This window comes from Cricetulus griseus (assembly GCF_003668045.3).
Source record: "Cricetulus griseus strain 17A/GY chromosome 1 unlocalized genomic scaffold, alternate assembly CriGri-PICRH-1.0 chr1_1, whole genome shotgun sequence".
In the NCBI taxonomy this organism is placed as follows: domain Eukaryota; kingdom Metazoa; phylum Chordata; class Mammalia; order Rodentia; family Cricetidae; genus Cricetulus; species Cricetulus griseus.
This window is the reverse complement of record NW_023276807.1, coordinates 245,155,841-245,227,929: the sequence shown is the minus strand read 5'-3', so window position 1 is coordinate 245,227,929 and position 72,089 is coordinate 245,155,841. Positions and strand designations below refer to the sequence as shown.

Here is a 72,089-nt window from a genome sequence, read left to right as displayed (position 1 = left end):
AGAAAAGTCCTTTTAGGAGTTGCAAATGAAAAAAAATATTGAGATGATTAACTATATATTTACCTTTTATTTTATATGAACATATATTTCATACTGAAAACAAGCATATAAAAGAAGATATAATCATTGTAATATTACTTCATTGATCAGCATTGAGCAATCATATAATCTACCACACTAAATGAATCTAAATTTTAGTAGTTTTGAAAAAACAAAGGTTCTGATGTGTAAGTCCACAGAACTGGTAAATGCTAGAATCAGGTCCTGAAGGCAGGGCTTTCAGATTCTAAATGGCACACATATTCTGCTATGAAATATTTTCTTTCACATTCTTCTACATCCATTTGGAAGTATTATTTGATTAGTATTATAAGGGAATCAAGATTCAGTAGACTCAGTACAGGTTAAATGAAGTTTACTTCTGGAGAATGCACTTACACAAGAAACAGATGACTGCCACTGGTTCCTGCTCCAAGATGCTGACCCTACCATGTGGATGCTCTCCACCACACTAGCAGGAAGCCAAAGAGAGCTCTGACCCCAAACTTAATTACCTTATCATGTCCTGAACCTGTGAGCACACACAGCATTACAGGTGTAGGTGGGGGTGTTGTTGTTGTTGTTGGTGGTGGTGAGTATCTCATTACAATTCTTCTTTTAGTATAAAGAAGATTTAGGCTTGATACAAAACTATACACAATGATAGCAAATATCAACTACGAACAAACACCTGCATGGTGATAGATATGGATCGATCTGAAATCTGGTAAAAGAGAAGGGGGGAGATGAGGGGAGAGGAGAACAAGAGGGATCAGGAAGACTGAGACGGGAGCAATAGAGGAGAGCAAGAAAGGAGATGTTTTGATAGAGGGAGCCAGTATACATTTATAGAGAGGTCTGGCACTAAGGAAAAGTTCAGGAATCCACAGAAAAGACCCCAAATAGGCAGTTGTGAAGAGACTGCCTTTGTTTCCCTTCCCCTATAATGATATTGATGACTACCTTGTTTGCCATCCTAGAGCCTTCATCCAGTTGCTGATGGAAGAAGCAGACATCCACAGCTAAACACTGAGCTGTACTCCTGGAATCCATTTACAGAGAGGGAGAAGGGATGAGCAAAGAAGCCAAGGATGTGCTGTAGAAATCCAAAGAAACAGTTGACCTGACCTAGTAATAGCACAGAGACCTTAGTAGTAAAGCTGGGGAACCAGCATTGAACCGACCAAGCACTCTGAATGTGGGTGTCACCTAGGAGGCCAGTGCAATCTATGGGACCTCTAACAGTTGAGCCATTGTTTATCCTTAGTGCACAAATGGACTTTGGGTGTCCATTTCCTATGGAGGGATACTATTGCAGCTCAGATACACGAAACAGGGCCTAGGCACTCCCCAAAATGATGTGACAGATTTGGTGATCCCCCTTGGAAGGCCTGACTATCCTTGGGGAGTAGGTAGGGGTGTGGGTTCGGGGAGTTGATATGTAAAATAATACTGTTTCTAAAAATAAGGCATAACAGAGATTACTACAAAGTTGTTCTAAACTGGAAAGTTTAAGTCTTGTATATTATATTTCTATCTAGGAAGAGAGGACAATAATTGTGACTTTCTAATATTCAACTTCATCCATGACTTGACAAGGAGGATAACAATACTAGAGTAGGCAGGAAGAGAAAGCCTGTAACTTCCAAAGTTGCAAGCAAAACAGAAACAGCAGTGATGGGGGAAGTGCTTCTGTGTAAGTGTTTGTTTACTGGATGATAAATAAAGAACTCTTTGGCCAATGAGTCAGCAAGTTAGGTGGGACTAGGAGTCAAGGAGGATTCTGGGAAATGTAGTAAAGAAGTGGTGATCCACGAAGGAAGTGACATAGCAGGGAGACTCATAAACAAGGGCAAGAAGGAAGTGGGCCCCTTCTCTCTTCCTCCTGGTCTCTGCTCTGGAGTTGCCATGTGATCCACCAGCAAGAAAGGGTGCCAATGCCTCTATAAGATAAGTCTTATAAAATATATAGGTTTATGATAATTAAGACTGAGCTAACAGATGAGAAATCCTAGTCAGTCTTTGGCCAAGCAGCATTTGTACCTAATATAAGTCTCTGTTTATTATTTGGGGCCCTAACTCGGTGGGCAGAACTCAGGCAGCTGGCGCAAAGCACCCACGTGGCAGTAGGGCTTGGATGCCTTTTGGCGAAAAGATTTATTGTAACACAGCAGGCTACCTGGACAGTCACCCAAAGTCTCACAACAGCATAGGGTCAACCAGTTTTGGCTAAGGCCTAGAATAACTAACTGACCAACACAGAAGCAGGAAAACTAAAGGCTGTCTTACCCTGACTTCACAAGGTTCAGCAGTCTTTTTTTAAAATTTTATTTCCTGCAAGCTCAGCTAGGACAGCCTGTCCAAAGTCAGCAGTGGGGGGGCAGTTCTTTCCCCAAGAGCCCATTAACCAAGGAGAGAATGAACTCCAGAAGGAGTGTCATTGGTGCCCAACAAACTTGGGAATAGCTCAATGCTGTCAGGAGCAATTAAGTCTCATGTCAAAGGAGTACTAATGTTAAAACAAATTTAAATGTCATATTCTGCAGGTGTATGAAGTGTTTGAAGATCAAATATTTATGTCTGACTAATCTCATAGGTATAAGAAACGTGGGTAATTATAATCTGTAATTCTCAGAAAAATAGTTGTACAATGGCTGAAGCTTCCCAAAAAAATGTAGCAAGGAAAATGACTTCAAAAAATGTAACTATATACATATATATCATCCTCAATAACAGAGATAGAACTGAAATGTCTTGACTAGAGGTAGAACTGTAAAGTGTAATATGATCAAATATCCTGTTTATAATATATAATAATATATATATATATATATATATATATATAGTTTAATATCATTAACTGCAATCACTTAACAATCAAGTTTGAGGTGATGCTTACCAAAACATCACTAGAGTCTTTTTGTCAGTTCATGTCAGTGTATGTGTTCTTCAACATCACAGTGCTTGCCCTGATGAGTTTTTCACTCTATTTTTTACAATGCTTTCTTTATTCAAGCTTCGTTGTCAATCATATCAATTATTTTCACATTATATATTTCTAACTAGTTCCATCTTTTACTGTTCTTTTTAGTCTCATGGCTTAAGAAAAAGGGTTGTATTTAGTTCACACACTTGTCTACTACAGCCAACTGCAGTATGCTGTAAAAGTTAACTAGTCATCAGTTTACTATAATTTGACCATATTTGGACCAAAATCATGTTTCCTAAGCTCCTAATTACTTCTTTCATTCTTAAGTCTATTTTATGTTAGTCACTTAAATATTTTATATAGGCTTCAATTAATCTCCATAAAATATGTGGTCTTAATTACCTTTCTATGGCTGTAATAAAACACCAGGATCCAGTTAACATACAAAAGAAAGTTTATTTGGTCTTACTCTTTCAAATGTTAGATTCTATGACCCCAATACTTGGTATCATGGCAACTGGTAGGTAGTCATGGCACAGGGCAATAGTTAAGTGCTTACATGTTATTTTACAGCACAAGGCAGAGAGGAGGGGGCAGTAACTGGGAATGGTGTGGAAATTTGAAACCTCAAATCCCAGCCCAGAGGCACACCTCCTCCAATGGAGTGATAACCACCTAATCTTTCCGAAACAGTTCTTTCAAATAGGAAGCAAACATTGAAATACATGAGCTTATGGGAGCATTCACATTCATCACCACATTTCTTTTGTATTTCTTCCTATTATTGTAACATAATCAGAAATAACATTGATTTTTGCAGTTGTTGAAAAAGATTCAAGATGAAGTATTTCTGCCACCAAATGAAAAAAATAACCTGCTTGTGCAAAGTTCTTTCTGTATCTTTAGGACCCTGTAGTCCTTTCCAACAGAAGAATGATGCTTGGCTCTTCTTTGTCCCTTCTTTTGGGAGGTCCTGCCTTTCATTATAAAATTAATAAATTAATAATCCCAATATCCTTCCCCTCAATCTGACGGTTCTTTTTTCTGGGCTATCTAACATTTTCCTCTTTTTTTTACACAATTCTTAGGTTATAGTTTTTAATCTTTTAATTAGCTTATGTCACATTAGATAATTACAATACAATACAATTAAAATACAAGGTTGCATAAGCAAGCCCGAATTTTTGTGTGGGTGCCATGGAATGAAATCAAGTCTGAATGCTTCTGATGGAGACAAGTGTTCTCATTCACTGCCTCATGTTTTAAGTCCTTCATGGTTGTGTCTTCATTTTATTTTATTTTATTTTATTTTTGTTTTTCGAGACATGGTTTCTCTGTGTAGCTTTCGAGCCTATCCTGGCACTCAGTCTGGAGACCAGGCTGGCCTCGAACTCATAGAGATCCGCTTGCCTCTGCTGGGCTTAAAGGCATGTGCCACCAATGCCCAGCCCATGGTAGCACTTTCAAACAAAACTATTCTCATTCCCTTTCCCCACCTTTGTGACTCCACTTTGTACCCCTTACCCCTTTTGTCTTTAAAGTCACTTGTGTCCCATTGAATTTCCCTCATTGACAACAGTTTACTGCTCTCAGAATCAATTTTTTTCTGGGTTCATCGTCTATACTCAACAGTCACCCCTGCCTATATACATTCATAGAGATAGTATAAGGTAGGATTCATGTATAAGAGAGAATCTGTTTATTTGTCCTTCAGCATTCAGTCATTTAATGTAATATTTTACGTATCTATCCATTTATCTGTAAATTTCACTCATACTTAAATAAATTTCTATTGGTCATATGTACCATATTTTTATTACTTATTCATCTGGTCTTGGTAGTGAAGGGTAGTTCAATTATCTTGCTTGTAGTTAATGCAACAATAAACATGGATGTGCAGGGTAGGATTTAAAGTCTTTTGGATATATGCCCAGGAGTGGTATAGCTGAGATAGATAGAAGTTCTACTTTAGTGATTTGAGAAATCTACATAATTGTTTCCATACTATGCTAATTTATTGTTTCACCAGTAGTGAATACGGGGTCATTTTCTCTGACATCATCATTAATGTTCATTGTTTTTTCTTTCATATTTTTCAATTTATACTTTATTTCATGTTCAACCCGAGTTCCCCCTCCTCCTCTTCACTTACTTCCCTGCCTCCCACTCTTCCTATTTCTCTATCCTCTCCACAGTGTGGCTAAGGACTCCTTTGGGGAGTGTGCTCCCAAAAGCCAGTTCATAACCCTGGGATAGGTCCTGGTGCCATGGCCTGCCACCCAACAGAAAAAGTCATATAAATGATACCCATAGTCAGAGGGTCTGGTTTGATCCCATGAAGGTTCTTCAGCTGTCAGTCCTTAGTCCATGAGCTCCCTCTAGCTTGAACCAGTTGTCTCTGTGGATTTCCCTATCATATTCTTGACCTGCTTTGTTCATGTAACCCCTCCTCCATCTCCTCAACTGAACTCCAGATGTTCAACCCAGTGCTTGGCTGTGGAACACTGCATCTGCTTCCATTAGTTACTGGATGTAGGTTCTATGATGACATTCAAGGTAGTCACTAATCTGATTAAAGGGAAAGACACATTCCAACAGCCTTTCCACTATGTCTAGGAGTGTTAGCAGGGTTAATCCTTGTGGATTCCTGAGAATTTCTCAAGCACCATAATGACTTCCTCTATCGAGTTACACCTTCCATCGATCTCTCCCTCCATCCCTACCCAAAATGTTGTTCTTGATTTTTCATGTTCCCATCCCCCATCTCCTCCACTCAACTGCCCTTCCAGTTTACCCAGGAGACCATAATGATTTTCCCTTCTTGGTGTTTTCCATGTGTGTCCATCTTATGGTCCCCTTTTCCCTAGCTTCTCTGGGGTTTTGGATTGGTTATCCTTTGATTTACATCTACTTATGAGTGAAGACATACACTGTTTGACTTTCTGGGTCTGGATTACCTCCTTCAGGATGGTTATTTTCTATTTTATCTATCCCTAACTTCATGATCTACTATAGAGATACAGAAAAAAAAACCAGCTTGGTATTGGTATAAAAATAGACATATGGATCAATAGAATCTAATTAAAGATGCTGATATTAATCCACATACCCATGAACACCTGATTTTTGACAAAAAAGCCAAAATTTTACCATGGAAAGAAGAAAGCATCTTCAACAAACAGTAGTGGCATAACTGGATATCTTCATGTAGAAGAATGAAAATAGATCCAAATCTGTCCCCATGGACAAAACTCAAGTCCAAGTGTATCAAAGACCTGAGTATAAATCTAGGTACAATGAACCTGAAAGAAGGGAAAGTGGGAAATATACATGAAGGCAGTGGCACAGGAGAATAATTTCTAAGTATGACACCAGGAGCACAGACTCTGAGAGCAACAATTAATAAATGGATCCCCCTGAAACTGAGAAGTTTCTGTAAGACAGAGGATATGGTCAATAAGACAAAATGGCAGCCTATATGATGGGAAAAGAACTCAAAGTAAACACCAAAACACCAAATAATCCAATTAAAAAATGAGAATCCTTTATAGAAGAAACTCAAATGACCAAAAGACATTAAGCCTTCAGGGAAATGCAAATCAAAATGAACCTGAGATACCACCTTCTACCTTTCAGAATGGCCAAGATCACAAACACTGATGACAGTTTATGCTGGACAGGATGTGGAGTAAGGGGAACACTCTTGGTTGCTGATGGGAGTGCAAAATTGTAGAGTCACTTTAGCAATCTATATGGTGGTTTCTCAGAAAATTGGGAGTTAATCTACCTCAAGGCTTAGCAATAGCACTCTTGGGCATATACTCAGAGGATGCATACCACAAGGACATTTGCTCCACTGTGTTCATCACAGCATTTAAAATAGCGAGAACCTGGATACAACCTAGATGCCCCTCAGCTAAAGAAGCGATTAACAAATTATGCTATATTTAAACAGTGCTTTTTCTTTCTTGATGACAATCATTTTAATGGGTAAAATGGAGTATCAGTTATATTTTCTTTTTCATGTTTTAAAAAATTCTTTGTGGCTGGACATTGTTGGCATGCACCTTTAATCCCAGCACTCGGGAGGCAGAGGCAGGTGGATCTCTTGTGAGTTCAAGGCCAGCCTGGTCTCCAGAGTGAGTGCCAGGATAGGCTCCAAAGCTACACAGAGAAACCCTGTCTCACCCCCCCGAAATTATTCTTTGAAAATTCCACACATATATAGTAAAATATGAACATATATACTCCCACCCATTTCTCCCCAATGAACAGATTCACAAATGTTCCATGACCTGCTATTTTAATGAAATAATTAATTGTATAACCCATTATGTACCATTAGCACTACTCATGTGAGTACATGTGAGCATGAGGTTATCCACTCACAGGCAGCCACAAAACAGAGAAAAATGGACTCTCAACTATGTCAAGTGCTCTGAATACTCTGACTTATTATACTCCAAAAATAAATGTATCATATGTGCAGTAAAATTTATTCCAGGAAATATTTTCCAAACTTTATCATTCCCAAAAGGAAAAACAAAACAACACAAAAAGTAATAACCTCTTCCATTTGCCTACTGTCATATTTTTGAATTAGCATAGATGCTTTACACAATTATCACTTATCCTTATCCTTGTACTCACCACAGCAATTTTACTAATGCCATTTCCACACTTTTAGAATTTTCCTTGATATGGAATATGGGTTGCTATATTTATCTGAAATAACATAATGGTGGTCACTTGAGAAATAGAAATATGACATTCATTGAAGTCATGGATTAATTGAGAAATAGAAATATGACATTCATTGAAGTCACAGATTAATGTTAGTTTAGATTTGATGTGTTTAATACCATTCTGATTCAGGAAGTTGATAATACACATGCTAAAATTATATATATTCAATTATTTTATACAACTTTTTAATGTAAATGAGCATTTTTCTGCATGTGTGTGTGTACACTGAATGCGTGTCTCTTGGTTTCAGAGTCTAGAGGAGGACATCAGATTCCCTGAAAACAGAGTCACAGACAGGTGTGAAGAAACATGAATGCTGGAAACTAAACTCATGTCCTCTACAATGACTGTTCTTAACCCACAAGCCATCCTTCTGTTCCCTAAGGCCATATTCTTTCAGTAAGTTTTAGTTGTTTGTTTGTTTGATCTATATGGCTTTGGTTATGTAAGAAAAACATACTTTCTTCTGTTTCTTTTCAAAACAGTTTTATTTCATTTGCTGTTATTTTTATTTGTGTGTGTGTGTGTGTGTGTGTGTGTGTGTGTGTGTGTGTGTGTGTGCCAAGAGTGAAATCATGTAAATAAAATTGCTGGAATCTTTGTTAAGACATAGGTGGGTAGCTATAGATATGGTTCAGTGATGAAGACCATGAACTGCTCTTACATTAGAGATCTTGAGAAACCATGTCTGATAGCTCATACTACCTGTAGCTCAAGTTCCATAGGTATTTGAGGCCTATGGCCTTTACATGAACCTGAATTCATGGACATATGCTCTAAAAACTGACACATTTACACATAAGTAAAACATAAAAAAATTAAACATTTTGAAGAAAAATTTGTTTACATGTTGGAAATGCACTTTTCTTTTTATTACAACATGGAAAATTTACAAAAATTTTCAAAAAGGATTAGAATCAGTGAATGAAATACTGGTTTTCATCCTACTTACATTTATCCAAACTTGATAGAATGTTTTCTTTCTTGCCTTTCAAAGGAGATGTCTTTTAATGGTTGTCTCGAAAAATCAAATATACAAAAGCAACATAGAACTTAGTGCCAACTTTTAATATGATTTCATTTTAGATAAGCTTCATCTCAATGTACAAGTAAATTGATTCTCCTGGTACATGCAGGAAGACTTTCTCAAATGCTGATATCCTTCCAGACAATCAACGATATCTACTGAGAGTCCAAATCTCTAATGAATTCAATTACCATCAGAAACTAAACAAAACAAGAACAAAAGAAATTACTTCAGCATGTAAATGCCTTCTTCAAATGAGCCTTTGTTCTCTTACAAGGCCATGGATTAATTATCATCCTTATTCTAAGCATCTGGTACACTGCTTTGATTTAATGAAGGGTTATTTTGACCCCACACTCAGACTGTCTTTATAAATCACTGGAAGTACCAATTATTACCTGAGAATTATTTATCAAAAGCAAGATTTTTTATGGATGAAATGATCCCTACTTATCAAATAACTGACCTTGACAAACTAGAAAGCTGACATGAACCTTTACAGTTATGAAGAAATTAAATATATTACATTTTCTCTAAAATGTGTCAAATGACTCAATAAATATGTACAATATTACTGTAAAGTGCTTGCATAATACTTTGCAAAATAAAAATGTATGGATTTTTGAAAGTGACATCCACTACTTTCTGATTTCCCTAGGTAAGTATTTATATAGAAAGTACCAAGTCATTGTCTTTTTGATGTTCCGATGCTTTAGGCATTTCTAAGGAACAGAAGTTTTGGGTTAGAAGGTGACTAAAAAAAGGAAACTGAAAACTTTGTTGTTAACTTCAGTATTTGTCTGTACATAAATATCTTGAAAAGGGTTGTATATAAAGAGACTTGAAAAGACTTGTGGAGCAGAACTGGAATATTAAATTAGCTTTGAATGAAATGATTAGCTCCTGGATGGAGATGCTAGTCATTCGTTCTATCTCCTACCTGAAATGGCAGAAAGAGGGGAGGGCGATAACTGGAAGCTTTTCAAGACACATTCCTGCATTATAAATGTTATAGTCAGATCTTGACATCTTGATATGGATGGAAATGCATAAACTTGGACCTGGCTTACATAATAAGGAGATCACACACCTTCACACCTTATTTTTCCCTCACTTGGTCAGAAAGAAGACTACAGGGAACTCATTTTTGCAAAGGCAGAATGCAGAAGCAAGGTACATCTCCTTCTATTATGCCAGGGTAGGCAAAAGGTATTTCCAGATACGACTCTGTTAGATAAACTGTTAGGATAATCACTAATTAACTATTTTTGTGTATTGGAAAGTCACAGAGTCCTACCAAGCTCTCAAGTGTAGGTATTTTAAGCTTCCAAATCCCGAATCATCTGAGATTATCTAGCAACAAAACTCTTAGCAGCCAAAAGGACAGTTAGATTCTAAGTCCCAAAGTAAACACTGCTGGTAGGGGATTGTTAGATCTGGTTTTCTTACTCTAAATGATACAAGGATGACTAAAAACATAAAGACTGAAATGTTCCAGAGGTTGAAACATCTATTTGTTTGTGTTTCAACAAATGTTTCAAATTCTGTTTAGAATCATGTTGCTGTAAATGGAAACCTCTATTTCTGGTCACAATTAATAACTGTTTTTCTAGTTTGTATATTTTTATGTTGCCACTAGCAATATGATTTCAAAGTTCAGTGACACTTTTACATCCTCAAGACATCATTCATCATCAAAGCAGACTATTAATCCACCTAAATATCTTTTTCAAAACATGCATGCATACCTAGACTAAGTGGCAATATATTGTCCACAGAGCACAGTAAAATTAATGCATATTGGTGGATTGAACAAGGGTGCCATTCTGAATATAGTCACTGACTCTTTATGTTGCAATGTTAAATGAACCATGACAATGGAGGTGTTACTGTAATCTACAAAAAGTGTCTCCTAGGTAGTACCTGAAGTATAATAGCATTGTGTGATTGCTTCTCTTGCTTGGTGAGTGTACCTTAGAAGGATGATGGAGATGGAAAGAAGGACATTGCACAACTCTTTTCACTCTAATATCTTTCTAGGAATTAACTAGATTGTAACTACTTAATTATTTGGAACCTCCAGTAACTTCATTTACAGACAGAAAAATAATTCTATATTCAATTAAATATGGTGCAAAGACTGATGATATTTAGAAAAGAATAGAATGAAAGAAGACACAAGTTTTAAAGATTAAGGTTTGATTTGAAAATAATTTTTAAAACTACTTAAAGAAAGAAAAGAAATAATGAGGGCCAGTCATTTAAGAACATTCACAACATACTGAGAAAGGTACAAGTCATAAACAAAAAACACTTAACCTTCTTTTAAGCTCCTTGCTTTGGAATATTAGAAGATGTAATTTATTAGTGAGCATCTTAGTTTGACAAAAGAAGATTTGAATGTTTATAAACATATTGACAAATTTATTGTCAAACTATGAAACAGTTTTTTAAAAGCCTAGCATAGGAGACCTACTCTTCACTTCTGAGAAGTCACCTAACCACACATTGATTGAAGAAGGTTAGGGATATATTTCTATTTAGTAACAAACACACCACCACCACCAATGAAAGAAAAAATGACCATAGATTTGAAAGAGAGCAAGGTAGGGATGTACATGGGAATGGTTGCGGGAAAGAAAGGGAAGGTGGAAATGATGTAAATATATTAGTATCTCAAAATATTATATTAAAAACGAAGTTCCAAATAGTGGTCTTCCATCTTTAGTCTGTCACAAAGATAAATGATGTGTGTATAACTTGCTGAAAGCTATCATTAACTGACTCAGTTATTCAATCAATAAATCTCAGTATCATATTTACTAGACAATGTACTAAACTCTGAGTAAAGATGTAAATGATTTTTTCAGCAAAGTGATGAACCTACTGAAAAGGACTTCTCATAGACCTTTAGAGTTACAATCTAGAGAGTATAGGTTGCTTGGTATGAGTTTAAATAAGAGTAAAATTTTATAAATGCATAAATATAGTCCCTTAATCATTCAGTGCCTTCCTGTTTCTTGATGCCATTGCTTGTCACTTTATATGTTTTTCTTGATACCATGGCCAAAATACAGGTCCCTTCAGAACTGAAAACTTCAAGTTATATGAACTGCTTTTCTTTATAACTTTGGTGTACTTCAGTTATTTCATTAAAGCAATCGAAAATTAATACATATACATAGTGTTGATTGCTTGAATAGTGGAAGTATGCCATTGCTATAAATATACCTGTAACTGTTGAGCTTGCTTGGAATAGAAGACCTGGGGAGTAGGTTCATAGCTGACCTGGAATTTTTTAGGATATTATTAAAGCTAATTCTTATGAATATTCACACTATAGCATTAGGGACCTAGGCCCATATGAATATGAGAATTCTATTGGAAATTAGTAAAAGGCCATCATTGTTACATACTGACATTGTGGCAGAGGTAATGGATGCATTGCTTATATTTCCTAAAACTGTGGGGAGAACTTTGTTATAATGTACAAAGTCACTGGCCAGAAGGGCCTTGAAAACATGAGTTTTCAGGAACAACTAAGACTTTCTGATAATTACAAAGCATTTTTATAACCTAGTTATATTACTTTGTATAAAGTTGCTAAAGGAAATATATTTTCCATTTATTTCTTTGATTTTGATGATTCTATACATAAATAAAAATTAAAGCACTTGATGTAAGACTGGGGAAGATAGTTATGTTAAAATGTTCTGAAGAGAAATATTTGTTACAGAGACAATTATATGTTTAATTCAACACCAATTCTATCATTTCAAAGTGGTGGCATTCAAAAGTAGAACCGTATCCACAAATAGATTATTATTTTCTACTGTGGTAAAGAACTTCATATCATGTATCTCTGTATCATGTTTAAAGTAACAGTCAGTATTCTTTTGAACTTGGTATGCAGTCTTCCAGAACATGATAAATATATGACCTTGTGATGAAACATAAGTGGAAATATGATATGGCTTGTATTAGATAGTAGCTACATTGAAACTCATTCACTTTCAAACCCTCTTTTTGTGTTGAGTCCTCCTTCTAGTCATTGTGTTGTTCAGATGGCTGCAATTCGACAGTCCCATGAATCCTCAGCATAGTGCTGGGTGCAGCTGCATACTAAAGAGATGGTGTAGTCGTAGCCCAGAATTCTGTAAGTGCTTTCAATCTGCAGCATTCACTTGGTCATCTATCAAAGCCTTTTGTCTCATGATAACAAAATGTATTTATAACGCTTTAAGATACAAAGATTCATTTGTTCACTCTATGTCTATTATTTGTAACTGTACTTTATCATAAATGGTACTCAGTCAGAGATGAGTAATGGTGGATTACACCTCCAATCTACAGTGTTGTTAATCTTTAGGTCTTCCATAACTACTATAGAATAAGTAGATTCCATCTGCAAACATGTGTAAAGATTTGACACTCTAAAAACTCCCCTTCATTATACTTTTTTAGGTAACATTTTTAAAAGAACATATACAACACAAGTTGTATACAATCATCTTTACAAGGCTTTTTCCCCCTACTACACAGAAGAAAATGAGTAAAAATCTTTGATACATTCTCAATGTTTATGTCTCTCTAAAATTAATATTTTAAAAATCTTATTTTCGAAGATATTACTTTTAATTATTTATTTACATGTGTGTGTATTTGTGCGTGCATTATTGTTTTTCATATGTGTGTACTTGCTTAATGAGGTCTGAAAAGGGTTTTGATCCACTGGAGCTGGAATTGTAAGTGCTTGCCCGCTCTCTAATGTGGTTTCTGGGAGCTAAGCCCTGGTTCTCTGGAGAAGAAAAACATTCTTTTGACTATTATAGTAAGCCAGTTATTCAGCACCTATTTTGAATTACCAGACATATGATAAGGCTTTCACATGTATGAAGGATTGGATCTTTATACAAATGGCAACAGGGTGTTTGATCATTTGTTCCAACAAATTAACAACCCCTAAATATGCTAACTTTGAACCAGAATGTAAACCTACCTATATACTATATTACTCTATACAGTTCATTTACTTCCCAGTCCCCAAACAGTGACAGATACATTTATGTTGTCAGTAAGCACACCAGTGTTTGGTATATAGTTATAGCAATGCAAAATAACTCAGACTTTACTTCATGCTATTTTACTAGTTGCATTTGTGTGATACTTGTCTTTACTTTGTAGTATTTTCTAGTATGGTCTATGCTGTGATTTGAATACAAACTGTAGCATATTGGTTTATATATTGGATACTGGGTCCCTGGGTTGGCACATGGTTTGGAAGGTTTTGGAAACTTGAGAAGGTAGGGACTACATGGAAACACTATGACTTTGGTGGCATACCTGTGGAGATAATATCTGACCCTAGTCCTTTTCAGATGTTTTACATTCTTCCCATGTCCTTAGGGCCACTCCATAATGCATGGGAACCCTCTGAACAGTAAGTCAAAGAATTACCTTCTTTGTAATTGTTCTCTTTGATAATTTTTCACATTGATAGTAAAATCTAACTTCAATGCTTCCATTGATTTTTTTATTTGTTTATTGTTTATTTTTAAAAATTTACTCTAATGAGCTCTTTTCTCTATTTCTAAATTAGAGTTATCATAATGCTGATATTTAAATTTTGCACATTTCTTTGGCAAAGTTGTTCATTTTTTCTTTATAGTCTAGTTAGAAGTAGGATTCATAGATTCTGGGATATAAAAATGTATGTCTTTATCAGTATTGCCAAATAGCATTCAAAATGGGCATATGCCAATTTATACTCCCACCAGCAATTTCTCAGAAGAGTTCCATATGTCTGTTTCTTAATCAATGCCTATAGAAAGAGAACTAAGTATGGCTTATTTGAGTTTTAGCTGTTTTATACTTATTGAGAATATAGTTCATGATTGTGTCTCTATAGCACTCTCACATGCTACATTGTTACTGATAATAAGAAATTATTTGTATTTATAGTCACTATCTTATTCTGACCATGATGTATTACCTGAAATTTAAAGAAGGGCATCACTAAAATTTAAAATTTACAAAGGTTAAGTTATATTCATGCTATTCAGAAAATTTAATGTGATCTGCTATTGTCAACAGAAGGACATTTTAGCCATTTAAATATAATAAATTTATAAATAAGTACATGGCACTATTTAAAAATCTATTAAGCAGGGCATTTGGATTTGATACAATTTTTCACCCTAAAACTCATGTTTTAGGTAGATGAAAACATTTTTATAAATGGCTATATGAAAAGAGAATCAGATAGACAATAAAGCATTTTTGATTGAGCTGACCTTTTATGGAATGACTTGCTACTGGCAACTTGTATACATTGCATTAACCACTGACATAAATAGTAACTTTACCTTAACTAGCTAACATTTTTTCACTAAACGCTTTTGATTTCTTATGTACTATAAGTGTATGAGGGTCAAATGTGATGTATTCTGTAGTAATATTTCTTTTATGAACATGGATGCCATTGTGTTTGGTGCTTAGAAGTTACTACCAACACTCCTCAAATTATTCTAAAAAGTGGAATTCATTTATGTACAATTCATTTATGAAGATAGAGTTGCCCTGACACACAAACCAAATAAACACTCAACAAAGAGAATTACTGACCAATTTTCCTCGTAAATAGAGATGCAAATATACTCAATTAAATACTTTTGAACCAACTCCAGGAACACAACAAAAAGATCATCATCCCTGATCAAGTGGGCTTTATCTCTGAGATGCTGAGATGGCAGAATGTATGAAAAAACAGAAAAAAAAATGTGATTCCCTGTATAAACAAAATGAAAGAAAAAACCACATAATCATCTCATAAAATGCACAAAAGGCCTTTATCAAATCCCATTACCCTTCATGATAAAAGTCCTGGGGAGATTAGGAATACAAGCGTCATAAATCTAAAGTATCAATGAACACGGTTGATGAAGTGTCCCTGTGGTATGAGAAAGCATCCTTCAACAAAATATTATTGCTGGGATGTTGAAGAAATAAAATTTGCAGGAAAAATAATAAAAATTTAAAAAGAAATCATCTCAAGTGAGGTAACTCAGACTCAGGAAAACACATATGGATCAATTCACTTATATGTGGATATAGCTGTTATGTAAATGATAACCATGCTACAGTAAAAAATAAGCCATAAAGTTTAGATACAAAGTAAGGTACTAGGGGGAACATATATATTTCTTTATGTAAGAGAAATAATAAAATCTAGTACTACTTACCATTGCTGTTTATTAACACTATCCTGTGGCAGACAGTAAAATAAGACCTATACCTTTTTTTTTTTTTTTTTTACTAATAACCTTCAAAAAATTTCTATGAAGTTAGTGTGGTTATTATAGTCACATATAGAGGTCTTGTGTTGCATCAGGTTGTATCTGCCAATGATAGGCTGCATAAGCTACTAAAGTGGCTTTAAAGGATCAGTAAGGACCCAAAAATATTTATTGGATAGTGACTTAGGAGCTGTCAGTCTGACACACAGAGGAAGGCATATCCCTTGCTTCTGGTGACACTGGTGTAAACTGGTATGTCAGTCATAAAGACTAGTAAATCTAATGCAGTCAAATGCACAGCATTTGACAAAAAGTTCCTTGATATTGGTTAATGTATTTACTCTGCTATCTTAGTTCCCCTGCCATTAATGGAAAGAATACACTTCTGGGCCTAATCTCATGTTCACCTAGTCTGTTGTTTTCATGATTTCTTTTTTCTTTCTATCTTTTTTGTTTTTCGAGACAGTGTTTCTATGTATTGCTTTGGAGCCTGTCCTGGAATTTTCTCTGTGAACAATGCTCATCTGAAAAATCACAGAGATCCTCCTGTCTCTGCCTCCCTAGTGCTAGGATTAAAGGTGTATGCCCCCAATGCCCAGCTATGATGTCCTTTTTGCATCCCCCCCTTTTCTTGTTCCTGTCCTCCGTCCTCTGTTTAGGATGTTCTTGAACACAATGTTCAAACAATTCCCCATGTGAGCTTAGAGTCCTCAATATCTAGGTTTATAGACACACATGCCATCACACCCAACTAAGTTCTCTCTCTTAAAGCTTCATAGAACATATCCAGTCTTTTGTACCTGCATGAATTTGAAAACATATACCTTCTGCCGCTTAAACTGGCTCCTTTTCAAGTCAGATAGCAGCAGCCCCTTAGTTTTTAATGAGTTTTTCCTCTGTTGGCCATCTGGCATTTTCCCCACTAGAGTTCCAGCTTGTTGATGGTCCTTCATCCAGATGGAGAGTCTACTCACCAAACTGAAACCACATTCCATCAGAAAAAAATGAGAGGAGGGAGTCAGTAATGCACACAGTCCATCCTTCTCTGGGTAACACTGTCCACAGCAGAAGTGGAACCTGAGGACTGGGTATCTGGTGCAGAGTATTGGGAGTGATGATGAGGTGTGAATGCAATGGAAACCAGCATTAATAACTTCTAAGTGAATATAAATAACATATGTCCATACATACCACATAGTTGTTACGATAAATCTTTCTGCCAAAAGCTGCCTGAGCCCCACTGCCATGTGTGTGCTTTATACCAGCCACCCGCCCGGGTTAGGCCCAAATGAATACACAGAAACTTGTATTAGGTTCAAAGCTGCTTGGCCAATGACTAGGATTTCTCAACTGTTAGCTCAGTCTTAATTATTATAAATCTATATATTTTATAAGACTTATCTTATTGGACGCCTTATTGGCATCCCTCCTTGCCGGTGGCTCACATTGTGGCCGCTGGAGCAGGAGCAGAGGGGAAAAGAGGGCCCTCCTGTTTCTCCTTAAATATGAGTCTCCTTGCTATGTCACTTCCTGCCTGGATCATCACTTCTCTACTACATTTCCCAGAATCCTCTTTGACTCCTAGTCCTGTGTAACTTCTTGTCTCATTGGCCAAACAGTATTTTATTTAACAATCAAAAGATAAACATACACAGTACATTCCCCATCACATAGTAAATGTTTACATTAGACTATATCACCCACAGTTTTTGAACTTACACCATGATATTTATACAACCAGGAAATTGCCTAACCAAGTATTTATCAGGAGCAACACACACAATTGCATGAAAGTACTAACCAAACACATACACAATTATATGAAAGCATTTACAAAATATTGCAGGTTAGAAAAATGTCTTTTACTCAAGAGTTATACTGAAATATGAGTTCTATGTATTCTAGATAAATTAATACATACAATCTTAGTTAGAAAAACAAAATAACAAATTTTCAATGAAACAAATTCAGTGGGAAGAAGTCAGATCGAAAAAGAATGTCATTGAATGGCATCCCCAAAAGTACATGATGTAGACGGCATAGTATGATTGGATTCACAGTCTCAATTGCCACCAATTTTCTATCTCCTCATTCTATCTCCTCACTCCTAGTTTCAATCCTCCAAAGGCATGCACCACAGTTATTTTCAGCCCAACACTATCTATTTATTGTCTTATGATTATATAGGAAAAGAAACTGTTCTACATCACCCAAACTGGGTAAAAGTTCAGTCTATGCAAATGCAAGTTAACATTGCTGTTCAGGAAAGAGAAGCAGCAATCCAAATGTAAACCAGTTTTGGGGGGATGAGGTGTGTGTCTTAATTTCAAAGGTGAACTGAGTAAATCTGTATGGTAAGAGAGAAGAGAGTTCGTTATTGCTAAGAATGGCTTTTACTTCTTGAAGGTTATACAAACTTCATTTTGTCCTATCATGTAACTTTGAATGAATCCATTATGTTATAAATTTTAGTTTTATTTGATAAACTGTGAAAGCCTTCAGTGTATTTTTAGAAGGAATTTGACCAAAATGGAGTTTTCAGCATAGAAGATATATGAGACAAAGATTTAAAATACCTTGAAAGGAAAAGAAAAAATCCTACTTTTTCACAAAAGGTTATCTGAATGATTTTCTTGATTATTTCCATCTTTTTCAAAAGGTACACATTATGTGGTAATTGTTCTTTTAACTACTGACACAATTAATTCCTAATGTATGAGATATATAATTTATGGTTTTATTTGGCATGTACTTAAGCACCTGCATAGCAATTATTGGTGTGACATTTTTGTCTGCACTATAAAGCAGCACACATCCTCCATTTCACATTTGAAAATTGAAGCAAAGATGTTCACTCCTTGGGGAGTACCTGCCTTGATCTTATCTGGTAGAATGAAAATATGATTGCCTTCCTGACACTATAAATTACACTTTCCTGATTCTAGGGATGCTCTGCAATAGAAATCTATACTGTTAGTGTGGCTCGTTTGCTTTATTGAGAGTTGTTTTTACCTTCGAAATACTTAAATAGAAAATCTTTTCCCTTTTCCCTTCTTAAATTATACAGCAATTGAGCATTACAAAAGATCATTTCCTAAAAAATACACGAAGGAACATTTTCCCTATTGTAACAACTAACATAAAGGATCTGATTCGAACAGTGAACAAATACCAGAACTGAAGTTGAATGAAACTCCATCAGTTCTTTCCTTTGAAACAAGTAGCTACATGCCTCTCCTGGGTGAACTTTTTCCTGTAACTTTTCCCCCAATTACAATGAGTTGGAAACACAAACAACCAATAACTGTCACTATCTTGAAAGTTAGAGCACAAACCCTAGTTTGTGTGGTCTCTGCAGGCATTTTTGTGCCAAAGGTTGTGCTTTATACAAGGTTGTTCTTATACCCAGTGACTGCATCTGCTTTCTGATGAGTCTTTCTCCTCTGTCTGGTTTTTCTCTTAACTGATAGCATTCACCTTCTTTTTATTATATTTTTAAAGAATCTTTCTCCCTGTCTTTCTTTAATGTCAATTGTGTTTTTCCTCTAGGCATTAATTTTTGCAACACAGAGAAAGGAAAAAAAAAAAACACATACACATTTCCTATACACCTCAAAATACTTCTCTATCAAGCTACTCTTGAAAAACCTATTTTCATGACACAATTGCAGAATAAACCTATGGTTAATACCTTATTTACACAAACCGAAGGCTGTTATATCTGTGTTTGGCGACCTTGAAACTGCATTGTGCTGGGTGCCCTTTTTATAACCTTAATTACCTGAGAATACAGAGCTTTAAAGAAAGACTAACATTTCACTTTAACATCCACAATAATCTATTATAAAGCCAGCTAAGCCAGTCCCCAAATACAGAGAAATGTTATTACATGCTCAGCTAGCTGTCAAGGGGCCATGAGTCAGTGGCTTACTGTTATCAAAAGTAACAAGGTTGTTCAGAATTTCCTTCAACAAAGCCAGCCAGCTTATGGAAGGATTAAGCTCTCTTTGATTAGAACAACTGGAACATGTCCTACCCTCTAATTAGCATTCCCTTTTGCTTGGTGGAGCTTGGTAATTTGACACTCACATTAGGTATCTCCGGCAATGCTTTGGTACTTTGTCCCACCCCTAAGCACTCAAGCCATAGCACATTCTTCCACATCGACTAAAATGTGAACTGCCGAAAGATTCATGTTCCAAACCCTGGAAAATCTCAAGGGTGCTATGCTTCTAATAGACAAAATGTAATAACACTCCAATATAATATGTGGCAGGAGACTTGGTTAGCCTTTAGGCATAGTGTATTACCCTAAGGCCATGCTCATTTTGCCTTCTATCTTTGGGAACAAAAAGTTTTATGTCAGCTTTATTGATATTTTACACGTTTACATTTTAATTCATACCTTAAGGCAATCCAGGGAGAAGACCTCTACTTATGCTGCTAGATTACTTAGTTGGTGAGTAAATATAATTTTTCAGGGCCATGCTACACACAGCGGATCAGGGACTTTGGGAGATGAAAGGAGGCGGCAAGCTGCTATTCTCAAGGAACATATTCTCACTTAAAAACAAATCCAGGAGAATTGTCTCCTTTTTCAGTGCACACACATCTCTATTGGACTTGCACTATATTTTTGCATGTTTGATTCTTCACATTAATGCTTGTGTGTGTCCCCATTTCCCCCTATGTCTTATTTCTTACTCTTTCACTTCATCCCTCTTTTTCCATTTTAATGATTTAGTGTTGAATAGAAAAATTCCATAGTGAAAATAGCCCAATATTTTCCTCTTCATGTTATATACAAGAAAAATATTAAGTAAGAAGTTACTTCTGGAAAGGAGATCATTGTTTCTGCGTAGTTCCTACAATATGATTTAGAAGAAGTATATAATTATCAAGTCAAATGAAAAACTTTACCACAAACAACTTAACTGTTAAAGGCAACCCTATATTTACTAACTCATCCATAGGTTATTTTTTGAATTAGAATATTTCATTTTCTTAATTACATTTACAAAACCAGGATCCCTATTTTACTTTCTATCCTTTATATATTTAGTATCATATTCATACATTTCCATTAAATAATCTACATCACTGAAAGATTCCTGGATGTTTCTGGCTTTCCTCCATTTGTTTAAGTGTTCTGGTGCTTCCACTTATATGCTAATTCACCAAACATTTATGTGTTCAGAAGCTGTGTAAACACAGAAAACATTGAAGAAATCAATGGGATTGCTGCCTCTTCTCAGGAGCCAGGTAGGATAATAATAAGTGTTACTGGGAACCATCCTACTTGAATCACAACTCAAAGACAAGCTTTGTTGTCATTATAGTAACTATAAACCAGAGTGTTTCAAACATTTCCAGTTTTTGTTCCCCAAAGCTCTCAGCATCACGTAGAAGACTGATCAAAGGTGATTCTCACTAGCTTCTCCTAGTTGCCTAGCACTTACTTAGATTAGGAATTAATTCCTTCAAAAACGGATGAGTGAAAAATACTTTTGTTCTATTAAAAGTTATCAAAAGTTGTTTTCTTACTAATATCCACTTTGGATATTTGAGTAATATGTGGGATCTTACTTAACCTCAAAGGCTTATGGCAAACATATCTTCCTTGTGTTTGAGGTTGTTTAGAGATTATGTATTTAGGGTGGGTACCACATTAATTTGTTTACTGTTCTCATAGAATGAAGGAGGTTGGTCACTCTGCCTAAGAACTTATTTATGAAGCAGAATGTGAAATCCTGAATCAAGTTTGAGATTTGATGAGTCCCAGTGTGCTTTCAAAAAAGCATTATAAAATTTAAAAAATATTTTTATAAGATTTTAACACCCCCCACCCCCGCCTGCTTGTGTATGTGTGTGGGTATATTTGGGAGGATGTGCTTGTGTATGTGGAAGGGGGAGGGGATTGTGAGAGAACTTATGTGGGTTCTGGGATGTTGGGAAGGAAGCTCTAATCCTCTGTAAGAGCATAAAAGGCATCTCTCCATGCCCCTTGTAGTATAGTGATTTTGACAACAGTTCGAATTGAAGTATAAAGAAGTTTCTGAGCTATCATGCCCAGTGAGGGACTCCACTTCAGTATTTTTCCCACAAGTTTTAGAATCACAGCAGCACAAACTGGAAGACTAACTAAAGATGTGGAAACTCACTAGGTGTTCCTAGTTGCCTCAGAGTTACTTATATTAAAAATTAATCGTTTCAAAGAAATAATAAGTTAAACTTTATTATGGTGTATTAAAAAGACATCAAATGTTGTTTTCTTAAAATTATTCACTTTTGTTATTTGTGTAATATCTGGAATCTGACAGTCTTGCAGGCTTATTTCAAATATCTCTTCTACTTTCTACACCTTTTCCTTAATTATAATTTAAAAGTGACCTCTGAGGAATAGAAAAGTTGTCCCTTGAAGTTACAAGTGCAGATAAAGTTTCATTATATGTTTGTTTTGTTTTTCATTCCCACCACAAAAATCATGCAAGTCACCTGCCAACAACACTTCCCCTGGAAGATATTATATAGATTTGGAAGCACTGTGAGTGTGAAATCTGACAATATTTTTTCAACCTCTAGGGCCACACATCTTTGTAATCTAAGTAATAACAAGTGGAAGCATTTTCCCTGAGCCAAAAGAGAAATTAAAAAAAAAAGTGTGACAGAGAGTAAGGTTATTTGTTTTACACTTAACTTCTTCACGCAAGATGTTAAGTTGCTTATAATGGGACCAAGGGGCCAGTTTAGTCCTTCAGATTTGATTTGTTTGGTAAAAGTAGCATTTAAAACCTTTTGAATTGGAAAGGCTCACAGTGGGCATACACTCTGCACTTTACACGTTCTCCATATCTTTCTACATTATTCTGCACTTCACAGTCCCTTGTTTGTATTCCTTGCCTCCTTAGGTTTTGGGCATTAGAAATACTGCTTAAGTCCACAATTTGCCACATGGAGTGTCCACAGGAGCACAAATAGCTTCGAGACGGTGAACCTGCTTCAGTGCAGATGGCTAGCAATAACACAAGCTAGTGGGGTATAAATGATTCACCAATTTTTGATCATCCAAATCACAACAATGATTCTGTGTTCCATTTTAAGTTTTAGCGATGGGAGGAAGAAAAGCTATGAAACTTACTGGGATCTCCAGTGTGTAAAAGCCTTCTAGTAGTAGTACAACAATCAATTGACATGATCGACAGATCATTTTTGTCCACAGATTTCTATAATTGAAATAATGTGTGTAAGAGCCTAGATCAGGGTATTTGATGAATATTATTTTGTGTTCTGGCAGCATTCCCAACAGGTTAGTCTGTAGTTCCACACTGTTATCCTCCTTAAAAGGCAAGCTCACCAGAAAGCTGGGAAACATACGTACTGTTCAATTTTTATAATGCAACTGGCTAGCTGCCCCCCAGAATGCCACATACTAAGGTAGGGAGTTGCTGACAGTACAGTTTCCCAACTGTCTTCTTTGGGACCTAGCCAGCTGGTATTGGCAGCTTACACCGGAAAGCTGGGGTCTCCAAATCACCTGTCCTAGATCTCTCTCTCTCTCTCTCTCTCTCTGGTGATGAGAATTGTAGTGAAAGACATGCACATACGTACTGTTTAGGGAAATGTCTTCAGGGCGTCAACAGACAAACTATGTTCTCTTTCTTGGAAATCTACTTCATCACAGCTAGAATTTGGTTGTTCCTTTGAATACTGCTTGATGTGCATCAGAATCAGGAGTCATCTTGGTAATGAAGATGTTTAGCCCAGAGGGTTTCCCTGGGACATTAAATTAAAATTCATGAGAAAATTTCCACCCTCTGGGTAAACAGGTTCAAAATCAACATATTTGTAAATAATAGTTTGTTATATTACCAAAGAAGATACCAAATTTATTCCCAGTTTGAGCCCAAGAAACTGGGAACATTGAATTTAGAACATGATATTAACACAATTGAAAAGAATGGAACTTGGATTTACCCATAAAAGGGTCTAATTCCCATAATTCATGTACCATGCAGCTTAGTTTATTTTCACCAGAAAATGTGTATGACATTTGGAATGTATTCCTAATTCATTATATTTATATTTTAACGGCTTCCATAAATCTTAAATGAAATGTATTGAATTCTTTTATTTCAAATACAAAGCAAAAACGATCTTCACTTTCTGTAAAACTGTAGGGCTTATACTTTTAACTAATTTTCCAATTTAACACTACAAACAAATGAAATAAACATTTAATTCTATCCAAACTGCGAAATGGATTCCTTGATGTTACTAGTCAGGTAAAGTTAGAGAATTCCTATTTGGATGTATTATAATTTTTAAGATGTATTATAATTTTTAAGAAAGAGGATTTTTTTTGATTTACTCAATGTGTATATGCCTGAGTACTTCTATAATCACTTTCTTTTCTTTTCCTTTTTTTTGGTATTGTGTTTTTACTTTGGGGAGATGAGGAGCAAGGGGCAAAAACAGTGTCTCTTTGGAGTCTCCCAAGTGTGTTGGACTCCAACATTTATGTACAAGGACTGGATGGCATGGCCAGGAAAATCACATGGAAGGTCCCCAGACTCTTTTTTTTTCCTACTGATTTCTAAAGATAAAATAAGCTGTATAAGTATCTATGGTACCTGATAAATGCTAGTTGCTTTCTAGCTGGCTTTCCACACAGGCTATAGACATCTAGACATCATCATCTTTCTCCTTTTCCAGAATGAAACTACCTAGGAAACTAGGGAACTCCAAGTACAGTAGAGTTTATATAGAATGCAGCTGGTAAGATAGCTCCCCATCCTCCTCTATCCACTAACCCTCCCCTATCCACTAAGGTGCTGAGAGTAGAATTTCCTGAATGGCTTCTCAGAGGGCTAGCCAGCTTGCTCTGGCGGATTCCACATGGAGTGCTGTGGGCTGTAAGTCTGTAGTGCACAGACCTCTCTCTCTCTCTCTCTCTCTCTCTCTCTCTCTCTCTCTCTCTCTCTCTCTCTCTCTCTCTCTCTCTCTCTCTCTCTCTCTCTCTCTCTCTCTTTGGCGATGATAATCCTAAGGAAAGAAGCTACACACACACATGCTGATTTCTCGAGCTGTCTTCAAGAGCTTTGCTGTGCTCCATATCCTGGAAATCCACATCATTCACAGCTAGAACTTGGTCCCCTTCTTGAAGTCCTGCTAGATGTGCATCAGAGTCTGGAATCACCTTGGAGATGAAGATGCCTACTTGGAAAACCTTTCCTCCTCGGATGTTAAATCCCAGCTGAACACCAGGAAGCTTCTTCAGTTTGACGATTCGAGGCATAAAATGGGTCAACTCTTTGTTGTCGTCTGGGTGGTATACTTTCTCATGAGGAGGAATCCACGCTGGAGGGTTCTGCTAGGCAGGCAGGAAAAAAACCAGGGGGTTATGGTATCCATTCCAGGGAAAGCCTAGCAAATAAACCTCCCTTCACGGTGCCTTGGCTCGCAGCAAATTTGGCGTAGGAACCAGAAGCAGATGCTTGCTACCAGAGAGCAGAAGCAGAGATACCTTTGGTCAAGCCAGCTCTCAAGCCCTCCCTGGCATCACCCTGTAGTAATCACTTTCTACTGTATAGTTTTGAGATAGTGATTTTTGTTTGTTTTTGTAATTTTTTATTAGTTCAGATTAGGAACAAGCTTGCTTCACATGTCAATCCCTTCTTCCTCTCCCTCCCCTTCCCCTAACTCGAGCCCCCGAGCCCTCGCCGCCCCCCCTACTCCCCATGCAGGGTAGTGCCCTCAACTGGGGCTCCCCAAAGTGCACAACATTATCCTGGGCCTGACCTAGGCCCTCCCCCATGGGTTCAGGCTGAGACACCAGGGAAAAATACTAATCCACTACCAGGGGCCCCATAGAGTGCAGAGGCCTCCTAATTGACATCCATGTTAAGGGGTCTGGATCAGTCCTGTGCTGGCCTCCCAGGCAGCAGTCTGGGGTCCATGTTCTCCCTCTTGTTCAGGCAGCTGTTTCTGTGGGTTTCACCAGCCTGGTACTGACCCCTTTGATCTTCATTCCTCCCTCCCTGCAACTAAGTTCCAGAGTTCAGTTCAGTGAATATCTGTGGATGTCTGCCTCTGCTTCCATCAGCCACTGGATGAGGGCTTTAGGATGGCATAAAAAATAGTCGTCAGTCTCATTATAGTGGAAGGGCATTTAGGTTATCCTCTCCACCATTGCCTAGATTGTCAGTTCCTGTCATCCTTGTAGAACTCTGGAAATCTCCCTAGTGCCAGATCTCTCCTGGGACCTATAATGGCTTCCTCTGATATGCTCTCTCTTTTATTCCCCAAACTCAACATTTCTGCTCCTCCATTTACTCCTCTCCCTCCCCTCTTCTCCTCCTCTCATTCTGGCAGCTCCTTCTCCCAAACCCTCATGCTCCCAATTAGCTCAGGAGTCACTGCCACTTCCCATTATCTGGGGTCCATGCATTTTTCCATTAGAGTCCTTCTTGTTTCCTAGTTTCTTTGGTGAAGAGGATTATAGGTTCGTAATTCTTTCCTCTATGTCTAAAATTCATATATGAGTGAGTACATACCATGTTTGTCTTTTTGTGACTGGGTTACCTCACTCAGGATGGTTTCTAATAGTTCCATCCATTTGCCTGAGAATTTCAAGATTCCATTGTTTTTTTCTGATAAGTAGTACTCCATTGTATAAATGTGCCACATTTTCTCTATCCATTCTTCAGTTGAGAGATATCTAGGTTGCCTCCAGGTTCTGCCTATTACAAACAAAGCTTCTATGAATTTGGTTGAACATATGCCCTTGCTGAATGATGTGCATTATTTGGGTATATGCCCAAGAGAGGAATTCCTGGATCTTGGGGTAGACTGATTCCCATTTTTCTGAGCAACAACCATACTGATTTCCAAAGTGGTCTTACAAGTTTGCACTCCCACCAGCAATGGAGGAATGTTCCTTTTTCTCCACATCCTCTCCAGAATAGATTGTCATTGGTGCTTTTAATTTTAGCCATTCTGGCCAGTGTAAGATGGTATCACAGAGTTGTTTTGAGTTGCATTTCTCTGATCCCCAAAGATTTTGAACACTTTCTCAAGTGTCTTTCAGCCAGTTTAGCTTCCTCTGTTGAGAATTCTCAATTTAGTTCTTCACTGCACTTTTTAATTTCATTATTCGGTGTTTTGATGGCTGGCTTCTTGAGTTCCTTGTATATTTTGGAAATCAGCCCTTTGTCAGATATGGGGTTGGTGAAGATTGTTTTCCATTCTGTGGGCTGTCATTTTGTCTTACTGTGTCCTTTGCCTTACAGAAGTGTCTCAGTTTTATGAGGTCCCATTTATTAATTGAAGATCTCAATGTCTGTCCTACTGGTGTAAAGTTCAGGAAGCTGTCTCCTGTGCCAATTCATTCAAGGGTATCTCCCAATTTCTCTTCTAGAAGATCCAGTGTGGCTAGATTTATGTTGAGATCTTTGATCCATTTGCACTTAAGTTTTGTAAATGGTCACAGATATGGATCTATCTGCAATCTTCTGCATGCCAGCACCATTTGTTGAAGATGCTATCTTTTTTCCATTGAATAGATTTAGTATTTTGTCAAAAATTAGGTGTTCATAGGTGTCTGGGTTAGTATCAGGGTTTTCAATTTGATTCCATTTGTCTATCTGTCTATTTTTGTGCCAATACCAAGTTGTTTTCAGAACTATGGCTCTATAATAGAGCTTGAAATCAGGGATGGTTTTATGTCTCCAGAAGATTCTTCATTGTACAGAGTTGTTTCGGGTATCCTGGGTTTTTGTTTTTCCATATAATGTTGAGTATTGTTCTTCAAAGTCTGTGAAGAACTGTGTTGGGATTTTGATGGGGAACGCATTGAATCTATAGATTACTTTTGGCCATTTTTACTATGTTGATTCTACCTATCCAAGAGCATAGGAGATCTTTCCATTTTCTGGTATCTTCTTTACTTCTTGAATTTTTTGGTTTGTATTTTCCCCCATTTCATGTGATTTTTTTGCTTGTTTATTCTTCTATTTCTTTAAGGGATTTTCTTGTTTCCTCTTTAAGGGTCTCTATCATCTTCCTAAGATAGATTTGAGGTCCATCTCTTCTTCATCCTTTGTGTTGGGCTTTTCAGATCTTGCTGGTGTGGAGTCCCTAGATTCTGGTGGTGTCATATTGGTTTTTCTAATGTTGAGTGTGTCCTTATTCTGTCTTCTTCACATCTCTTCTTCCAGTGGGTGCAAGTGGGGTCTCTCTATCTCTTCTTGTCACCCAGTGCTGTGTGTGGCCAAGACTTCATTGTCTGCAGCTCTTGATGGTCTTGCCTCTCCTCTCCTGGTAGTCTCCTCATTTGTTGGGGTCGAGCCTTGGTGTGGGTTAGGCTGGTGTAGGTGGAAAGAAGAGTGAGTTGTTTCCAGACTCAAGGAGCTTCTCCCTGGTTGGGCAGGTCCACTCCAAGCAGGCTCAGGTCCAGAGAGATCCAGGGTGAATGGGATTTTGGGCAGGAGAAGGGCAGGAGCAGAAGGTACACTCACCTCTGTAGGGTCAGTCCAGCGGGAGATCACATTTTTACTGGACCTAGACTTTGTCAGTTTTTCTAGAAATTTCATCAAGCAAATCCTCAGGAACCTTTTGTCTCTGCTTCTGAGAGCTAGGAATGTGTATATGTAGTTCGTCATGCTTTTATTGTGGTTCTTGTGTGATTTTTGATGTGGTTTTTATTGTTTCTGTAGTTTCTAGTTATCTAAACTAGGATCTTCCTGCTTGCGGTTCAATCACTTTACCAAATGAACTATTTCCCCAAGTCACAATGGTCATTATTTTCTATGTTTCTCTAAATTGCCCATGGTGTTTCAATCAGTGATAGGATATTATATGTCATATGATAAGGCTGTGAGACAAATATCAAAATCACAGTTTAAATACCATTTATAGTTAGGGTAAGCTAAGAATTAGGCAAACATATTAACTCTAAAAAATACTTTATATAATCAGAAATATTATTTTCATAGACATCACACATATAGGTGGTTGATATTTTTTGTATTTTTGGTCCTATATACTACTAATTGAATAAGAAAATTCTTTCATTTTTCATCTAGATTTAGTATTGTACCAAATTACACATTAAAAGATAAAATATATGCTTTTAAAAGCACTGTATAAATGTGTTTGAAAATATACTTGTATTGTTTTTCTATTATTTTGTTAGGCTAAATTTTATATATCAGCATGCAATGTGGATTCAGCCAAATCTCAAGTCTAATTTCTGTAACGGGGGAGGGGTAGGAGTTTAGGATGATTGCAATCAGATCCAATGAAACCAGTGCTTTTGGTTTATATGTCTACCTCTCTGGTACTATAGAAAATAATGCTGTTTGGTTGTTTATGTAAATGTAGGTGACAAGAAAATCCAATCAGTTCCTTGTTTTTTTCTCTTGGCTATGAAAATTTTGTTATGCAAAAACATATGCTATTCCAATTTGCTTTTGAATTTTCATCAACCTGAAATGCAGCCTCAGAAAATAGAATTGTATGTCATCACGTTTCAGGCAGACTAGTCTTTCTGTGTCTATTTCCTGAGAACTGACACCATTAATATATGAAAGATGCATTTTATGAAATTCTAGACAGCTTATAAGACCATGGTTATTGTAGTCTGATGGAAGGATATTGGAATTCCAGTTTAGCAACTATCTACCTGTTTGATCTCAGATAAATCAGTTACAACTTTTTCTGTTTAAATTCTTGTCTACAAAAGTGTTATGGAGACTGTGAAGAGTGCTGAGGAAGGATATACTAAGCTAGCAACCTGGTTCTCATTTTATATAGACTATCCCTAAATGTGTACTTTTTTCTTTATAATGAGAGTGGATCAAATAAGATGTGTGGACTCTGAATCTGTTATGAGAACATAAAACAACTAATTGAATTTTTAAAAAGCATAAAACAATGACCATTTTCTATCAATTATATTCAAGACTTGGATGCTTTACAAATATCTTCTTACCTAAGCACAATAGGTATGGGGTTAAATTATGACTTGAAGTTAAAATAACTGCCTCATGAAAGATCACACAGGAACTCTATAAACTTAGGCTGTTTCTCACTCTTTACTTCCAGCAAAAAAAATAACAAACATAAGTAGAAGTAAAAATATATAAATAATAACTCTCAGTCTCTGAACAGATATATCTTTTCAACCAATAAATAGTTGCATGAAGAGAAAAATCATTTCTGTGCCCATTTAACTTGATGAAAGGATGAAGTATATTTGTTTATTCTTTTGAATAGATTGATAATTTTTCTTATTTAAGTTTTCTTACATGGCTATTAGTGTTTCTGCTATTATTTCTTAGAGTCTCTTAATAGAATGACTGTTTTAAAGAACTGAACCACATGAAATAATATAAAAGGTGTTGAAAATATATGTCCTTTTAAGAACAATGACAAAACTTAATGTCTGTTATACCCATAACCTGAATGATATACATTAGGAATTATTAAAATAAATCTATAGTACATATTTATTCTTCAGACTATGTAAATTAAAGATTTTCTTTTTAATCTATAATGCAGAAAGATTTGGGAAGTTTTCCCTTTCATTCTTAAAAATGTAAAATCAATAATTTATCTTTGGCCTACTTCTATTTGTGTCATAATGCACAATGGCATTTTGAAATCTAGAAAGTAAGGCAAATCCAGAGTTGCAGTCAAGTCTGCTCTACTTGGAGCAGCAGAGCACCTCATAAGCTATTAAGAATAATGTGAGAGGAAGAATTTTGACTAGAATGAGAATGATAAGAATCTAAGCATCAATATTTGTGTGGCACACTTTTATAAACATCACTTCCAGGTACTTTCTCCTGGTTTTTATTTAACTAGGAATTGGAATAAGCAAGACTGAAGACCATATCCTGAACCTTCTTAGTTACAAATGATTACTCTCCAGAGGAAAGAACTGCTCACCTTTGTTGACTGGCACAGATATATACACTACCATTTATCTGTCTCACCAAAGAGAAGAGATGTCAACAATGGTCAAATCTTCAAACAATATAGCTCCATAGCTCCAGAAGATTGGAAGGCAGCCAAGGATGGATAAGGTACCACAGAGTTTTATCACCAGAGAAATGTGTCAAGTTGGTATCTAATGTTAGCTTTGTGTCACTACAAGTAAATACTGATGGAAATATATTTTATAAAGAAGGAAATTGGCTGAGCAGCAGTAGTTCACACATTATTGCAAGCACTCAGAATGCAAAGGCAGGTGGATCACTGTAAGTTCAAGGCCAGCCAGGTCTACAAAGCAAGTTCCAGAACAACCAAGCTGTTTCACAGGGAAAATTGTCCTGAAAAACAAAAATCAAAAACAAGTTACAAAAAAAGAGCTTCACTGAATTGAAATCTGGTGAGAATGACACATGAAAGGAAAATGCATATAATCTATTTTTTTTACTTTATTAGTTTTTGTAATCAAACCCATGTAGATAAGACCTTACATATTTAATACAGTGTGTTACCCCTGTACAAATGGAAATAAATTAAGTTCAACATTTCTAGACCAATATTACTGTTAATCTAATTATTATATCTCAAATTGGAGCAGGTCATGATGCAGACATTTCTCTAAATACACATAGTAACCAAAAAGATTCCACTCCCAAAAAGTCCATAAGATTTCCTATTCTTTTTTCCTTGAAAAGCATACTTGTCTATAAGTACTTTTTAATGTAATTCTGTTGTCTAAGTCATAGCACAAATGTGTAGAAGCTTTCTCATCTGACATTCTTGGACCACCATCCAGCATATAATGACATGGAGACTTAATATTCATTATGAAAGCTTGGCCTTAGTTTAGGCTTTTTCCAAACTAGCTCTTATAACTCAAATTACCCTGCTTTTATTGATCTACATTCTGTCATGTGGTTTTGTTTTCTCTCCTCTGATCATATAACTGACTTTTTCCACATCTCATTGGCACTTCTGCCTCTCTTCTTCCCAGTGTCCTCTCTGTCTCTTGCCACAAGCCTCTTATTCTCTCTTTCTCAGCTATAGGCCATTTATCTCATTATTAAACCAATCAGAATGTGCTTTAGGATGGAACACATCTTTAAAGTGTAAACTAATATATTGCAATAGAAAAGTAAAGCAAGACCTAAAGTCTGGCCACACCTCAGTCTTGCCCCTCCCCCACTTGTCCTCTACTTGAGGTGAGTGTGGGCTCTGCTGAGGCCCAGGGCTGGCCTCCCCCCACCCCATCTTGGAACTTCCTGGGCCTGTCTCAAATGTTGTGGACCTGCCCCAGCAGGACAGACCACACAGCCTCTGTCCAAAACTTGGTCTTGGCCTATCCCCCACCCTCTGTTTGAGGTAAATGTGGGCTCTGCTGGGGCCTGGATCCTGCTAACCCCCACTTGGAACTTCCTAGGCCTGTCCTGCATGTGGTAGACCCTCCAAGGCAGGACAGACCACCCAGGGTCTGGGAACACCTCAGTCTTGCACCCCCCCAACTTGCCCTGTGCCCTCTTCTTCATCTTGTGTGAGGAGAACACCAGAAAAAGTCTATCAAGATGACATGTCAATTCTGAACATCTATGCCCCAAATACGAAGGCACCCATATTTGTAAAAAAAAAATTAAAGCTCAAATCACACATAAAAACTCACATGCTTATAGAGACTTCAACACATCACTCTCACCACTAGACAATGCCACCAGACAGAAACTCAACAAAGAAACAAAGGAACTAATAGAAGTTATGACACAGTTGGCATTAACAGAAATCTATAGAACATTCCATCCAAAAACAAAAGAATATACCTTCTTCTCAGCACCACATGGAACCTTCTCTATAATCAACCACATAGTTATGAACATAGCAACAGATACAAATAATTGGGTTAATCTACCTGTATCCTATCAGATCACCATGGTTTAAAGTTAGAATTAAAAAAAAATAAACTGTAGAAACCTTACAAACTCATGGAAATTGACAGTGCACAATTGCACCATTCCTGGGAAAGAAAGAAAGAAAAATAAAGACTTCCTAGAATTCAATGAGAATGAAAATACAACATACTCAAACTTATGGGACACTTTAAAAGCAGTGCTAGGAGGAAAGCTCTGGCACTAAGTGCCCACATGAAGAAATTGGAAAATAGTCGCACTAGAGAATGAACAACTGAAAGATCTAGAACAAAAAGAAGAAAACTTACCTCGGAGGAGGAAAGGCCTGGAAATAATCAAACTGAGGGCTGAAACTAATAAAGTAGAAACTAAGAAAACAATAGAAAGAATCAATGTAACAAACAGTTGGTTCTTCAAGAAAATTACCATGATAGACAAACCTTTATGCAAAATAACCAAAAGGCAGAGGGAGAACATGGAAATAAAGAAAATCAGAAATGAAAAGGGGAACATAACAATGGACACTGATGAAATCCAGAAAATCTTCAGGTCATACTTTGAAAACTTGTAATCTACACCATTTGAAGATTTAAAGGAAATGGATAATTTTCTGGATAAATATCACTTACCAAAATTAAATCAGTCTCAGATAAGCAGTTTAAATAGACCTTTAACCCCTATCGAAATAGAAGCAGTCATCAAAACTTTCCCAACTAAAAAAGCATAAGGCCAGATGGTTTCAGTGCAGAATTCTACCACAAGTCTAAAAAACAGCTAATGCCAAACTACTCAAAGTGTTCAACACAATAGAAGCAGAAGGGTCATTACCAAACTTTCTTTTATGAGGCTACAATTACTTTGTTACCCAAGCCACACAAACACACAGCTATGAAAGAAAACTACAGACCAATGTCCCACATGAACATTGATGCAAAAATACTCCATAAAATACTGGCAAATCAAATCTAAGAACACATCAGAATGACCATCCACCATGATCAAGTAGTCTTCATCCTAGGGATGCAGGGATGTTTCAACATACTAAATCAATCAATGGAATTGAACCGTATAAACAAAGTGAAAAAGAAAAAAAATTACATGATCATCTCACTAGATGCAGAAAAAGCCTTTGTCAAAATCCAGCACCACTACACAGTAGAGGTTCTGGAGATATCAGGGATAACAGGAACATACCTAAACATAATGAAAGCAATATACAGCAAACCAACAACCAACATCAAACTAAATGGAGAGAAACTCAATGTGAGTCCAGTAAAATCAGGAACAAGACACAGCTATCCCCTCTCTTCATATCTCTTTAATGTTGTCCTTGAAGTTCTAGCTAGAGCATTAAGACAACAAAAGGAAATTCAGGGGATACAAATTGGAAAGGAAGAAGTCAAGCTTTCACTATTTGCAGACAATACGATTGTTTATATAAGTGACCTGAAAAACTCCACAAGGGAACTCTGACAGCTGATAAACACCTTCAGCAAAGTGGAAGGATACAATATTTACTCAAAAAAATTAGTGGCACTACTATACACAGATGATAAATGGGCTGGGAAAGAAATCAGCCACTTTGCAAATCAGTACGGTAGTTCCTCAGGAATACAGGAATCATTCTAGCTCAAGATCCAGCAATTCCACTCCTAGGCATATACCCAAATGATGCACATTCATACAAGAAGGACATATTTTCAAATATGTTCACAGTAGCATTATTTGTAATACCCAGAAACTGAAAGCAAACTAGATGCCCCTCAACTGAAGAATAGATGGAGAAAATGTGGTAAATTAACAAAATGGCATATTACTCAGCAGAAAAAAAAACAATGGAATCTTGAAATTGGCGAGAAAACAGATGGAATCAGAAGAAAACATCATGAGTGATGTATCCCAGTCACAAAAAGACAAAAACAAAACGGTACCTACTCACTCATATATGGATATTAGACATAGAGCAAAGGATTACCAGCCTACAATCCACACAGCCAGCATAGCTAGGAAACAAGGAGGACCCTAAGACACACATGGTTCCCCACAGAAGAGAAAAGGGATAAGATCTCCTGAGCAAATTGGGAGCATGGGTCAAGGGGAGAGGGAGTTAGTAGACAGAGAAGGAGAGAAGAGGATGGTAGAGGAGGACATTAGAGAGCAGGAAGGTTGAGTCAGGGGAAAAACAGCAGAGATCCAGAAAAAAGATACCATAATAGAGTGAGCCATTGTAGGTTTAAAGAGTAATGTGGCTGTAGGGAAATGTTCAGAGATTTACAGTGATGACTCCAAATAAGAATCTCAGCAATAGTGGAGAGGCCCATCCCCTATAATCAAATTGATGATTACCTATATATGCCATGCTAGAGCCTTCATCCAGTAGCTGGTAGAAACAGAAGCAGACACCCACATTTAACACTGAGCCGAACTCCTGGAATCCAGTTTCAGAGAGTGAGGAGTGATAAGCAAAAGGGTCAGGACCAGGTTGGAGAAACCCACAGAATCAGGTGACATGAACAAGGAAGAGCTCATGGAACCCAGACTCATGGCTGGGAAACCAGCATAGGACCAACCCCCAATGCCTGAGCCTGAATGAAGGTGTCAGTTAGGAGGCCTGGGAAGTCTATGGGGCCTCTGGTAGTGGATCACTGTTTATCCATACTGTATGAATGCCTTTTGGGAGCCTATACAGAAGGTGGAGCTCCTCAGCCCTGCCACAAATGATGTGACAGGCTTTGATGATCTCCCCATGGATAGACTCATCCTCCTTGTAGAGCAGAAAGGGGATGGGATAGGGAGTTGGTGGAGGCAGCAGAGGAGGGGAGGGAGACAGAAGTAAGATTGACATGTAAAACAAGATTGTTCCAAAGTTAAACAATTAAAGGGAAAACAAGTAAAAGTCCAAGTCACAAACCAATATTGAGGTATCTGCAGGTAATTTGGTTAAAAAAATTGTTCTTTCTGACTTTTAAAAACTCAAATTTTACCTTAAGCTCATGTATTTAAACTACAATTGTTATTTCACCAAAATAAAATTGACACAGGAAGAAGAGGAAGAGGAAGAGGAAGAGGAAGAGGAAGAGGAAGAAGAAGAAGAAGAAGAAGAAGAAGAAGAAGAAGAAGAAGAAGAAGAAGAAGAAGAAGAAGAAGAAGAAGAAGAAGAGAGGGCTAGTAGCAAAAATAGTAATGTAATTGGAGTTTTGGGACTAATATAGGAGGGTTGACTTCCTTTGGATTATCTTGAATTTATTATGCATGATGCTATTCATATTAAGAACATATGTCCTGCTAGGGATAGGATTTAGGGGTTCTCCTTAAACATACCTCAACCAATAGGAGGACTGTTGTCAGAAGAAAAAATTGAGAGTACTCACCAGCAGGTGAGAGACCTGATTGCCAGCTGAGCTTCTATTCTGTTTGGATCCTGTTCCTCAGGGTAAATCCCCTGGGCCTCTCCCACCTCAGCTCCAGCATCATTGCTGGACCCTTCCCCAAAATAAGGATGGAATTCCACTGCTGTGCTCAAGTTCTCAGTAGTCCACATGTACACTAGTGAGCTGATGAGTGGACAGCCTGTAACCTGAACTGCCTTGATCCCCTGGATTCAGTCCCCCACTCAACCCTTCCCATCTCAACTTTTTCAGTGAGCAATCCCTTCCCCAGCAGACTCCATTTGCCCAGGTATAGACCACACCTTTCAGAAGAATATGTAAGTATCCTGACTGCTGACCAACCTGAACCAGTTCCTGGACACTGATCCACAGAGAACATTCATTTGGTTACCCTTTTGCCCACAATCCCAAAAGCTATACCTGAGGACAGGCTGGTCCTAGGTACCCCAGGTAAGACACTGCCCACTGCCCACTAACACACCTTAAAGTCTGTCCGACAACCCCAGATTGTACCTCCTCATCTGAGCGACAAATTCTGGTCTAATGCTCTGGAAGATAAAATTGGCTTTATGTGAGACCAGGCTGGCTCTAGGGACCTAAGAGCCCCAATAACTTATCAGAGACACCCTAATGGACCTAAAGTCTCAGAACCCTTGGCAACATAGGCCAGAAGACAAGAGAGGAAACAAAAACCAATGAACAAAACACCCATCCCATAAAGACAAATGCAGGAACCAACATCTAGAAATATAATCATCACAAGTCCAGATGCCTAAACACCAGTGTAATAACACAATCCAAAACAGAAAGCAATATGGCACCATGAGAACCCAACTATCCCACGACAGTTAGAACTGAACATTTCAAAGCAACTGAAGCACAAGAAAGTGACCTTAGAAATAACTTGATGAAGATGATAAAGGTTCTTAAAGAGGAAATAACAAAAAAATCCCTTAAGTAAGTTGAGGACAAGACACACTAAAAATTGGAGAAAATCAATAAATACCTGAAAGAATGAAAAGAAAGCAAAGAAAAATATAAACAAAAAGGTGAAGGAAATTGTTCAAGAAAAGAAAATGGACATAGAAGCAATAAAGGAAATACAAACTGAGGGAATTCTGGAAATCTGGGCAAGTGAAAAGGAAGTGTAAAGATAAGCAAAATCACCAACAGAACACAAGAGAAAGAAGAGAGAATCTGCGGTCTTGAAGATACATTGGAGGAAGTAGATTCATGGCTCAAAAAATGTTTAATCTAAAAAATTACTGATACAAAGCATCCAGGAAATATGGGACACTATGAAAAGACCACACCTAGGAATATTAGGAATAGGAGAAAGAGAAGAATCCCAGCTCAAAGGCCCAGAAAATATATTCAACAAAATCATAGAAGAAAAAATTTCCAAACTAAAGCAAGACAGACATATAAAGTTATAAGAGGCTTTCAGAACACCAAATAGACTGGACCAGGAAAAAAGTTCCCTTGCTATACAATAATCAAAACACTAAAATACAGAATAAAGAAGGAATTTTTAACTGTTGCAAAGGAAAATTGCCAAGTAACATTGAAAGGCACATCTATCAGATTTACTCCTGACTTCTCAATGGAGACTTTTCAGGCCAAAAGGCTTGTACAGATGTCTTGCAGATGTGAAGAGACTAAAGTTGACAGCCCAAACTACTCTACCATGCAAATTTTTCAATCACCATAGATGGAGAAAACAAGATATTTCATGAAAAATCAAATTTAAAAAAAATTATCTATCCACAAATCCAGCCAGACAAAAGTTATTACAAGGAAAACTCCCACCCAAGGAAGTCAGATACACCCATGAAACCAAGGAAATAGATAATCTCACACCAGCAAAACCCAAAGATGGGGACACACACACACACACACACACACACACACACACACACACACACACACACACTATCCACCATGACTAGCAACAATAACAGCAAAATAACAGGAATTAACAATCACTGGTCATTAGAAACTAGATATCAATAATAATAATAATAATAATAATCATCATCATCATCATCATCATCATCATCACCATCCAATCTAAAAGGGGATACAGATCCCAAACAAAAATTCCCAACAAAAGAAGTGTGGCCAGTATCTATCCCAGTGCATGAGCTGGCATTGTGGAGCCCATTCCCTAAGATGGGATGGGGAGCTGGAGTTTGTATGTAAAATGAATAAAGAATATAAAATAAAAATTTTATATAAGCTGGGTGTTGGTGGTGCACGCCTTTAATCCCAGCACTCGGGAGGCAGAGGCAGAGGATCTCTGTGAGTTCAAGACCAGCTCTACAAGAGCTAGTTCCAAGACAGCCTCCAAAGCCTCAGAGAAACCCTGTCTCGAAACACCAAAAAATTATATAAAAATAATTTCAAATGGCTAAGAAACACTCAAAGAAATGTTTGGTATTGTTATCCATCAGTGAAATGCAAATCCAAAGGACTCTGAGATCCCATCTTATACCCACCAGAAATGCTAAGATCAAATACACAAGTGACAACTCATGCAGAAAAGCATATGGAGCAAGGAGAACGTTCCTTCCTTTCTGGTGTGAATACAAACTGCACAGGCATTTCAGAAATCAATATGGCAGTTTCTCAGAAAATTGTGAGTCCATCTACCTCAAGACACAGAAATACCATGCTTAGGCATACACCCAAAGGATGCTCAATATACCACAAGGACTTTTGCTTAACTATGTTCATAGTAGCTTTACTCTTAATAGCCAGAACCTGCAAACAACCTAGGTCCCCCTCAATTTAGAATTGATAAAGAAAGTGTGGTATATCTATACAATGGAATATCAATCAGCTATTAAAAACAATAACATCATGAAATACAAAGTTAAATGAATGGAAATTTTAAAAAATCATCCTAAGTGAGGAAACTCATAGCCAGAAATACAAATATGGTATGTACTCCCTATAATTGGGTGTTAACTGTAAAGTAAAGGGTAATAACTACACTACAATGCACACAGCCAAAGAAGCCAGGTAACAAGAAGGGCCTACAGTGTACACATGGATCTCCCTGGAGAAGAAAAGAAGGGATCTTTTAGGTTGACTGGTGGCTGATGGGGATGGGTACACGAGAGATGGGGTTGGGGATGGATAGACGGTGAGAGTCCTGAAATATATGACTGGAAAGAGGGGTGTGGCATTTCAGAGTCAAGTAGAAACCTGGTGCAAGGGAAACAGCCAGGAATCTACAAAGATGACCCTAGAGAAGGCTCTTAGCAATAATGGATATTTAGTCTAAATTGGCCATTTTCTGTAACCAAAGCAAGGATTCCAGTGGAGGGATTGGAACACTAACCCAGCTATGCAACTTTGAGCTACAGTCTTCCCTGCCTTGAAGATTTGCTAGAGTAAGTAAGTGTGGTGCAGAGATTTTGGGAGTAGCCAATCAATGACTGTTCCAGTCTGAGACTTATGTCATTAGAGTCAGCCCACACCTGGCACCACTGGGAGTACCAGGACACAGAGACTGGCCCAGAGACAGAGGATGTCCAACAATACTCCACTATACTCATAGACCAATGAGTACCACAATTGTCATCAGAGAACCTTCACCAATAACTGATAAAAACAGATGTAAATACCCACAGCCAAACTCGGCTGAGTTCAGGAAATCTTGCCGAAGAGAGAAAGCAAGGATTATTAGGAGCCATATGGATCAAGGGCATCAGAAGAAAACCCCCAGAGATAGCTAACTTGGGTTCTTCGGAGCTCTTAGAATTTGAAATGGTAACCACCGAGCCTGCATGTAACTGACCTAGGCCCTTTACATATAAGTGGCGGGCTTATACCTTGGTCTGCTTGATGTACTCCTAATAGTGTGAGCAGGGACTGTTCCTAAAGCTTGGCTGGCTTTTGGAAACCTACTCCTCATACTGGCTTTATTTGCACAGCCTTAATAAAAGGGGAGGTGCTTAGTCTTACTGCAACTTGATACACTATGCTTTGTTGATACCCATAGGAGTCCTCTCTGTTAAGGAAAAGAAAAAGAGGAGTGGATGTGGGAAGGGGAGTTGGGGAGAGGCAATGGTAGGAGAGGAGGGAAGGAAACTGCACACACAAACACACACACACATATATGTGTGTATACATATATTTTGATTAGACATAAGTGCATCTACATGATATATGTTTATGCATATATGTATGTCAATTATTTTAATTTTCTCTTATTTCAATAAACTAAGCAGTCATTGAGCTTTACTTTATTACTTCTTGTGAGCTTTCCAAATCGGATCTGGAAATTTCCTTTGATAAATAAAACATTATTCAAATCATTAATTTCTCTAACTGCTGTAATTATGGGAAGTCATCATCTTTTCTATGTGTTCCATTAATTTTCATTCCCTGAGTTTAGTTTTTGTGTCTTTTGAGTTCTACTTTGGTATACGTTATTCAAATCACTTACTTTCCCAGGTAAGATTTTTTTGGTTTTGTTTTGATACGTTTTGTACCCTTTTTCAGCTTAATGGAAGGGAAGGACCTGACAGGAAGGGCTATTGCCTATGGGGTGTCAATTTTCACAAAAGTCTAAACATAAGAATGGTGCTGGTTGTTCCCTTACTCTTTGATTTTTTTGGGGGGTCTGTTACCCAGCTCTCAAATAATCATACACAGAGACTTTTTCCTCATAAATATCCTGCCTTTGCTTGGCTCATTTCAACAAGCTTTTTTTTTTTTTTTTTTACATTATATTAACCATTCTACCTTTTGTCTTTGGGCTTTTTCCCTTCTCTTTCTTCTGTATTTCTTACTTTTACTTATACTCCATGGCTGGTGGTGTGGCTGTGTGGCTGTGTGGCTGTGTGGCTGGCCCCTGGCATTATCCTCCCCTTTTTCTTACTCCTTCCTTCTATTTATTTTCTCTGCCTGCCAGGCCATCCTATCCTTTCTTTTTCTTTGCTACTGGCTTTTCAACTATTTATTAGACCAATCGGGTGCTTTAGACAGTCAAAGTAACACAGCTTCACAGAGTTAAGCAAATTCAACATAAAAGAATGCAGTATCAGAAGTCAGTAGGAGACATTCATTCTCTAGATTTGCTGAGAATGCCTTTATAAATTATTATTTCTATAAATTTTCTATTGTATGGCTAAGCTTAACATATGCTTGATCAGTTATTGCATAGATTTGGAGATGTTGTCCCTCATGTAAAATTAAAGGTTTTTGTGAATCTAAAACAGGAGCTGACAGGAGGTATTTTCTGTTATCTGGAGACAATTTGCACACAAATTCGTCTGCACTCTTTGCAGACTAGAGGATTGCTCTCAGAATCACTTACAAGAAAAGCAGCAGAATTACTTTGGCTTCTCTCAGAACTGCATCTATGTCCCTTTTATTAAGTATGGTAATGTTTTAGTTCAAGAATATTCATTGAACAAGTACAGGATTGATCAGGAAATAAGGAAGGCTTCTGTGATCCTACCTATCCAGTACTCTACGTAGTTTGACCACATTGGAAAAGAAAAAAAGATGAACATTGTTCGAGCTGATTATTCTAAGAAATATATAATTAAAGAAGAAAGCATATTTCATTACATGTGTGACTCTGTTTCCTGACTAGCATAGAACAAGCAAGAAAAGCAATTTGGCTGCTCACCTGTTTGAGGCATTGCATATTATATTAATCTCAGGAAGTAATTCATTACCTAATTAGCCACACTGGGAGTATATTTCCAGAGCTTGTTACCACTCCAGGAGTAACAGCCACATAATAAGTCAGAGAAGAAAATCTTTTCAGGGAATACAAAAAAAGAAGTTTTAAAGAACTTTTTCCCATTAAAAATAATGAAGATTTGCGAAATGTTATTTTTATTTATTGGCATCCTTTTTGTTGTCTTTAAAATTTCAGAGACCATGAGTCTCTCACTTAGCAGAGAAGCTAACAATTTTAGGGCTGAAAAGTGAATCAAAAGACTGCATGTTGGGAGCAAGATGAGAAGGAAAAAAGGGAGAAAGAAAATGAAGTATTGCACATGCTTTGTGACACAGTTTGCATATAGTAATTCACACATAACATTTCTGAATGACGGGTATAACTGTGGTGAGCTGTGGTTCTAGTGCCATCTCATTTGGCATACCAATTCTTGGTGTTGACAACAGATTTTACTCCATGGAGAGATTGTAGAGAGCTTTGGAGAGAGACATTGCCAAGAGGATTTGTTTCTTTTAAAGCTTGGAGGCCCAATGGACAGAGTTTCTCTTAAGGGAGTTGTGTCCTCTGCCTCAAAAAAGAATAAGATTTCTGTTTGATTAACAAGGGATGATTATGAAAACAGTGTAAACAGGACATGTATTAGCAAAAATAAGTTTGAAGTTACTTTGAAAATACAGTTAACTGCACTTTGGAAGTGTCCGGTATTAAACTAGTTAAAAGAAACAAATGAAAATAAATTGACATAACCAACAGATAGATGGGACAGTGGGACACACTAGCAAAGCACAAACACCTTGGTTGTGTAACTAGATGCAGTAAATAATACTATGATACAGCATACACATTTTCTCATTCTAGCCATGTTCTTTGATCATTCTTTGATACATAGTAGATAGATATTTAATAATGTCTGCTTTAAATTTTTTCCTGGATACACATTATAATTAGATTTTTGAGATTTGTTTGGACTTAAGATGATAATTATGAATAAATTATATTCCTTCTCAGCATGTCTGTGTTTTGTACTCTTAACCTCCACCATGTTCATTTTGCTTTGGTGGCCTGATGGACATGGTTTCCTGAATGGTGTGGTAGTTACCATGTGGGTGTTCCCTGAGACAATGTATCATTATGCGCATAGAGTGATTGGTCTAAAGGGTGAGATCAACTCAGAAGGTTCAACTCAAGAAATTAAGAAGACAACCATGGATTGTGAAACAAGAACCCTGAGATTTAGAGTTGTCATGTGAGCTCACTTTCTCCAGTTATACTTGTCACTAATCCAAAAAAATCAGCAAAATGTGCTTTCTTCAAAATACTTACTTTAGTGGCACTCAGGGATGGGAAAAGACCTTGGAAGCCTATGATTTTGATGAAATTATCAAAAGAAAACAGGTACCTCAGAAAGAACCTGGTTTTAGTACAAGGTACTGAGTAGAAGAAAAAATAACAAAATAAAAGTATGAAGCGAAGCGTTGGTGGTCAGAAATAACTCAGTAAAAGAAAAAGAAAGAAACCTAATTCAAACCATCAGGAAAAAGAACAGTTTTAGGGAAAGATACTGAGGTCTAATTTTCAAGAGGAGAATTCTATTGATTTTACATCAGTTTCCATTGAAAATATGACTAAATCATTTTAGAGATATGGGCACTCACAAAGCAAAGAACTTGTGGTTAATATGGGTCTTCACTATTTGTGGATCTTGCTTTAAATTGAGCATCAAACCATAGGGTAATAGAATTGAGTTTAAAACATAGACTATATTTGCAACAAAAGGACAATCTGTAGATAGTATATGTATTATTAAAATAGCCTGCTTCATCTTCTTGTCCTATTAGTCTAAATGATGGGCATGTTTCAAAATTTCATTGATATTTGTATCTTAAGTCTGAAATTTTTTTAAAAATATGTGTTTTAAGCAACCTAACTTCCCAAAGGGTGGTGTTAAAGTTAAGAAACATATATTAGGTATTAATAAAAATGTCTACTGAGCTCAACTTCATATGAAAAAAACAAAAGCACAGGATAACTAAAACAATCATGTACAATAAAATAACTTCTGGAGATATCACAATCTGTAACTTCCAACTCAACTATAGAACTGTAGTAATGTAAACAGTTTGGCAATGGCATAAAAACAGACACATGGATCAATAAAATCAAATGGAAGACCCTAGTATAAATCCACACACCTATGAAAACCTGCTTTTTGACACAGAAGCCTAATAGTATTCCACAGAGTATGTAGGCAACATGTTCTTTCTTACTTTTATTGAATGTATTAATATGTACCTTAATTTATCACAGTTGCATGTATTAAAAGGTCATGAAACATGAAATACATATTTTCTTTATTCATTTGCTTATTGGCATTTTCTTTCATTCCATCCATATCACAGTCTGAATAAACATGAAAATTCAGCTGTCTTTGAAATAATGGTTTCATTTTCTTTGTATATAAACCCAATTGCATTTTTGAGGAAACTCCCATACTAATTTTCAAATGGTTTTATTAAAAATATTTTGTAACCAATAGTACTCGTGGGTACTTTTTTCAACCTTATTTGATAATAGCTATTCTAAAGTTTTTTTTAATTATGTTTTCAAAAATATACTGGTTCATATATACAAAATATTTTTGCTAATTCTTTGAGAATTTCATATGGTGCAGGAACCAGGAAAGTAGTTAGAGACCATTTCAAGGGTGGGAGGAGGGGAGAAATAGAGACAACAATATGATGCAAGAGATATGATATGATATGGAAAAGGGGAAAAATGGGAAAATGGGTTGTCTCAGGGAGGGCAAGTGAAATAACTACTGAAGGAGGAGTGGGGAGAGTAAAGTTACTATAAAGAAGCTGGAAGAAGTCATTGGGCTCATAATACTAGCTATGTACCAAAATATCTGTAGTAAATATGTCAGTATATAGTTTAGATGAAATTTTTCTATCTAGGCTGATAATACTCCATCTAAGAGCCAAAGAGAGATTAATGAAATCCCACAAACTAGGCAAAAGTAGGGCACTGTTGCATTGTTTATAATTGTCTAAGAGACTTCCCCAAACATTACAGACTATCGTTATTGTCCTTGGTTGCTCCCAAGAGATGGAAGATGAATCCCTATTCATGAAGACACCATGGATTTCAGACACAGAACCCAGAGGTCCATGATATATGACTGACTTGAAAGTCTTCTCACTTAGTTTTCATAAATCAGAAGGTGACACGCAAAGTTCCCAAGACAGGAAACAATCGACCACAACATTGAAGAACGTGACATAACAACCTTAAAATGCAGTAGGGTGTAAGTACCCTGTTAGACTTTTTTTCAATTATATTTTTTCTTTTATTGAAAATATTTTTATACTATATAGCCTACTTATGCTTTCCCTCCCTTTACTTCTTCCATGTGCTCCCTACATCCTGTATAATCAGAATTGACACTCATCCTCTCAATAGATACCAAAAAGGCATATATGGAATAATAGTATATAAAATAAGATAAAACAAAAACAAACAAATTGGAATAGAACAAAACAAAGAAATAACGACAACAAAAAATGGAGGAAGAGAGACCAATACTGTCACAAGAGAGAGATATAGACACAAAGACATAAAGTAAACAATTATGACGATAATGAAAATTAAATTAATTTTAAATTTAATTAAAAGGAGCAATCAAATAAAAGCTCTGGTAGAAAAATGAGTAGATAGAAAAAAGAAAGCATCTTCAAGAAGCAGTGCTGGTGAAACTGAATGGCTTCATTTAGTAGAATCCAAATAGATCCATACTTATGCCTTGTACAAAACTCAATTTGAAATGGATCAAAGATCCCAAATAAAACCAGATACACTGCATACAATAAAAAAGGGACAGGTCCTTGAACTCCATGGTACAGTAAAAGACTTTCTGAACAGGACACCACTAGCAGAGGTACTGAAACCAACTATTAATAAATGGTATTTCATGAAACTGAAAATCCCTGTAAGACAAAGGACACTGTCATTAAGACAAAGTGGCAGCCTACAAAATGAGAAAAGATTTTTACCTATTGTATATTTGATATAGAAATAATATCTGAAATATATAAAGAACTCAAGAAACTAAGTATCAAAAAGACAAATAATCCACTTTAAAATATGGTATGGATCATAGTAGAAAATTCATATTTAAAAACTCGAATGGCTGAGTGCTACTTAGAAATATGTTCAATATCCTTAGCCATCAAGAAAAGCAAAAACTAATTCTGATGATACATCCAATCTCCTTTACAATGATCAGATTCTCATTACAGATCTTCCAAATTATGTTAAAATATTCAATTGATTCTAGAGGTGGACTTAAAGTGACAGGGACTACTATGGCAGTGGCTTTGTAACCTGGGGTAGACTCTGTGGGTCTAAGATATAGAGATAGGACCTAGTATGGGGGAAGGTGGAAGAAATGTATAAAATTCTTAGTGTGGATCTCATGCAGCCAGGACTGAAGTTGTGCAATATAAAAATTTTAAAAATACACTTTATTCCTAAACATCTTATGGACATAGTACCTACACAAACATGAAATAGAAGATATTTCAAAGCCAAAGTTGCTGATCTTTATCTACATTTAACAGGAATTTAGGCTGATAACCACAAAATATTTCTAAATTCGCCAATTATTAGATATAAATTAGAATGTCGGGTCATAGTGCCTACATCTTTTAATAGATTTTATTAATACATAGGCATATCCACAGATTCTTCCTAAAACACATATAAAAACATTCAATGTATATGGTGTGAATTTGTATGTGTGTGCATGTATGACTATAAGGTACAAAAGGTGGAGCTTCTATATCTGTAAGCCTTATCTAAGTATAATTCACTTTATTTTCATAGTAGGAGAGTGCTATACATTTCCACAGGATACTCTAAAATCTATTTAGGTAAAATCAAAGTCTAAAGGCAAAATGAATGATATTAATTTGACCACGAAAAAATTTGCTATTTCTTCTTCAGATGACTCCTACTACCATAGCCATTATACAATTTTCAACAGAAGAATCCTTTAATAGAGGCAGAATGGCTTTTACTGCTAGTCAAGATGGCTCAGTATAGTGGGGTATATTGGGAATATTCAGAGACCTAATGTCTTCAATAAATTTCTTAATTTCCCACAACTTCCAAAACATTGCCCAAATTTCACGTAAAAATTTCTTCACTTGCTCTGCATGTGTGTTATAATTCAATATTAGTCATATTTGGGTTTTATATCTGTTTGCCCAATACTTTATGCTGTTACAAAAGGAAGAAATATAGTGTTTTACAAAGTATTCTTTGTTTAATAACTTAAGTGATTTTAAACTCAACATATTACGATAACTATCTTGCATCACAGTTTCTAACAGTGTCTATTATCAAAGCTCCATGATCTAGTAGCCATTTAAAACCAAGTAGCCTTCTTGAATAATTTAAAGAATATTCTACTACTTTGTATCATATATTTCTAATCTTTCTACAACTGATGCCAACCAAAAATTTTCTATAAACTCTGAGTTAGAAGTATATTCTAAGTTCTCATTTATTCCAGATTCTTTTTGCACAACTATTTATTGTATTGATCAGGAAATTATTCTCTGTTTCGGTTGTTGATTGTAAAATTCTCTCAAGCTATATTTTTTTTTCAGAAAATTATAAGAATCTTACAAAATTCCTAGGATTTCCTTAGTATAATTTGATGACAAAGTTCAATTCTCCTAAGACGTGTATTTAATTTCAAAAAGGGTTAATTTTGCTACACAACAAATTAATTTAGTATTCAATTAAAAGGGATCCTGTCATCCCTTCTGTAGCCTCAGTATGTACCTTTATAATCATATGCCTTGAAAATTGGTAATGAATCTCTCTTAGTGTTCTTTAATGCCTTGACTGCTTAGACAAGGAATACATGCATAAGTATTTATTTCTTCTCCTATCTATTAACTGAAATTTTTCTTTGTTACAACTTGTTTATAAACAGAAAACTGCAGTAGCATTAGAACTGACTGACTACAAAAGAGGCTGAGAGCACAAAAATAGTCAGGAAACAACCACTTTAGATGAACTAAACACCTCTTTTCCAAGAGCCAATTTCCTTGAATGAGAGTTCAAAGTATAGTCATTTTGTTTCTTACACATAATGTAGCTGAGTGTTTAGTGGAACAAAGATAACATGAAGAAAGAGAAACATAAGTAGCATAAAGAAACACAGGCCTAGTCAGCGAACATCCACATAAATGCAAATGCTTGGGGTTTGAAATATTAACAAGGTAGAAATAGAAGCCATGAGTACATGAGTACATGTCACATTTTCCTCTTAAGAGAAGGAATACATGCTTTTTGAATAGCTGCAGTGCACATTTTATCATCTTTATTTATTAATTTTTGCATTCCAATCCCAGGTACCCCTCCCTCCTCCACTCCTGCTCCCTCCATATACCCAACACTGACTTCTCTTCTGTACCTCAGAGAGGATAAGGCCTCCCCTAGGAAGTCTATGAAGTCTGTCCCATCATCTCCTTGAAGCAGGACTCCTTGAAGCATGGGCTCCACTAAGTCAGTTTGTGCATTATAATATATATATAGTTAGATCTTGGACCCACTGCCAGTGGCCTCATACATTGTCCCAGGTGCACCATTGTTACCTATATTAAGGGAGTCTAGTTCGGTCTTAGGCAAGTTTCCCATTTGTCAGACCACAGTCAGTGATCTCTCACTAGCTCGGTCAGCTGATTCTCAGGGTTTCCTCATCATGGTCTTGACTCCTTTGTTCATATTATTGCTCTTCTCTCACTTCAGTTGTACTAAAGGAGCTTGGCCAAAAGGGTAGGTGTAGATTTCTCCATCTGCTTCCATCTATTCCTGGAAAAGTGTTACAGCTTCCCTAGAAATGTGGATTGTAGGCTGGGTACTTTTTGCTTTAGGTCTGGTATCTACTTATGTGTGATTACATAATATATTTGTCTTTCTTGATCTGGATTACCACATTAAGGATGTTTTGGTTTTTTTTTTTTCTAGTTCTGTCCATTTGTCTGAAAATTTTAAAATTTCATTGTTTCTTGCTGTAACACACCATTGTGTAACTGTACCACATATTCTTTATCCATTATTTGGTTAAGTGGCATCTAGGTTGTTCCCAAGTTCTGTTTATTACAAATAATGTTGCTATGAATATAGTTGAGCAAATATTGTTCTGGCATGAATGTGCCTGATTGGGTATATGCCCAAATATGATATTGCATGGTCATGAGGTAGGATGAACCCTAATTTTCTGAGAAATCACCATACTGATTTACAAAGTGGCTGTACAAGTTTTTGCTACCACCAGCAATGGAGGAGTGTTCTCCTTTCTTCACATCCTCTCCTGCATAAGCTGTCATTGGTGTTTTTTATCTTAGCCATTTTGATAGGTTAAGATGGTATCTCAGAATGGTTTTGATTTGCATTTCCCTGATGACTAAGGATGCTGAACATTTTTTAAGGTATATTTCCACCAATTGACATTGTTCTGCTGAGAATTCTTTTTAGATTTGTAGCACATTTGGTAGTTTTATGTCTAGTTACTAGAGTTCTTTGTATATTTTGGAAATCATCCCTCTGTTAGATGCGGGGTTGGGGGAGATCTTTTCCTATTCTGTAGGGAGAAATTTTGTCTTCCCGACACTGTTCTTTGTTTTACAGAAACTTCTCAGTTTCAGGAAGTCTTATTTATTAATTGTTGCTCTCAGTGTCTGTACTACTAGTGTTCTATTTAGGAAGTGGTCTACTATGCCTATGCTTTCAGGTGTATTTCCCACTTTCTCTTCTATGAGGTTTAATGTGGACAGATTTATATTGAGGTCTTTGTTCCATTTGGACTTGAATTTTGTGCATAGTGATAGATATGGATCTATTTGCATTCTTCTAAATGTTGACAGCCAGTTAGTTATACCAACACCATTTGCTGAAGATGTTTTCTTTTTCCATTTTATGTTTTTAGATTCTTTTTCAAAAATTAGATGTTCATAGGTGTATGATTTGATGTCAGGGTCTTCAATTCCATTCCATTGGTCTACCTGTCAGTTTTTATGCCAATACCATGTTGTTTTCATTACTGTAGCGCTATAGTAGCGCTTTCAGTCAGGGATGGTGATGTCCTCAGATGATCTTTTATTGTACAGGATTCATTTGGCTATCCTGTTTTTTTTCTATGAATTTGAATATTCAAAGTATGTGAAGAATTGTGCTGGATTTGGATAGGGTTTGTATTGAATCTGTAGATTGCCTTTGATACAACTGCCATCATTACTATGTTGATTCTATCTATCCAAGAGCATGGGAGATCTTTCCATTTTCTCATATTTTCTTTAATTTCTTTCTTTACAGATCAACTTTCTTGTCATACAGGTCCACTTGTTTGGCTACAGATACTCCAAGATATTTTATGTAATTTGTAGCTATTGTAAATGGTGATGTTTCTCTGATTTCTTTCTCAGTCCATTTATCATCTGTATATAAAAGGACTACTGATTTATTTTTAGTTAATCTTGTTTCCTGCTACATTACTGAAGGTGTTCATTAGATGTAGAAATTCTCTGGTAGAATTTTTGAGGCCACTTATGTAAATGATCATATCATCAGCAAATAGCAAGAGTTTGACTTCTTTTGCACTTTGTATCCCCTTTATTTCCTTATGTTGCTCTATGTAGAATTTTGTGTACTATATTGAATAGATATGGAGAGAGTAGACAGGCTTGTCTTGTTCCTTATTTAGTTTGATCTTAAATATTGTTATCTCACCTGGGGTCACTCACTGCTACTTGGCCTGTCCCTCTGACACTGCTCAAGGGTCTGAGGCCCTTGGCTCCCTTGATGCTGCTCCTGGGACTGAGACTCAGGCCTTAATCTGATTCTACTCTGTGCCTGAAGCTTGAACCTCCTCTGATGCTGCCTTGGCTATTACTTTTAATGAACCATTTTTTCAGCTGTGTTCTTCTGATATACTACCTTATACTTAAATACTTAATACAAGGAATTGAAACAATAACTCTCTTAAACATTTTCATATTGTTTTGTGTTGCTATATCATTTAATCCACTTGAAACTTTTAGTAAAATTATTTTTGTGAAAGTTCATGAATTACATTTGTTTTATTTCTAATTTTGTGAATCAATAGAGCAGTGTTTCACAAATATAAAAATCACAAAATGTTGGTAGTAAGTGCTCAGTACAATATTTGTTCTATTTGCTTTCAAGCCTTGCTTTTCAAAATTCTGTTCTGTATCCAATTGTCTTGTTGGTACACATATATTTTCAATGCATTTCCATACTCAGCTGGTTTCTTTTTGTTTTAGACAATGAAGGACTCAGAGAATTATTGAAAGTCTCAAGAAAATGCTAAAATAATATTTTGATTTCAAAGAAAGTTTCTTAGATGCATAAATTTTACATAGAAAATAATTTTATGTGTAATTGTTTATTTAATTAAGGATTTCTGATATGCTCTAAATGTCTGTTCTAAATATTTCACTTTGGTAGTTCAGCCATATGTGTTTAAGCACATAGCTTGCCATCACTCTTCATGGAAAAGTCTGCCAGACATCCTACAGGACAGAGAGAAAAGTGACTCATAAACTGCCAATACAGGCAGACAGTTTAAAGCTTCCTGATTTGCTCAGGAGTCTGCCAGACTCCTTTGGCCTATGCGCCAAAGATGGAACATAACAAAAAAAAATTCAGGTGACTGACCAGGCAGTGAGTTGTCTCTGTCAATTCAAGAGTTTATATTTTATCCTTCTGTGGTCTTCTATGGAGTTATGATAAAAGATAAGTTACATATAAGACTTTAGACTGACAAAGATAGGATAGATGATGGAACATTTTCTTTAAATCTTGCTAAATGTTAATGGACTAAATATTGTAACTCTATTTACTTGATAAGTTTTGTTATATATAATTTGACTATGTTAAAGTTAAAAGTTTCTTTTTATTTAGACAGAAAAGAGGAGATGATGGGAGATGTTATTCTGTATATATGTATCTCTTATTGATTGATGAATAAAACACTGCTAGCTAATAGGGAAGCAAGATAGGAGGGACTAAGAGACAAGGAGGGTTCTGGGAAATATAGTAAGGAAGAGTCACTATGTGATCCCAGGAAGAGAGGATGCATGAGTCTGGCATTCCAGGTAAGATAAGACCTTGTAGAAATATGTATTATTAGTAGTTATGGGTTAATACTTTAGACAGAGCTAGCCAATAAGAAGCCCTAGGCATTGGCCAACAGCATTATAACGAATTGAGTCTGTGATATTTGGGGCTGACATGGCACTGGGACCAGGCTATGCTCCATTGATATGAGACACAATTGCTCCTGACACCACCAAGCTATTCCTGAGAAAATGTTGGACACAAATGTCACTCATTCTGGAGTCTGTTCTCTCCTTGGATAATGGCCTCTAGGGCAAAGAACTGCTCCCACCTCAACCACTGACTTTGTACATGCTGTCCTACTGAGCTTGCAGGATATAAACTTAGAAGACTGCTGAACCTTTCCAAGTCAGGGTAAGATAGCCTTTCTATCTCCCTGCTTCTATGTTGCTTAGTCAGATACTCTAGGCATTAGGCAAAATTGGTTGCCCCTAAGCTGCTGTGAGACTTTTGGTGACTGTCCAGGTAGCCTGATGTTTCTGTCTTCACTATCCCTTTTGGAAGTTGCTTGCCTGCACTTCCTGCCTACCTTAGTATTGTTATCCTTCTCAGGTCTCTGATGAGGTTAAAGATTAGAATGTCACAATTATCGTTCCCTCTTCCTAGATAGAAATGTTAGATACAAGACTTAAACTTTACAGCTTATGATAACTCTATAGTAATCTCTGTTATTCCTTTATCCTAGGACTGGACATGTAGTTCTTGCCATTTGCTCTTCTTGCTTCACTGGTGATAGGTCTTAAGTATGTTTGTTCTTACTTTTCCTTCTCCTAGAGCATACTTGATATTTGCTATGTTTTTATATAGTTTTTGTATCAAGCCTAAATCTTCTTCTTTAGACTAAAAGGGGAATTGTAGTGAGATATCCACCGTGAACACATCTGTATCTCTGACCACGCCCATTTGGTGTGGTCACAGGTGTGGATGTGATGGAGGGCCAGACTAGATCTGGGGTCTTCACTCCAGTGCTCTCTCTTGCTTCTGGGAAGATCACAGAAGAACAACCTCTGGGGAATCTTAGAGCGAGAACCTGTGGCAGCCATCTGTTTTTTTCAGCAAGTGACTTCTTCCCGAAATAAATTATATTTAATATTAATACCTAATCCCAGGTATTATTATCCATTCCTCCACAGCTAATAGTTCCTCAACTTATTTTCAAAATCATATTGAAGAATATTTTATATGGTTTCTACCGGCACAAATAATAAATAAAACTCAAAGTAGAAGGAAATTTCATTGTTTATTTTTTGCCTCTCCATGCACTTTTTTTTTCTTTGCTAAAGTTTCAAGATTTCTTTCTACTTTCATAATCTTTCTCCTAAGGTAACATCATTTCTGTATTATTTTGGTTAAGTATGTCACTCATTCATTTTCTTCTTTTTCACAAATGTCTCAAATTGTCTTCATTTCTAAGTATATTCTGATGTAAACAGTATTGTAGTGTGGAAGTCAATTGAAATTATTAAATTGATATGATCTATAATCATCCAAAGAATGAGCTTCTGGGCATGACTGTGGGAGACTGTCTTGATTAAGTCACATGAGCTGGGTAACACCATTGCCTGGGCTGATATCCTAGAATGTACTAAGAGAAGATTGCTAATTGAGTACACATATTTAAAATTTTCTATATTGATTTAGTACTATTCCAAGTTGCTTCAGGCTCCAGTTGCCTTGGCATTACCACAATGATGGACTATATCTTGGACTTCCAGTCTCAATAAATCTTTCTTCCTCTAGTTGTTTTTGTCAGACTTTGCTTTTTTCCTTTGTTTACCCACAGCTAAGGTAGAAAGAAGTGGATAATACTAAAAGCCACTGGAAGATCAGAGTGTTTGCCTGTGAGAATATATTTCCTAGTCATGACAGAGACAGAGAGTGCAGCCACAAATTCTCACCAACATGAATACCCAAACATGAGCTGAACAAAAAAGATACCAATGGACAAGCCATACTGGATGGGGTCAAGGTTACTAAGCCACAATCCTACACAGAGGTAACTAAGCAAAGTTGAGAACAGGAGAGGTGATCCTCCCCTGGGAAGTGTATTAATTGATTATCCAGGGCCAAATGCTTATCCCTGAAAAAATACATGCAAGTAACATTATTTGGACTCAAAAATATGAAGGCCCAATTACTACTATCAGGTAACCACCCTTCTTGTGACTTGCTATGGTATCCTGAACAATACTGAAAATCTAACTGACAAATGAGCTTGCTCTGAAACTGCATCAGTGAATGAGAAGAAGGAAAAATTCTTGGGTGTAGGAACAGAAATTCCCTTTTGCATCTTGGTGTCCCTTTGGACATTGTGTTATGAAAACAGCAGTTCTTCCATCTATCTGGACAAGATGAGAATATTTGTTCTCTCACCCCAGCTTTTGGGCCACTTGTGTGGCTCCCTGCTTGTCAAAAGCAAAGTTATTGGAATAAATGAGGGCAAAATAAGGGGTTTTTCTAGGTTGGTGATATATGATGAAATAGACTTTAAAGTCTACTCCTTTTCTGTGCTTTATTTAAAGATAAGAGACATTCTTGGAGATAGCATATTGATGTGCTCCTCATGCTATTTCTGAATTGTAAACTCTTTCAGTATTCAATCTGGGAGTATAAAATAAAAAGAAAATCCTGGAGATTCATCACTGATAAATTTATCATAATGAAAGTTTCTAGCTGGTCTGCCTTTCTCTTTAGCTTTCAGACTACTATTCCATTTATTTAGTTAGAATGACAACGGATTTCTGTGGTGATTTGCAAAAGAACTGTGGGCAATTATTTCTTGTCAGTCCTCTTTAAATATTAGGTAATTTACTTTTTTATTTTCTTACCGCTAATATGTCAAAATGACACCAGGGAAATATATTAAAGAAATTAATACTATTTTATTAATCATAATTACTGAAAGAAATTTAACCAGTACAACTGTATTTGTAATTTTTATTGTTTCTCTTATGCATTCCAAATTGAAAAAAAAAAACAACCAAACAGATATGAGTTTAAATGACTTGTCTGTAAGTCCATATTAGTACGGTGTTATATGAAGGGTTTGGAATTGGAAGATTTGGCTCAAAATTGCTGTTGTGGTACAAAAACAAACTTTTCCTGGGCATATACAACATACATGTCTACTCACACAGATGGGGAACACACAACAGAAAAAAGTATGGACACTACTAATGCACAGTTTGGTGAAGTTATTTTTTTTTATTTGGGTTACTTACAGGTATATGAGTAACGGCTTACTTAAAGGAGAAGAAATAACTTAAAGACAGTGCATCACCAAACTTCACCTAGCACAGGGGACAGGTCACAAAGCTGGGAATCTGGAGAACATTTCACAGCCACAAGCTGATCAGCAACTTGGAATGTGTCCTTTTCAAATGCCTCACCTGGTCTAATCTCCTTCAAGGTATCTTTGCTGGCTTCTTTATCATCCAGGCAGATGGTCTGGTCTCTAGGAGATCTGGTCAGCTTTAGGGGCTTCCTGAAGCCATTTTCAGTTGGTTGCATCACTGTTTACAGAGCTTCCTTGCAGGATGGAGGGTTCAATCACAGATGAAGAACTCAGATTTTTTCTAATACCTTCTATATAGCCTTTCTCACAATGAGATGAGATGGACTATTGAGGTAGCACTGGTCAATTTAGGCACATTTAAGTAAAGAATAACAAATACTTGGAAATCAAGCAAACAAAAAAACATATTTTGTACACAAACATCTTGTATAGCTGTTGCCATGATTGGATCAAGAAGTTCTTATTCTTTATCTTTGAGTCAACTATATATTCTGGTAACTACATTTCTTAAAGATTTTTCCTGTTATTTTTTGCCCTGTGCTTAATTTTCTTCTTCATTTTGTCAGTGAATTTATTTATCATATATTACATTAAAATCCTATCAAAGTTTTTGGTGTAAACTGTTTTAAATTAAATATTATATACTGTTTTTATTGCTTTTATTTTAAAAACCAAAAAACAGAAGACCTTGGAAGTTTGGAAGATCACTTTGAGTTTCAGTCTCATGAAATATTTTTATTGCAGCCATTTATTTATGGAGCCAGTGCATATTACTCCAGTAATTCATATTGTTATTGCACACTATTATTTGTAAGAAAAGCCGCACAATAGCCTTGGATGATCATTTTATGTTACTTTCCTTGTATGAATTTTAAACTGACATTATATTGCTTTGTTTTTATTTGGATTGTTGTTGCTTTTTCTTAAAAATTATACTTAGAGAAACATTAACATTTCCATACAGATATGCAAATAGCAATATTGGATCTAACTAAGAATTTATGTACTGCCACTGTGTTGAATTTTAGGTCAAAGAATCTATATTATGCAAAATAAGCTGACTAAGTCTAACTTTCTTTTAATATTATTTCTTACATGAAATGAAATAAATTTTGGTGTGTCTTTAGGTTACTTTAGGAACCATTTCTCTCTCTCTCTCTCATATATATATATTATATATATATATATATATATATATATATATATGATCTTTAAGTATACTCTTGGTTAGTATTCTATTGCTATGAAGAGACACTATGCCCACAGCATATTGTGTGATATTTTGTTTGTGTTCTGACAAATGAATCTTGCTTGGAGATCAGAGGGTGGAGATAACCACTAGTTAAACATAGAGGTCTGTAGGTCTGTACAGACAGGAGACAGGAAGTGATAAGATTGGGCCGAAAGAAGAAATAAGATGGGGTGGAGATAGGATCTGGGCCCTTTTTGCCAAAGAACTTGGGGAGATAAGGAGTGACTGTGTCTGCTTCTCTTATTCTCTGATCTTTCAGCATTTACCTCAATATCTGACAGAGTTTTTATTGTTAAGACTAATTAGGATCATGTGTCAACAGCAACTCTTGTAAAAGAAAGCATTTAATTGGGACTTGATTGCAGTTTCAGAGGTTCACTCCATTATCATCCTGGTGGGGAGCATGGCAGCATACAGAAAGATATGGTCCTAGAGAAGTAGCAGGTAGGTCCACTGCTACTTCTGCATCCAGGTCTGCAGGCAGAAAGAAGAGAAATCTACTGGGTTGGCTTGAACTTTTGAAACCTCAACACATATCCCCCACCATGACAGGCTTCATCTAAAGCAATATCTTTTCATCCTTCGTAATTCATGCTACTCCAGGATGACTAAGAATTCAGATATATGAGAATATGGGGGCCATTCTACATATGCCTTTAGGTAATATGTATTAATTGGCATGGGTATAAAGAAATAATAGTGTGATTGCACGTATATAGATGCTACAATTATAATAATGTTAATGTATTGTAGTAAATCTACACACATAATCACGTTCATATACACATACATATATACATACAACTCTAAAGTGTAGTGTAAACAATTAATAGCTTTCCATGAAGAAAAATACACAAAAACACATATAACTATATAAAAGAAAAGATCAGTTTCTTTTTCAACATCAATATGCCTAAAGATAAATCAGAAGAAAATGCCCTAAATCTTCTCAAGACGGCATGTGTGCTAAGAAATAAGGAACAATAAGACTTCAACATTTTCCTCAATCTTTTCTTTTATGTTTATTTATTATTAATGTATTATGTTTATTGAAAACACTTTGAGCTCTGTCTGTGAATCCTTTGATAAGAACACTGGCCAGTGGTAATAGGCCTTCAAATATGTTGGTACAAGAGGTAGGAAAAGTTTTTAAGTCTTTCTAGTTTTTTCAGCATTAGGAGAATGTTTCTGTCAGAAAAATTGAGGGTAAACATTCTATTTTGCTTTTCTTCTTCATGAAAGCAGAATGATTCTGGGAACAAACAGGGCTATGTTATATTTGAACATACCAGGGTAGATGGACACGAGCCAAAAGAAAACAGGAGATTGCCATTTGTTTACTATAAAAAATATATATCCTGTTGGGAAATTGTGGTGTACGGCTGCAATTCAAGTCTCTAAGTTGATTAGGTACGATGATTTTGAGTTTGAGTCCAGTAAATACTGAGTTCCAGAATATATGGGGGGTACATGGTGAGACTGTCCCCCAAACCCCCAAGAAAAAACAAGACAAAACAAAAACTCCTCTCATCACCATGGATTTTTCTCTTGTATCCGACAGGTCCACTTGCTTTTATGTATATTTTAAATTCATAGTTGAATATGCATATATTCATAAAAATAAGCATAACTACATAAGATTATTTGTTATCGATAAATAATGACAAAAGAGTCTGTTGTATATTAGCTGAATTCATAGCAATATGTGAAGTTGTTAAATAGGCTAGCTTCTATGGAAAACAGAGAGGAGTAGACAGAATGAAAATGCATTAAACCTTTTTGAATCATCTTGTTGTAAAACATATTCTGGTGTGAAGCAATTAAGTAGCTACTCATACCTAGATAGGCAACAAATGATAGACCAAAAACATAGTCAGTTAACGCATTTATTGAGGTAACTTATTGGAATAGAGTTGGATTACTTACAAGAACAGGAACGACGCAGCAGTAGCTGCATAACCAAATCAGTGGTTTATTCTATAAGTCCCATATCTAGCCCTATCTGCATAACTTGCATGAAACATGCAGAGTTGGAGAGTCTTCCCTAACCAGCAATTTTATGCTGCTTGTACGACCTTGAAAGAGGTGTGGGGTCTCTGAATTCTGTGTTTCAGTAGCTTCTCAAGAAATATGTGCTTTGTTTACTTGCAATATCTTATCAGTTGTAATTGGTTTCTCTGGATAGAAGGCTTTAATTCAGATGACACTGTGACACAGAATAGCTGCATAGTATATATTTATGATATAGTAAGTAGTCATACGATTAAACATACAAGTCTCAAATGATCAGTAAATCTTCAAAAGTTCTAACTAATGAACTTGTGAGTATCCAGTCAGACTTCATATCTTCATATCTGCTGATAACATAAGACCTATATCACAGATATGTTGTATGATATTGACCCTAGAATTTCTGTATACAGTTGTGGAGATTTTTGGATCTCCATGTCTATGCAGATTTATGCTAGTAGCCCTGCTGTTCAAATCAATGAATTTTCTTTTTAAAAGATAGCATCATTGTAAAACATTGATGCAACTAAGAAAGAAATAGGACAGGCATTGGTACTGTGTACCCAAAATTGAGGTGATTTGGTCCTTCTATCTTTCCTGCATATTGTCTTAAAGATGTTAATTTATATTAGCATTTTTTTCTTTCTCAGTGTGCTTTAACTGTGTTTTGTTAATATCTATGATCATCATTTGAATCTGTTTATAAGCCTTCCTATTCTATGGACTCTGTAACACTGTGCATTAGAGAGTATGTGGAAGTTCTTGGACCAAGATTATCCCACAAGGCCACAAACACCAGACAAAGTGGTTCCAAGGCAATCATTAATGTCAGGGAAAATGAGTGGCGTAAAGATGTAGCAAAAGAAAGTCATGTTTAAATAATGATTTATAATCTTTCAGGAAATTTGCATCTAGCTATTAGAACATCAGAAAGAAAATGGGAGGATGTTAACAAGAAATTAGTGTGAACTGATGGCTTGTAGTAATTTTCCATACTTATTATCGAACTGGCATTTTAATTTATGTTTTTAAATAATTTCTACTTAATTTTCTCATATAAATATGAAAGAAAATTACTATCTTGATTTTGTAGACAAGCATATAAGTAGTCACTATACAAGGATTGCTACTAATCTAAAAATTTTTAATAAAGATATAGGGAAATGTCCAGAGATCCCAAGTAAGATCTAAGCAATAGTGGAAGGGCTATATTAAATGCCTTTCCCCTATAATGAGATTGATGACTACCTTAAATGCCATCCTAGAGCCTTCATCCAGTAGCTGATGAAAGCAGATGCTGAGATTCACAGCTAAGCACAGAGCTGAACTCCTGGATTCCAGTAATAGAGAGGGAGGGAGTGATAAGCAGAGGGGTCATGAACATGCTGGGGAAACCCACAGAAACAGCTGACTTGAGCAAGTGGAAGTTCATGGACCTCAGTCTAACAGCTGTGGAAACAGCATAGAACTGAACCAGACCTCCTGAACTTGGCTGGTAGCTGGGGGGCCTGGGCAGTCTACTGTCCTCTAGCAGTAGAACCAGTATTTATCCCTAGTACACAAATGGACTTTGGGAGCCCATTCCCCATGAAGAGATATTCTCTCAGTATAGATACAATGAGGAGGGCCTAGGCCCTGTCCCAAATGATGTAACAGACTTTGAGGATCCCCCATAGAAGGTCTCACCATCCCTGGGTAGTTAATGGGATGTATGGTGGGGGTCATGGGAGGATGGGAGAGAGAGGGAACTGGGATTGATATGTAAAATAAGATCATTTCTAAATTAAATAAAATTTTATAAAAATGATGCATCTTTACTTTATGTGTACATGTATAGAGAGGGTGGGTGGGTATATATGTGAATATGGGTACAACTGTCCATGGGGGCAGAGCTATCAAATCCCCTTAAACATAAGCTGTCAAAACTGGGCACTACAATACACAGGGTAGGATCTAGGTCCTGCCACAAATTATGTGACAGACTTTGATGATCCCCAAGACAGGCCTCACCCTCCTTGGGGAGTGGATGGGGAGTGGGATGGGGAGTTTGGTGGGGGTCAGGGGAAGACATGAAGGAGAGAGAACTGGGATTGGTATGTGAAATAATATTGTTTTTAATTTAAATCAAAATTTATTTTTAAAAAAATCTGGGCACTACAAACTGAACCCAGATTCTTAGTAAGAGAAATATGCACTGTTAATCACTAACCCCTCCACTCCCCAATTTTCATTTTTTTTTTGTTGCTAGGTGTGTTTCTTTTTATTTTATTCTTACTGTTTTTTTTCTTTCATTGAAAGTAATTTTGCAATTTTAATATGTTTGATTAAGAGCATTTACAGAAAAAAATTACTAGTTGTCTTTGAATTAGTCAGATAGCAAAAGAAAGTAGATAAGTTTATTGAATTCATAGAGCTCATTGTTTAAATCATTTGAGAGTTTTAAGTGTGTGTCTATTTGTGTTTGTGTGTGTTTGTGTATACATGTGCAGTCGACACAGACATAGTGGATTTATAGACAATATTTGAAATTTTAAATTATGATCAAAACAGTTTACATCCTTAAGTGTAGAACTTACAAAATCATGCATTTATAATTCCTATTAGTTGGGAATGGGTTTCAATATTGAAAGTGTTTGAAATAAAGGAACTTTTATATGTGTGATAATAGCAGTTTAAAAGGAAATTCATGTTTACTTCACAATAAGAAACTTTAAAGTCACTAAATATCTTTTAAGGAATTTTTATTAGCCACTTAAAAAATTCAGGTTATAGCTGGGTGTTGGTGACACACGCCTTTAATCCCAGCACTCGGGAGGCAGAGGCAGGCAGATCTCTGTGAGTTCAAGGCCAGCCTGGTCTCCAGAGCAAGTGACAGGATAGGCTCCACAGCTACAGAGATAAACACTGTCTCAAAAAGCAAAACAAAACAAAACAAAATTCAGGTTATAGTTAGTTCAAAGTATGCTATTCTGGTTCATTTAACACACTATAAACTTGGAACACTGATGAACAAGAGCTGGTATTTGGGTAGTAAAATTATAGAAGGAGTGTTTGGACGTTTACTTATTGTGCTGAGGGATTAAGGCAATTACAGAATAATGCAGGCTGCAACTTCTATTAAAGAAGATTTTTAAGACACTTATTCAGATGACGCATCTAAAATGGGTAACTGCTCTGACTAATTATTACTCAAGACTATTTAATTTATTTAAATGACTGAATCATGGAAAAGTTCATGTAGAAGTTTCGATTACAGGTAATTACTGAAAGACAAAAATAATGTTCGTTGGCAGTAAGGCATAGTTTGAAATGAGAAACAAAATGAGAACAATAAAACATGAACCATGAAATCTTTCAAGGTTAATGATAATTCAGCTTTAGGAACTGTATATTCAGGCATGGTTGGCTCTTTGTATTACTAAGGAAGGAGAAGTTTATCACTGGAGTATGTAGTCCTTAGTAAGCATTTTTTGTTTTAGTTTATGGAGAAATCCTCCCCATGATTTCTTCATCTATCTCCAATTGCTGTTATTCTAGAAAAATTCTACCAGATTTCCCTGCAGTAAGGAAGTTGATCAGAGTCTCATCAAAGAGCATTTACTCTGTAAACAGAAAGTGTTACAGGGAGCCACAAGAGATGACCATGTGGCTGGGACTACATTCAGGTATTTGGGTCCTCTGTGTAGCCCTAAACATTCAGACCAAGAGGTTCTTAAACAATTAAAAAAAACATACAAAACAAAACAAACACCCCCCTACATCCTTGTATCTTGTTCTGTAACTGCATTAGGAGGTTTGCACAAACATGCAGTTTAATACAATCTACGACTAGGTAGGGAGGATTCTGTTCTAGGGGCTACTTTTCTAAATCACTAGAATAATGTTGGGTAATTTGTTCATGAGATTCTCTTTCAAGGAGATCAAATTCTAGTTAAAGTGAAAATGGCCTCAGCAAGAATTCTAGATGCAGGAACTTCTTGCCCTGTCAAAAAAGTACTTCTTTTCCTTTTCATCTTTTACAAATTTGTTTCATTTTTATTAATTTATGTCCTGATATGTGTATATGGACAAGTATTTCTGCAGATCCAAAGAGAGCATTAAGTCATTTGGAGCTGGAATCCCAGATAGTTGAGAAACACTCAACCACGGTGCTGGGAGCAGCATGTACAGTTAACCTCTGAAGGACATCTCCGGACCCAGTGATTTTCATCAGTTGTACTGATAGTAAGGAAGAAACTTCTTCATTTTTCTTTCATCTGTTCTTGTGTTTAGGAAGAGGAAGGGAGCAGTATAGTTTGAAATGTACAGCTAAAATTTTGAGATTGAAAATTAAACTTTTCTGGGAAGGATGACCATATTTCCTAAACAACCCAAAAGAGTTGAGTTTACACCCATTGTTCTGACATAATCATTAAAAAAAGTTTTTGTTTGCTTGATAAATTAATTATATAACTAGCTAATTACAGAAACACATGTTTTGTTTTACACCTAAATTTCATGGGGCACAGAAACAAAAATTTTAAACATATTTTTTTTCATAGTGTTGCAGGGTGGAAACCCGAAGTCCAAACAACCAATGTTCAAATACATAGTATGCATTAAGCTACTAGAGACTGCCTGGAAAGAAACACATCTCACAGAGCAGTCCTGAATGGATTTTACACACAGCTTTTGAAGGCAATAATCACAGAAATACTTCCTCCTTTTTGCCAGTTACAGAAGGAAGTAAAGAAAGCAAACAGTTTAACAGAATCCAAAAACATACTCTTAGCTGGTTTTGTACTTTCCAATGAGAATTTTCATGTAAGTTTCAGGTTAAAGTAAAGATGGCTCCATGAGAAAGAAGATAGAAGAGACTGAGTTCCCTACACAAAATATTTAAAGATATAATCAAGCTGGGCATTGTAGTGCATGTCTTTAATCCTATTCCTAGGGAGGCAAAGGTAGGTAGATCTCTGAGTTTGAGGACAGCCTGGCCTACAAAGAGAGTTCCATGATAGCCAGGGATGTTACAAAGAAAAAAATTATAATTGATTTTGCAAAACACACACACACACACACACACACACACACACACACACACACACACACACTTCTACCTTGTATTTTAATCCCAGATAGAAGGACTTTACTACAAAAATAACCTTTCTAATTTCCTAGTCCAAAAAAGAAGACTAGATCATTCATTTCAATGTAATTTTATTTTGGATTTATATATTTAAGCTTCTTTTTATTTAAATTATAGCCTTCTGTAGCATTGTATTTTACATGCAATAAAAGTTCTAGCTGTAATGCCAAAACCAAATCTCCAAATTTTAGGGTTTTAACTTAAAATAGGTTTATCTTTGATTGAAGAGAATTCTGAAACAAGATGGGAAACACTTCAGGAGATCTCCTTAAACATGACAATTCAAGACTCTTGTTTGCTTCTATTTTGCACTCTAGTCTTGAAGGAATACACCCAGCGTTCAGCAGAGCAGAGAGAAAACTTGGAACACTGTATGGAGAGAGTCCTTTTATTGTTACAATTCAGAAACGACACTAGTTTCTTCTATTCAAGAACTTCGTTTCAAAACAATCAGAATCATTGCCACAAACAGATCTTTTTCACCTTAATACTGTGGCAGAAAACACCTATTTTCATTCACTGTAGCTAATTTAAAAGTCCAGAATCTCAGGTTGCACTCAGTGACCACTGTACTGTGGTATGAATGAGAATTGCTCTCCATAGTTTGTCCCTTTGAATGACTGGTTCCCATTTGGTGGTGGTGTTTGGGAGTGAGGGAGATTAGAAGGTGTGGCTTTGCAGGAAGAGGTAAATCACTGTGGATGGGATTCCAGAGTTTAACTGAATGCACCATTTTGAATACTCTGTTTTTGTTTCCTCTGAGGGGGGGTAAAAATTTTAACTTCCAGCTGTGCCAGCCTCTATTGCTAGAGATTGCTGCAATATTTTCCTGCTGTCACGGATGCACCTATTCCTGTGGAACTCTAACCCCACCTCCCCTGAACTTTTTCTTCTGTATGTTTCCTTGTTCATTGTGTTTTATAGCAATGATAGAAATGTAACTAACACAACTAGTTTCTACTGTCAGGGAAGTTCCCCTTTTCCCATTTTCAATGTGATCCTGGGACCCAATCTCAGGAAAACACACCATTTTCTACTATTTCCTGTGACAACCGCAATGGATTTTCGTAAACTACATTGTTCTAGATATTAGGCTTTGTGATTTGCTCTTTATTGTTCCTTATTTCTTGATCTTATGGGAAAAACCTGATTGAACACTTGGAATAGTAAAACAATAGGATAGTGTTGCCTGTAATTTTCATTGTTTTGTTACTATTTAGATATTTGAATAATTTTAAAGCTATGCATCCAAGCTCCCTTATTTCATTTACTCTGCCTTGAGTGTGATAGAAATATTGCTGGGGGAGACCTGTTTGTATTGACTGCTACTAGATCAATAGAATCCAACCGCAGTTCAGAAGAAGAGTCCACATTAAGGTGTCTGGGTGAACAGAAGAGCTTCCTGGCTGACTCAGGGAGATACAAGGATGCAGAGGCAGAAGAGGAGGGGCCAAGGGGTTGCACTCTCCTTTCGATCCAGGAAGTGGAGAAGAGCAGGATCATGTCTTAAATACCTCTGTGGATCTCTCAGGTTTATTCACTAATATTTATCTGTGAGTTTTATTTAAAAAAAAAAAACTATGAAAGAAATCATAATATCGTTAACCTATGTTGTGGTGACATCACAAACCAAAGAGTGACTTTTGAGGCCTCCACTACCCTGTATGACCTTCTGTCACCATGGGTCACCAGCTTTTTACACCAAAGTCTTTTCCTGTTTAGATCTCCACAGCCACCAGCTGGCTCTGTAGCCACCCCAATCAGCTGCTGGTTGCTGGCAAGATTATTCAGATGACATGGTGCCCCTGACCCGGATTCATCATCCTAGCCAAGCAGACTTTTCCTGCACATTTTCCCCTCAGGCCTACTTTTCAGGCTGCTCTGTCCTGGGGAGAGCAGAACAATCCAGCCACTCCTCTTCCAGGACAGTCCTACATGGATATCACAAGTGCCAGGCTGAGCAGAACTAGTCCAGGTGGAAGATCACTCCCACAGCGGCCAACATGGCCCCACCTGCCATGGTCCCCAATTGGGGCTTGGGCTTTAACTGCTGCTGTGATGGCCAAAGGCTGACAAAGAGACTGTCCTTCCACACCAACGCTGAGCAACCACAGCTAGCCTCTGCTAGCATAGTTGGGGCAGTCCTGTCCCACAGTGCTGCACCTATCTGGGTGGTTTTCTCTTACCACTTTCAGTGCATTAGCTGTTCAGGAAGCTCACACTAACTCCATGCATGGTGCAGTGCATTAGCTTGGCTGGCTAAGCCTCCCTCCCACGGCTCTTCCCACTACCAACAATCCTTCCACCCAGTCCCAGAGCTCATTTGTGCTGGTCCCCCAGTTCCCAGGTGCAGAACCAGAACTGTTGGCTACCCTTGTGCTTGACTGCCTTATTAAAGTTCCCCTCCTGCCTTTTCAGCACCCATCGTCCCTGCTGGCACAATAATATCACTGCAGCTGATTACCCACACACAGCTCCACCCATGCTGCCAGCATCATCAGGGCTAGTAAGATACTTCGGAATTTTCAAATGGGGAATTAGGTTTTTATTTTTATTTTTTATAAAAAGGAGGAAAATCTTTTCTGAGATATCACAATGCAAGGAGTTAAGGCCCTGTTTAGTGCTACTACAAAGGGCTTCCAAATGAAACAAAAAAAAGTGAGGTGATGAGGAAGTTAGCTGGGATTGACATAAACTAGATCATAATTATTATTGGTTTTGTAATTCTTATTTTATCCTTAAAGAAGTGTGTTGATAACTGTGGCAAGTATCATAATTTGACTGCTAAGATACAAGCCTCAGAAGGACTTATTACTGATAAGATACAAGCCCTATAAAGACCCACTAGTGAAAATAAAATATGCAGACAGGCAGGATTTTAGAGCAGAATCTATCACACAATTGCATTATGAAGTTGAAGAAGAGAGACCCAAGGTTACTAAAAAACCAACCTTAATTTATCCAGTTACTATACAAGAACGACCGCCAGATGACAGGCATCCCCAAACCTATGAAGAAGCTAGCGGGAATTCTGTCAAAATGTTAAATTTGAGTAGATTTAAGGAAACAATAGCTTCATATGATTTGCCCTTGACTTCTTTGAAGTAGTTGTTAAATTCATGGGAGATTAAGAATTATTCCACAAGACTGAAGAGATTTAGTTACAGAAATATTGGAAGCAGTTCCTCAGTTACAATGGAAAATATGGTGGAGAGAGGAGAGTGGGGTTATAAAAAACTTAGTAGGGTCAGGTATTGAAATTTCCCAAGACCAGCTTTTCAGTGTAGGCCAGTATGCTGATTAGCAAAGGCAGTCTGTATTTGAAGATGACACCTTGTCTTAATGTTGTACAGTAGCTTTGAATTCTTGAGACATGGTTAAAAATCAGGAAAGAAGACTGGGACATTTACTAAAATTATACAAGGCTCAAAAGAAGCTTACATTGATTTTTTTTTTTTTGCAAAGATTGACTTGAGGTGTAAATAGAATGATATCAGATCCAGAAGTTAGATAATTATTAAATGAATCTTTAGCTTTTGAAAATGCAAATTCCAAATTTGAGAAGGTGGTCAGCACCCATAGATGAATGGATTAAAAACAGAGTTGGTATTGGATCTCATATTCATGATAATGGGAGAGGTAATTTCCAAAAACTTTAATAAAAATCAGAAGGTCAGATGTTTTAATTGTGGTAAGCAAGGCTATCTAAAAAAGGATCATAGAGAAGGAATTTCTAGAAACAATGTTTATTTTCTAGAGAAACACAAACAGTACAACCAGAAGGCCCCAGCTTCTGGAATATGCAAATGCTTCAAACGGGAACCGTTAATCTAATAAATTCAGAACAAGGGACAGACAAGATAACTCTTTAAAACTTTTTTTAAGGAGTAAATATTACTTCAAATTTTAAAAGATTACTATATATATATAATACATTTAATTATTATTAATTATTATTTAATATAATTATTTAACAACAATTATTATATATTAATTATAAATATATATAATACATTTAAACTTTCTGTTGTAATATTAATGGTCATATAGAGTACTAACTACTTCTACATTTGGGCTTCGTTTTGAATCCTGTGTGTGATTTCAGGCTTAAATCTGAAGCAGGTAATTAGGAAGCAAGGTTTTGCCTTGTGTATTTAAAAGGTTATGGTCCTTTAACCTCACTGTATACACTGCATAGAACATTTAAAATGTCTTACATTTTCTGCAATTATTTATGACCATTCCTAACAGCAACTGTGGAAATCTCCAAGAAAATGATGGGGCCCCCAAATCACAATTTCACCTGGTTTGTTGTAGTGCCACTAAACTGACAAACACCATCCAAATATAACTTTGGACTACAAACTGCTCAGGACAATTTCATTCAGTGCAGTTAGCTAAGATGGTCCAGCCTCATATACTACTCCAGAGAGTACTTCAGATAAGCCTTCCATTTTCCTATCACACCTAATCTAGACAACAACTAGTTCCCTTGGACTTAACCATTATCTTAATTTTCTCAGGGCCCCCTAAAGATGCATCACTCCAAGATATCAGGAAGTGATTTTAAGATCATAATGGCCACATTCCCAAGTGTGAGTTGAATGTTTTTTAGTTGGTGGGTGGTCTATGGAAGGTTATGATCATTGAAGGTGGCAGTTACAAGTTGTTATTGCTCATGGTCACAGAGAAATATTAGCAAGGAAGGCTAGATACAGGGATCTCTTTCTGAAAAGGGAAAATGGAATATATGAATGATAGGATAAAAAGGCAAATAATTGTATCTACTTTAAACTAAAAATTAACTGTTAACCTCAAATATTTTACATTTGTATGGATTTTTGAATATGGATACAAATTTAAGGTTTTTTTTAGAATTTACTCTATATATGGATCAACTTATTTAAGATACTTTTGTATATTGATAAATACTTAAGGTTATTTTTGTTATACTGTATATATGCTTCTACTCTTGTTTAAGATATTTTTGTATGTTGATACAATTTTAAGGATATTTTTGTTGTACTGTATTATATGTTTCTATTTCTTGTTTAAGGTATTATACCTATGCAGCTATTTAAAAAAATGTTATGTAAAGTTCCAGTCCTTAAATACAGATAATAAAGAAACTAGTAGTTAGTCATCTACAGTAGTCAAACTTATAGTCACAGTAGGTACATTTACAAGGTCAATCAGAAACATGTTTTAAGTAGATAGATGGTCTCTAAACATTTCAGAGACCTGGCATTTTAATATTTTAATAACATAGGCTTTTCATGATAGTGAGATATATTTGTTCCTTGTAGAAATAATTTACTCCCAAAGAGGATGATGGGCATCAGACAAAATCCTTATGAAATTTGCTTTCATTTGTGGCAAAAGTAGCCAATGGGCCCTTGCCTTGACTGCTAACACTATGATGCTGTCCAAATTGGGCAAGCAGGACACAAAACAAGGTACTTGACAAATAAAGTTTGGGAGAGTCCTTCAAAATTCCAGTTTCACAGAAAAGTCTTTTAGATATTCTAGGCATGCAGGCCAAAGATGTATGTTCCAACATTGCACAGGAAACTTGAGTGGCTGTCCAGGCAGCCAGCTGTTTCTGTCATTGCTCAAAGTTTTGGAAGTTGCTTGCTCTGCAATTTCTGTTTATTAAGGCAATAATATATCCTTCTTGGGTCTTTCATGGGGCTGAAGACTAGATAGTTATAGTTACAGTTTTCCTTAGTCCTGATTTAAAAAAAAAAAGTAAATTACCCCCAAAACTTTGGCTTTCTCAGGAGAGGTATTTTTTCTGAATTTGCCAAATGCAAATGGACTCGATATTGTGAATGTAATTCTCACTAGATAATTGTTTTTATTGTATATATTTCACTTGTTAAAGGTACTGCATTTCCTTTCTACTTAGACAATACCTGGTAATTGTTCTTATTTTATATTTTTTACAAAATTAATACCATTCCTTTTTATTTATACAAAAAGGGAAAATGTTGGGGTAGAAGTGTTTGTGTTGATTGTTCCAAGACCACCAAAAGAGTCTGACCTCTGTTCTGAGAGTGGAATTCACATTACGTAGAGGAGGTTGACCATAGTTTCCTTGCAGACTCAGAGAGAGATAGAAAGACACATGGAGAAGGAAGAAGAGAGGTTGAGGGGTTGTGAAGTGGAAAGAGGGCAGAATTTTGTTTTGGTCACTCTGTAGATCTCTCTGGTTTGTTCCCTGATATTTATCCCTGGCTTTTATTTTTTTTAAAAATAAAAAAGAAATCAAAAAAGAATATTAGTAATATTTGCTTGGAAAATCCCACTAACAATTTTTTATTTTAAAGGTAGATTATATAAAATTTACTTATTAAATTATAGAAGATATTTTTCATCATATCTTTTCCAGATTAGTTATCCATTGTGAAATGTTCCTCTATTAATAAAAATATTTTGACTTGTAATTTTGTTTTTGTCTGTTTGTTTTAATTGCTATAATAGGTTTCAGTTTATTACTTTATTTAGAGAAGGTATTACAAAGGTAAAATTTTCATACAATTAAAGTAATTTTTAAAATATTTTGGTAACTACTTTTTTTATTTATTTTGGTAACTATTTTTATATAATCTTGTTATATTAGTGAATGTAGATTCTGATATTGAAAGTAAGTACCATGTGAAGGAAGTAGTATCTTTCTTTTGAGTTTTTCTGCTCCTTATCTGATATTAATGAAAGTTTTTTAAAAATTATTAGTTTGGAGTATTGTTTTTAAAAAGATCTCTACATAGCTTGGTGGTGGTGGCACATGCCTTTAACCACAGTACTCAGGATGCAGAGGTAGGCAGATTTCTGCGAGTTCGAAACTAGCCTGGTCTACAGGACAGCCTCCAAAGCCACAGAGAAACCTTGTCTTGAAAAACAAAAACAAAACAACAACAAAAACATTACAATCAAATATATGTGTAAATACAGGCTAAGTATTAGCCCAACTTATGATTTATTTTAATCATTACTAAAAACTCTTAATGATTTACTTCCTCAGATTTTCAATTTTAAATATTTTAACCATCTCTTGGTAATTAATGTAACAACTGTATAAGTTGGTCTTTACACTAGATAGTTAGAGACTTTTGAAATCATAGTTATATTATATTTAGTTATATTATAGTTATATTATAAACATATATATTTATAATATTTATATTATATATAGTTATAGTTATATATAATATACTTATATTATAAATATAATTTATATATATATAATTTATAATATAGTTATAGTTATATTAACTATAATAGTGGACTTAGATTTATCCAGTACTCTCCCTGGAGTTTTAACTGGGCAACTGGGCAACTGGGCAGAGACTTACTTTGTATTGTTTAATTATCACAATTGATGAAGTAATTAGATAAGATATCTCCATTTTGTACATAAAAACCTAACTCCTGAAGATATGTAATCTGATAATGTAAAAACCATAGACACAAACCTACTGTATTTCCATATCTAACTTTATTCTTTTTAAATTTAATGAATAAGAATATGCTTTCACTAGATGTTTTAGGCTAAGTAGGGCACACAGTTAATGTTGAATGCTTGATACCAGAACTAAGTAGTATGTACTGATGAGTATATCCTGAAGCTCAGATACATGCTAGTAATTTATCCAGACCCCCTAAATGTGGATGTCAGTGAGAAGGCCTTGACAATCTATGGGGCCTCTGGTAGTAGATCAGTATTTATCCTTAGTATACGAATGGACTTTGGGAGTCCATTCCATATAGTGGGATACTCTCTCAGTTTAGACACATGGGAGAGGGCCTAGGTCCTACTCCAAATGATATGACAGATTTGAATCTCTCCCATGGAAGATCTCATCCTCTCTAGGGAGCAGATAGGGGACAGGATAGGGGGGTCTGTGGGTGGCAGGGGATGATGGGGGGAAGAGGGAACTGGGATTGACATGTAAAACAACTTTGTTTCTAATTTAAATAAAAAATACTAAAAAATAATAAGTTTGCAGAAATGTTGGGTTTGAAAATAACTTTTAAAACCTGAGCAGAGATTTTTTTTGTTTTTGTTCTCTAATGTCCTTCTTGGTACAGTTAGGGAAACAATTACTTTTATAGAACTACCCTTCTGATGCTTTCCTCTGCCTATAGACAGGCATCAACAGATGCCTGTCTGCAGG

General features: G+C 36.2%; 1 long non-coding RNA gene and 1 pseudogene across 1 annotated transcript; one reads left to right on the top strand and one right to left on the bottom strand.

Annotated features, from left to right (window-relative positions):
* The first annotated feature begins 4,294 nt into the window (after positions 1–4,294).
* On the top strand, positions 4,295–9,373 carry LOC113833272. Its single transcript, XR_003480887.2, has 2 exons — positions 4,295–8,113; positions 8,801–9,373. It is a non-coding gene; the product is annotated as an uncharacterized LOC113833272 (long non-coding RNA).
* Positions 9,374–25,057: 15,684 nt separating this feature from the next.
* Positions 25,058–55,737, bottom strand: LOC113833255 (annotated as a pseudogene).
* Positions 55,738–72,089: the final 16,352 nt, after the last annotated feature.